Consider the following 72089-nt stretch of genomic DNA (forward strand, 5'->3'; position numbering starts at 1 on the left):
TTAGAGAAGTACTACATTCAGTGTTTGTTTGAGCATCTTTGTATATTAAGGAAGAAGAAGAAGTGTAGAAGAGATACATTGATCCTTCTTGGTGATATTATTATCTTATATTTTCAGTCTTTTATGATGTCAATGAAAATGAGTTTGCTTATCTTTTCTTCTATGTATGATTACTTATCTAGTCTTGGATTGATGATATAGAAAATATATTAAGTACTGATGAAGATTCTTGTGCTCTAAAAGTGAAATAACATTTTCAATATTATCCCATTATTTATTTAATGCATGAACATAATGACCATATGTGTAATTAAAATATAATATGATATATAACCTCGATGGAGGAATGCAAGATTAACCATGAATATTGAAATAATATGTTTGCATACCTTGACATATGTTGTAAAATATATTAGGTTCTTAAGGGATGATATAACTGTAGAAGATCAACAAATATCATTTTTACCTTTATAAGCTTGATAGAGATATAGGAATGCATATGCTCTGAATCACATTAAAAATATGAATTTTATAAGAAAAGATATGCAATTTATATTCATCAATAATAAATACTTTATTTAAATAATGTATCCATTATTTTACTATTTTTATTTAGTGATTGAATCTCCACAACCAATAATTTTGTTTTAGTAGGATAGTTTTGCAATTAGAGTAAATAATGATAGTTAATTGCTAAAAATTATACTTCCTCATGGGTTCGATACTCTATTATATTATTTTATTATTTGATTTAGCATGTATACTTGTGTAGATTAAGTTGAGTTTATTATTTTTATCCATCAAAGAAAGCCCGAGCATTGTTTAAGGCAGATAGATCCTTAAACATTTTTTTAAATCAAAATTGCACTCCATTATACTCCCCATCACATATATACATTGGGCTTAGCTTGCTATGTTTTCCGGATATGCTTACTTATTTCATTGGATTAACCTTCAGATATAAAATCCCTAACCTGGAATTTCATAGACGTGTTTCAAATCAAAATATTTCTTCTATCTATCATGAGCTGCTTCTAATCTTTTCTTGATCAATCTAATTTTCTTTATAGCACTATCTACAAGTTTAGAATCTATAAGTTTCCTTTCTCATGTTTCAAACCATGACAACGATATCCTGCACCTTCTTTCATACAAAGTTTTATACATAGCCATACCAATATTTACCTAGAAGTTTTTATTGTAAGCAAATTCAATCAATGAAACATGATCTTCCTAGCATCCACCAAAATCTAAAATATAGAGCCTCAATAGATCTTCTAAAACTTGAATGACTCTCTCATATTTCCCATCTATCTAGAGATGAAAAGTTGTATTGAAATTCAACTTCATCCCTAGACATTCCTGAATACCCTTCCATAATTTTGAGGTGAACTTGCCATCATGATCCGAAATTATAGACTTAGGAGTTCTATGCAATCTAACAATCTACTTCACATACAATTGAGCCAGCTTATCAACTAAATTAATCTATCTTATTTGCAGAAAATGAGCCGACTTTGTTATTCTATCCACAATCATTCACACCGCATCATGACCTTGTTCAAACTTGGAAACACCATGGAGAAATTCACAATGATATCTTCCCATTTTCATTCAGGAATAAATTATGGTTGTTGTAATCTACTAGGTCTCTAATGCTTTAGCCTTCACCATCTGACAAGCTTCATACTTGGAAATAAACTCAGCTACTTTTCACTTCAACCAAGACCACCAAAATATAGCTTTCATATCACAATATATCTTATTAATATTTGGATTAATAGTATACTTAGAATAATGGGCTTCTTATTTAATCTTATTTCTCATATCACCATTATCTGGAGCCTACAACCTACTACCATAGAAATCACATCCTGATTATTCACTTGTTATTATAACATTTTCCCAAATTGAATCTAATTGATCAATTTCACATATTCTTCATCGACCTCCTCATATTCTTTAATCTTGTTTTGCAATGAGGGCTAAACTATCATTTGGTTATGATTTCAGCAGACACATTAGATAAAAATACCACTTCCAATTCTAACCTCTCCATCTCCCGAGTCAACATTAACTTAGAAGTAATTAAACTAGTCGCCACTCCCACATATTTTCTACTCAAGACATCAACAACCTTGGGAGTGTGTGTTGTCTTATTCAACAATATCTAAAGAAAAGGGAAGAGTTGCTAAGCTAAGCTGAATTTGCCTTTTAGTTTTGTCTATGCTAAGATGCCAAATCAATATACTGACCTTGCTATTCTTCCCAACTACTATCCAATAAACTAATCAATTCACAAATGTCCTCAAGATTTTCAAATCTGTAATATAATTCATGCCTTATATATGACCGCTACAATTATGATAGGCTCATCTTTTATTAACTCACTCCTGCTCTCGAAAAGTCTTCTAAGGAAATTTCTCAAATAAGCCCCAAAGGTGGAGCAATTATTACATCTGGTGTCCGAATGCGTTCAGAGACCAATAACAACGCACCACATCACCTAAAACTCAATATTTTGGACTCGGTATTGCTAGGTATACATTCGCACTGTTCAGTTTTTGACCGGATGTAATAATTTCTCCCAAAGGTGCTTCAAATACATCACAAGATTTTTCTCGAGCATTTCTCCTGAGAAACATATATTAAGTCATAATGCCCATATTAATAAAATTATAGACATATTTATTTATTTGCTTCTATTGTCATGATTTTTTTTTTTTTAAATTAAATTATTTTCTAATCACAATTTCTATTCCATTTTCTCATAAACATATTTTCTAAAAAAACAAATTAAGGACAACAGGAAATAAATTATGCAATTTTGTTACAAGTAAAACACAATAAAATTATTCAAATTAAAAGAGAAAAATCCTCTGAAAAGAATGATTCTGTCTTCTAAAGAAAAACTATCAGAATGAGAAAGCAAAAAAGCTGTTCCTGTATCAGAAAAAAAAAGTCTGTAGATTCTATCTTTTTCCTCCAGTCTTGATCAATTGATCAATGTATCTCTGCCCTCCTAGCAGTCTCTATGCTCGTCTACCTTCCCTCTTCCCAACCAGGAATGTTAGCAGTAGCCTCATTCACCATTTTCACAAGGGTGACCTGCAAATAATGAAAGCCAAAATATTGAAACAGTATACCTACGGAACAGTTATTGTTTATTTGAAGATGAAGCTTTAGATCACTAAAAGTGATCCAGCCAATGTGGAATTGATTGAATCAGAACAAGTGGTGATACAGATCAGGAAAATTTTATTTGAAGAATAAGCAAGACTATAAAGCATTAGCTATAGAGCTGAGGTAACCAAGCAAACATGTTTGGAACGAACAATTATTACGTCCTCTGACCGGAGGTAGAGCTACGTTCGGCCGCCAATAACATGTCGCCACGTGCTCTTACTCTTTACCGCGCGGCCCAACGACGTGACCCGGACCGGAACCCGGGAATGCTATGTTCACGCAACTCGGTATTTGCTCGGTATTGCTCGATATTGCTAGGTATTGCTTGGCAATAACGAAAAATACCGCTCTGTGAAGACCAATACCGAGCAACACCGAGTTGTACCGAGTTTTTCTAGAAAAACTCGGTACAACTCGGTATTGCTCGGTATTTGCTCGGTATTGGTTATTGCCGAGCAAAATCGACCAATACCTAGCAATACCGAGCAATACCTAGAAAAATTGAGAAATACCGAGTCATCCTGGGTCCGTTCCGGGTTAAGTTGTCGGGGCGCATGGTAAATAGTGAGAACGCGTTGCGCGATTCTACTGGCGGCCGAACGTAGAGCTACGTCCTGTGACCGGACCAAATAAAAGTTCGTTTGAAACAACATTTTCACTGCTATTTTTACGAATCATTGTCGTGCTTATATTTGATTACAACGTTTTCTACTATTTTTTAAAAATATCAATGGTGAGGAGTTTTTCATAACCAAATGTATCAAAAGAGGATAGTTGTAAGAAGTTGATGTCAAAAATTATAAATATTTAATAAAGAATTTTGGATTGTTGTAGCCATCCTGAACAAATCCTAAAATGATGGCAAGTGCTCAATAGTGCCAAGAAGTCACCATACGAAAACTTATTCTGGAATTAGAGGAGCTGTAATTCCATTGTCAAGAATATATTATTAAATGGAATCCAATTCAAAAAGCCAAGAAGCCTTGGCTACCATAGCTTCAATTCAGGAACGTGTAATAAATGTAGGTTTAAGTAAAGGAGCTTTTGTTATCTCCATTAACTCCAAGTCAATAAGCTAACTATGACTCTAGGTTGGTTCAGGGAAACTTGTTAGCAAGGATAAGTTGCAACATCCAAGGCATCCCTAAGGACAGGGGAGACAACATACCATGCATTTGAATTATTGAAGTGAAACACTGCAAACTCCAAGAAGAGAAATGTGAGAGAGAAGAAAACAAATTTTATTTCCAGATCTTTTCTTACAGCTGTCCAGTATCAGGTTTTGCTAATTCTGAACCGATTTGGGCTAAGTACTGAAACGGTTTGGGTCTAACTAGTAAAATAAAAACAAGACTATATGATTTAGGGGGTGACACCAAGCCCCATGTAACTCCAGAGCCGATAAGCTAAAGTCTTACCCCTTACATGGAATCTTATACCATTTAGCGTACATTAGTGTTTCATTTATGTAGGGTTTTAGGTCTTATAGCCCTAATGCCTAGGACAAGTTTTGTTATAACTCATTTATATATAAGCTCATTAACACATACATCAAGATGATAATGCAAACAATACCCACATATCGATTGGAACCCGAGATGGTCTAACCTAGGTCATCAACCATATTGCCCAATCAATCAAGTTGACATCTAAAAATTACCTTGAACAGGGTATTTTTGTTAAGTTATTTTGAGAGAGATCTTGAAAGTCTTGCTTGAGTATGTTGATTTGCTAAATAGAAATGATACGTTTCAAAAGTTGCCACATAGATGTTTAAATGATTTTGCAAATCAGGCCCCAGAAAGCATTTTAATTATTTAGGTCATGGATGAGAAAGCATGACGATATATACTTTGCTTACATATAAACACTGCTGTTGCTAGGTCTCAAGTCCTAGATCAGAAAAATGAAGGGTTGCGTTAGGTAGTCGACAACCAACATAAAATTTGTCGATAAATCATGACATTTTCTAAAAGATGGTAGTGACACCTGCAATGCTTTACGGTGCAAAATGTTGGCCATTAAAAGAGAAGCATAATATTAAGTTAAGTGTTGCAAAGATGAGGATGCTTAGGTGGATGGTGGTTTTACTCTTAGAGAAATGATACGAAATGAGAATATATGTGAAAAGGTTGTAGTTGCTCCAATGGAATATAAGATTAGAGAGAGTCGTCTTACATGGTTTGGTCACATAAAACGGCGGTCTTCCGATGACCCGGTTAGGAAAGTAGATGTTTTGAATTTGACTTATGTTAAGAAAGGTAGATGTAGACCTAAAAATACTTAGTTAGAAAATATTAGAAATGATCTTTCTTTGTTAAATTTATATGAGAATTTGACTCTTAACTGGACATAATGGAGAAAAAAGATTCATGTAGCATACCCCACATGGTGGGATAAAGGCTTGTTGTTGTTGTAAATTTTTTTTTTTGCTTCCAAGACACATCAAATTTATATTAGAGCAAGGTTTTGGAGAAATGATAACAAAGAAGGTGGATGTTTGAACGCAAAGTGGAGCAAATTAAATCCCATATGGAGAAGTTCTCAACCATCGAAGGAAGATTTTTAGTCATGGAGAATTAAATGGAGAGCAATCAAAACTCTATTGATGCTTCTGATTGCTAAACCTAATCAAGATTTGACAAGGATTTCCTTGGCTGTATCTAAGAGAAAGGAGATCAGATAAAATGAGTTGGATAATGAGAGTTTCTATCATTAAGAGCCACCTTTTTATTTAAGAGCCACCTCCTAGGGCTCTGATAAGGGATGGATCAGGGTTTCCGAATGGAGGGAAAACAAGGAGGGAATTTTGTGGTGGAGGTGGGGGGGGTGGCTGACCACTATGAGATGCATTTCTGGTAAGGGGAGTGGGCGACCGAAGATGGAGGGAGTCGAGCTGAGCCATGGGGATCGGATCATGCAAGAAGGGTGGAAGAAAGGTGAGATTCCCACCCTCGATACACCAGGGAAATATGGAGGGATCACAATAACTGCTACACAACAGGAGGAAGAAGTTATTGGGCGGCGGTGGCAATTCTAGGGTGAGAAAGTTGAAGATGTGAAGGATTGGGGAGAAGAAGAATGAGAAATCAATAGGTGATACACAAGCTCCTTCCAAGAATAAACTAATCAACAAGGAGAAAGATGCGAATGAAGAGGGCAAAGTAATAAACTTGCAAAGCCAAGCTGATGGTGTTGATCAAAACTTAAGTCTTGTGCAAAGCGATTCAACCGAGACATCCACATCCCAAAACCTCTATTTTTAGAATCCAAAAGCGAAGATGGAAAAGACATCGAAACCAAGTCAACATCCGAGAATGAAAGAAAATCAATGAAAGCACATTTGGTTATTACTGGTATGAGTATTTTTGAAGATGGAAACGTTGAGGTTGAAACATAGAGGATGCAACTAATACAGAGTTCTCAAAGGGCAAAATTTACATCGAATTGATTAAGCTGAAAAGGGATGAAATTCATATGGAAATAGTTTCTCTGCTTCTTCAAAACCTAGAGAATTGATTTGTGGTCTTAGAAGGCAACGATGAGATTATAGACAAGAAGGATCTAGCAGATCATGATATGGAAGAACTGCATTGTCCATTCCGAAAAGGAAAACTAGAGGATGAAACTGATATCAATTTTTTTAGTAGTCAATTGATTATTTAAGTAATCAAATTAAAATGCTAAAAAAACAAATCCCAGTTACAAAATAGGAGCTTGAGGAGCATTATAAAGTAGTAAACATTGAGATTGATAGTTTCATCCTAAAACATTTTTTTTGTTGAATTGACTGAAAAGAATCTATTTCTTTCTAAAGATTGTGGAAAGTACATGGAGAAAGTGAAGCATGCAGATTTTTTTTTTTAACTCAAACAAGAATGGGCCACTCAGAGAGACGAAGCTAATTATACCGTCGGACCGTAATGTGAAACTTATGGAAGGAATTCATGTGATGGTGATGAAAACATACGACACTAAGAAGATTTGTGAATCATACGATGCCAAGGACTATGAGATTTCAAATGATTGTTATAATAATATTTTACAAATTATTTTAAATGAAATTCCAAAGCTGCAGGCTATTATTCCAATTACCAATGGTGAAATCCATCATTTTCAATTTGAGAAACCATATTCTTTCACATTTTTAGAGCAACTTGCACTGATATTGGTGGATCTTAGAGCACAAAATAAATTGCTTGAGCAAGAATTTGTTTTGAAAAATAAAGAAATTGTTAACCTCCAAAGAGAAAATTACGAAAGTAGTGGAGATAACTAAGCAGTTGCATAAGGACATTAAAGCTAACAAACAGCGGGAGGAAATGCTAAATGTAGGCAGTGGCGGAGCCAGGAACTTCTTTTAGGGGGGCACAATTTTTTTTAAGAAATTCATGATTGCATGGGAGACATGGACCTCTATGCAAGTACAACCTTCAAACTTGATATTGAATATTAGAAATATATTCATTAATAGAATTTCACAAACCATAATCAGATGGATGATTTTTTAAATCTACTTCCAAATCTTTTGATAATTCTTTTACTATGCAACTTCTTTTCTTATTTTGCTCTTCGTCACTTTTTTTTTTCTTACCTAAAGTCATCGATAAGCTTGATTTTGAAAACTTCTTAAAATATCTTTCTATAAAATTTATGTCAATTTGGATTACCTAAACAAGAAAGTAATAATCTAGTCATTATTTTGACAAAGAAACATTTTATCAAACACCACAAGAGCATATCAATTACAATTCAATTTCATAATAGGATAAACAAAACATGACTAAAAAACTAATATGAACTTCATTTTTCATCAGGAAGTCAATTTTTTCTCCAATCACACATTAAAAATCTTAACAGGAACGGTCGAGAAAAAAGGACTAAATTAAAAAAAAAATGATTCATGGCAGATTCGTTACTTGGTAGAAGTTTATTTATCTAAAATATCGCTAAATAAAAAAATTAAAAAAAAATGTCCAAATGTGGCAGAAAAGGATGATTTACTTCTTCCAAGAGAAGAAATGTGGAGGTCAAAACTGCATTTGTTCAGCTTTAAAGCACGTGAGGGCTGAAATTGGAGACCCTATATTGAAATAAATCAGCTTTTTTAGAGGGGGGGGAGGGGCACGTGCCCCTCCTTGCCCCCCCACCCCACCCCACCCAGGAATGTAGGATTGGAGAGAATGTGTGACAAATTATCGGATTTACAAGAAGCTTGTCATATATCTCAGAGTGAAATCTCAAAATTGCTCAAGGAAAATGAATCGTCGTCAAAGAAGTTGTATGATTTAAGTGAACAAAATGAAGCATGGAGAGAAAAAATGATGATATCCTTAAAAAAAACTATTGTTCAAGATCTCCTCTCATTGATTTTCAGGAGTTGAATTACTGAAAAATCTTTTGATATGCAGTGGTTAATTAGTGATGTAAACTATATTTAAAGGATCACAAATGATCTAAGCCAGAAGATCAGAGTAATTAATGAAAGCATGAGAACTCTTGAAGTTGAAATCATGCATCTTAAGGAGTGCCAAACCCACATAGTGTTTTTTGAAAATAAAATCCAACAAGCAAGAAATAGACTGGGGCGGGAAACTTCTAGAGAAGAGATACATACTATACAGTTCAGGCAAGTTTCAAGGCATCCAAAACTCATAACTGCCTCTAGCTCGTGATGGTTGTAAGCAGATGATCAATAGGACCAAGTTGATTAGAAATGCATTAGAGAAGAATTGGTTTTCAACATTAGAAGAAGAAAATTTCTGCAAAGATTATGAGATTTGTGAGTTTGAAAACCCAATCAAATGTTGGAAGAGGAATTTTATGAATTGCATGGAGTGGAGGCAAATAGAACCCAGGAGACCAACTTGGCATCTGAACTCCATGTATCAATTGACGAATGCAAATCCAACAAAGTAGAATTTGCAAAGTTCCTACATAACCTTCATGTTTTATCATTCATAGAATTGATATTTAAGGAGAAGTTCTTTGAGTTGATGCAAATACTTAAGGGCCTTGAGACAACTGATATTGACCAAATGAAGTTTCAGTTGAAGAAATTGCTTGCAAAAATGTTCAAGATCTTAAAAAAAATTGAAATGCTTGGAAAAGAAAATAAGGGGCCAAAGGCAGAATTGAATGCTTAAGCTCCCCTTTTTGCTTCTTTGGACAATGAGATTGCGGCTCTGAAGGAAAGCACCCTATCACTGATAAATCTTCACATTCTGAACAGTAAGAGAAAACAACCTAAAAATTTCAATCAAGTACAAGGCAAGCCTCACTACTCAAAAAGTCTAAGAGCATCAACCAGAATGTTGGAGCTAAAGAAGTTGCATGCAAAGGTTAAGGTTCTTCAGAAAGTAATAGCCGATACTGAAGGACTTCTAGAGCAAGGAGAAGTTGTTTCTGGAATCAATGTGGATGATGAAACAAGAAAAGTCAAGGCATAGAAGTCAAATAGAGGCACAAGATTGGATCTGATAAAAAGTGAAGACATTAACAAAGATGTTAAATTGTTGAAAGATAGCATATTCTCTAGAATGAAGCACAAGCATATAATGAATGATATAGAACTTAATCATGTGGTAAGTGGTTCTCGACATGAAGCAGATTTTATTATTGAAATAGATGATTTGAAGACAATTCCCATCCTTCCACCTTGAGGACAAGGTATGTCTTTGGGGGAGAGTACTAACACGCCAGGGGGTCCCATAGCTATGCCGGAGGAGCTATTATTTATTATGTAAGGAATCAAGTGGGAACTATTCAGGAAGGTTTTTATTGGGTAAGGTTTTATTATTATAGGAAGGTTTTTTTTTGTAGAAGGTTTTAATCTAAGAAGGTTTTAATTGTGGAAAGTTTTAATATTTTAGGAAGGTTTTAATTGTGTTAGGACTATTTAAGGAGGAGTTTTGTCTAAGGTTTTCATGTTATGTATGTTGAGTTTATTTTCCTCTTATTGGTGTGAGTTTTCTAGCGATGGCTAAGATTTGTGGGAGAGCCGATTTACCTCTTGAATAGTAGATCAATTGTATATTTCATTATTAGTTGAATGATTAATAAAAAATCAGCCCCTACATTTGTGTTCTTGCATTTGTTGTTCTCTATTTTTCTGTTTTTGCTTCCAAAATGCATCAATCCCACATGATTTATAGGGAAACTAGGGGAAAGTTGCGATTATGTATATATATATATATATATACATATATACATACATGCATACACTAATGACTATCACCCTTGAAGCTTTTGATAGATCAATGTGGAGACCAATGGCAAAGGTAGTTTCCTAAATCATTTTTAGATCTCCGACATATCGAGGTGAAGAGATCTCAACATTGACTATCGCTAGAAGTGATGGATTGTCATAGTTGATTAGTAGGGAGTGAAGGGAAATCACCTAACCCAATAGAACCTAAAGGTCCAATGAAGGTAAACTCATATTCATGTTAACAAGATAAAATAATAAAAATAAAATAAAATAAAATAAAGATTCATGTTAACAAGATGGCCATAATTGGGCATATTAAGTGAATGTCGCTACCTTCCATTACCCTCAAATGATTCATAAGACAACCGAGAAATATATCCATCTAAATACAATGTCAATGGCCATCAAGCATAGAACCTTCTCTAGTGCCATATGGATGAAGGTTTCCAAAGACAAGTTCCAAAAGCATCAATATGGTTTGTGGCACAAGTGGAGATGGAGACTAACAACAACACTGACAAAGGCATCATCGAAGATTTCTAGGGCATCCACATTAGAGGGAGAGAACGTGAGGTCGAAAAGAAGAGAAATTACACCCCTGGTTTCTAATCATATTGAATAGGTGGAATTATGTATGGGAGCTAGTTTAAGTGATTTGATATCAATGTAAACTCTTGTTGGAATCACCTCAAGATCAACAAGAATTTTAAGAAAACCAAAGAAATCTAAGATACATATTAAACAAGGATTCACATTCTACCCGATCATAGACAAGGATTGATATGGTCCACAAAGGAAATGAAGATACAATAATAATCTAATTATCAAAGATATTTTTGCTTATTTAAGAAAAGGGATAAACTTCAAAATAGTCCCTGATTATTGTATATGATAAATTCAATCTTAGAGTATGACATTACTCCAATTTAATCCTTCAATTATACAAAATTAATCCATATTGGTCCCTTTGGGAGTAAATTGGGATCAATTTTGTATAGATAAGCGACTAAATTGGAATAAATTTTATATCATAATTACAACATAAGGGATATTGCGTCAATTTTGTATAATAAAGGGATTAAATTTAAGCAACGTGATATTATGACTAAGTTGGCCACACAGTAATTATTCTGAGAACTATTTTGAAAATTTTCTATTGAAGAAAAAATGAAATCACTTAATCAACAAATATACAATGGCTATACTTTTAGAAACCTCAAGAGGTTTTCTATCCCAAAAACATAAATTGCTTCATTAGATAATGAATTGAAACTAGCATAGAAGAGTGCTATAAAGTTGGGATCACCCTTTGAAAATTTAAAGATATTGCATACAAAATGCAAGATCTTCATAGAATCTCCTAGCTCAATTCATATAATTTCAAAAAAAAAAAAAAAAAACTAACTCAAAGAACCTTGGATAGAATCAAGTATTAAAAGCATACCACACTTTCAGGAACTCCAGGAGGAGGCAAGGAAAGGTTTCTTGGTGGTGGACCACGAAGAAATGATCTCTTGTCAAAGCGCCATTCCCCAATCTTTCCATAAGTCAGCTCACCCTTTTCAAAAAAGAATTTCATGATGCAATTCAATAAAACTAAATAAATATAAGATATCTAGTTAACAAAAATCAATGAAGAAAATTTTCATCAAGAAAAAAAAAAATTACCTTCAATGTATAGTCACAACCATAAGTGTAATGGATAATAAACGTATTTGCTATCTTTAAATCCCAAGGAGGCTGACAAGACCCATTAAAAGATATTTTAAAAACAAATTTTAGATGCAATTCATGAATATAAGTCTTTCAACTAAGAAAGATATTGAGATTCAAAAAAGAACTATGACCCAAGTCAGGTCATACCTGTATCATGAAATTTTTATGAAGAATGTGCCGTACTCCATGTAATGCACTCGCAATAGCATAAGCATACCTGTAATAAACAGTCAACAGAGGCATATACTAATCAACAAAAATCATTTAGTTGCTATAAAAAAAAATATCGAGAGAATGAATAATGATCCTCACATTTCTAGCACCCATCCAAAAGCTTTGTCAGATTCTGGATCTTCTTTCATTTTCAAGGAGATGTTCATCCAAGTTGGAGCAATTTGTTCCAGTTGGGACTGAGTCGGTCCAATCACCAGCAAGCACCATTCATGGAATAACAATGTTAATTCACAGTAGATCAGAGGAAACAGAATTTATCAGTTGCAGCAGTAACTATATTCATCCGTTTCTTTGGAAAGCAGCACTCTAATTTGCAGGTAAGGGTCTCAATCAGTAATTCAATAGTGGTGCAGGACTTATCACAACAACTAAATATGTGAATCTCAGAAGGATCAAAGTACCTTCTTTATGATAACAGGAGAATTCCCAATGGGGTCAACATCTGTCACGGGACCTTCCTCTTCAGGGTAGAACTTCCTTATTATTTTCTCGTTCTTTGATGGTTTAATGTAGAAAAATGGAAATGCTGCCGGTTGATCTCCACGAGATAAATTTGGTAATGGTTTTACAAAAATATGATCTGGTTCTGCCATTAGTATGTAACTGCACATTTTTATAAATCATGCAAAATTCAGAACGTGTGATACTGAAACAGGGAAAAATGGCTTGTTAATAAGGTTGAACTGTATACTCTTCCTTAATCTTTGCCTTTCCGAGCCACTGAACAAATGCCCATGGTCTGTTTAACACGATATAACCCTGCAAGAAAAATCAGAAATGCATCATGACTCCAGCAATCTCATTAATGTGGTAAGTTCAATAAAGTGGAGCTGGGATCAAATCAATTTGGTTTTGAAATGCACATAGAGGTGGAAGCTATTTGGGCAATTTGTTTAGGGTTAGATCACCAAATTGCTTGAGCAACAGGGACTACTGGTGGGATTTTAAACATTGGAAATTTTTTTTTTGTCAATTCATACAGCAAACAAGCAGTTGTCTTCTTTATAAGCCATCATAAATTAGACCTAGAAACTATGATGAACGTGTTGACCTCCACACAAGCAAACAAAAAAAAATTAAAATAAAATAAAATTATATATATATATATATATATATATATTGTTACGTCCTGGAAAATTCGCGGTAGAGAAATATAAAGATTAACGCATAAGCTTTGTACGAAGATCCAGAACACAAGCAGATGAAAGAGATGAGGGTGTAGCGTTCATACCCATCCGACTCCCTTGTCGAACCTCACACTCGACCTTGATCTTCCCAAGTGCAGGTGATTCCTCTCTCTATTTATTAATTATAACTAATTAACACAAATTATAATTAATTATTGATTAATTATAACTAATTAACATTAATTATAATTAATTAACATTAATTATAATTAATTATTGTTGATGATTATTAATTATAGTTAACTATAATTAATTATAATTAATTGAAATTAAATACTAATAATTTTAATTAATTATAAGGATCATCATTAATTAATTACCATAACTATAATTAATTATTAATAACTATAATTAATTATCATTAATAAAATTGATCATCGTTAATAATAATTGGCTATAATTAATTATAGTTAATGAATGTTTATTTTGATTAATTTTAGTTAATTATAGTTAATTATCATCAACTATGATTAATTACAATTAATCATAGTTGATTATCATAAATTATAATTAAAATATAATATTCTCTTCAATTTATATGCCCTCTACGTCGATACGGCCGTCGCATCAGCACAACCGTCGTCGACCCTTGCACAAGTATAATGTTTCTAACTCAAAATCTTGCATTCAGCGCTCGTATCGCTCCGGCGGACCACCCTACTCGCTCTGGTAGCACGATGGGAAGGAACCCGGTGCAACGCTTGTGATGAGGCAGGTAGGCCTCTAAGTGCTCTCGTAGCATGGCAAGGATGAAATTAAGTACCTGTACGAACCTCAGTGCCTGCAGGAAAAGAAAATTGTGCATTTTCAAATAGGTACCTCAAAGACCTTTAAGCACTCTCATAGTATGGTGGGGATTGAAGAAATATGGCCATGGTGTAGCCCGATACCTACCTCTCTTGTAGCGTGAAGGGGAAGGCCCAAATACTGGAAAGGAGAGACGTCAGAAGGCTGCCGAAAATTCTGGTGAACATAGGACCTAAATTGAACATAATGGACTTGAACCTAAACGAACTACATGGAACCTAAATGAACGACGAGCTGAACTTGAATTTGAACAAAATGCACAAGAAACCAGACATTGAATCAACGAATGCGCAATCAAAATATAAGAATTAAATGATAACTTTGATCATTGAAATAAAACCAAATGCAAATATACAAAGATGGGGCTTATGCTGAATAAAGCTTTAGTATATGATGAATAACAAGGCCCTAACATTAATTAAAGGTGACGCACAATCTAATTACAATTAAAGACATGAATAGATATCACAAATCATACAAAAATGATAATGATCGATTGTAACATTTGTATCAATAATGTAAGCAAGTACGCAAGGACTTGTGATAGGAGAAGAATCACACATACAAATTGTTTACAAACAATGACACAAAGCCTTCAAATGAATATAAATGAACAAAGTTATTGCGTGAACGAAGAACTACTCAAAAAATAATAAAAATCTTGCAATTGCTGACATGCTTCATCTGTTAGAGATAAAGTCAAAGAGAATGAATAATATGACTACAAATGAATGCTCGAAACCTTTATAAGTCATCTGTGAAGGATGCTAAGTGACATACAACACTCTTATTCGTTCTTATGCAAAGAATTTGAAATATCAACAAGCAACAAATGCAAACACTCACAAGCCGAAGGATCTTCGAACACCACAACACTCTTTCAACCGGCATAAGCTAGTTAGCAAACGAAAGTCGCAGTTTCCTACAAGTATTGAAAATCAGTGTGTGATGAAAGTAGTAGTGTCCTCCAATCAACATCCGAATAAAGTCAATGATAATCTCTACGACAGTCATCTTGGAAGAGACAGTAGCCCCTATTACATCCACTTGCAAGCATTGACGAAAGTTTGTAGTGAGCACATCAACCTACTTGTAGATAAGATGCGACAGTAACGATCTCCTTACAACCGACATCAGCTATCTTGAAGATACAAGCGGTAATTGCCACAAGAACTAAAAGATATGGAAGCAGATACAAGTTTGTCAGCCAGCATAAATGGAGAAATTAATGCTGAATGCAACTCAATCCTTATGCCAAGCACCAATATACAAACAAATATGTTCACCAGACTACAAGTAGTGATGATCGACATGTAATGACTTGCAAATCAAAATACATGAAGAGAACATTGGTGAATGTAACTCAGCTAAAAACCAACATAAAGTAACAAATGAGCGTACTAAGTTGCATAACAAGCAACGATGAAGGGTACATTGCAAGGACGAGGGGTCCTCTGTGAATATGAACATACAACATGCCACTTGCAAGCAAAGGTTGAAATCACAGCAAATGCTAGAAAACTATAACAATTGTGAGCTCATACGAGCCACCGTAGGAGACCTATCACAACGTGTTATCTACGAGCAAATACAAAAGAACTGCAGTAGATATCAGCATCTACAACAAACAACGGGAGATTCATTAGTGTACGACAATCCACCCGCATGAAGAAATAAACAATTCATGGTGTGACGCCATGCCGCCGGATCCGTAACATTCATACAAGCGGACATAAGGCGTTTATGGGCTTCTACATAGAGCGATATGCACACCTAAATGTTGATCATTCAGATAGTAGAATAAGGCCAAACATTTAAAATGCCCCCATACATACACTATAATATGTATACACACAAATACAAAAGTGCACATGCAAGCATATTAACCCGTATACATATAAGAATAAATACTCGCATGGGCCCCGATGAACTATTATGGGTAATACGTGACATCTGAGGATGTTGCGTGGGTCAAATGATAAATTTAAGTTCGAGCCCAATACTTCTATGCGAGTAGATAAAAGTCGACACGGCTCAAACTATCAAACAAATATACGGTCACGGCATCGACTGAGATATTTGTTTTAATACGTTCATATTAGGCTTGCAAAGCCTATAACAAGAAAAATTCACTAATAAAAACATAAAGTAGGCAACGAACCTGATCCTTTGTCAGCAATTAGATAGAGTTGACAAGGTTAAATAAAGAATTACAAATGCAGAAATACCCCCAAAGCACCCGCATAGGCCTTGACGAGCATGTTATGAGTATACACGTAACATGTGAGGATGTTGCGCAGGTCAAATAATAAATTTAAGCTCGAGCCTGATCCTTCTATGCGAGTAGGTAGGAGTAGACATGGCTCAAACTGTCGAACAAATATACGGCCACGACGTCGATCGAGATATTTATTTTAATACCGTTCATATTAGGCCTTCAAAGCTTAAGAAAATTTACTAATAAAAATGGCAGCCGATAACAAACCCGATCCTATGTTGGCAAATAACAAAGTCGACATGGTTTAGTCGATAAAATATAATTTCCCATAGATGCCCCGATGATGGCCGTGTTGAATGCAAATCTCAACCGAAGGGGTTAATTTCAAATATTAAAAATGCCTTTCAAATGCTCATTAAATTCAACCAACAAAAAATACCAAAATTTAAAATATTTAAAATTGAAATTAATCATTAAAATGCTTAAAGCAAAACTCATCCATCCTCCGCAATAATTTGTCGAGGTGGACAAGTTTGAAAATGCACCTCAGCTCAAAAAATGGCTAGTGTCTGGTCGAGATTATCACTAGGATTCATTCTCAATCCATCTCTTACCAGTAAGGATGTAGCACGTGTCATTTAACCAACGATTTTACCGCCAAATGGTAACGCAGGTAAACGGTTATAACCGAGGCCCTCTGAACCAGGTGGTTTGCCGCCAAATAACACCATTAAATTACGGTCATGGCCAGTGCCCATATGCTCCCCAACGACATCAAATCTTTAAGATATGAATCAATAGGATATAGTCAATAAGGCACAAAGACCTCTGCTAGCTAAGATGGATTCAAACTTGTCCCATTAGAAAAATATTCACCCCAGGTATACAAGATACTCTTAAACGACACAACCCATGTCTGCCGACAAGGATCCTTATGTTAGGTTGGGTCAACTACCTCCATGACTAAGTAGGCCAGGGACCACAATGGCCGAGACGACAGAACCATGGGATCTTCATCGGGCTCATCACCATTCTCCCACCATCTAGTTTAAGTGCAAGATGCTGAAATTTTTAATATAAAATATTAAATTTTCATAGAACAAACATGCTGCTATTATACACAAGATACTACGTGTCTCTATGTATCTATTTGATAACTAGCCTTATTCAAAAGTTCTCTCTTGTTATTGGGAGAGATAATTACCTATAAGGGCTTGTGTATATAGGAAACCAGAATTCATATCATAAATTCCTATCAAAATGAGGGTGAAATATCTGGGTAGGGTCTTATTTTAAACCCAACCATCCTTTTGAAAATTTACCCCAAAACTTAATTTGTTAAAACTCACCCGAAAGAGGGGAGGCTGAGGAGTAAATTTTTGGAGCCCATAGAATGTAGCTTTGTTGGTAGGTGGTCCTTTTGGTGTCAAAGGAGATGGATATAAGGTATGCCCTCGCCCATTTGCGCTCGCCCTCAACAGCATGCCTACTCAATGTACTTGCACTCGCCCGTCGCACTCAGCCAGGTCCGCTAGTCAGGTCCTGTTGGGTTGGGCTCGGTCTTGGGTACAATATTACATTTCAGTATGGCTTTTCATCTACATATTGACGAATAGTTTGAGAAAGTTATTCAAATACTGGAAGATCTTCTGATATTGTGTTCAAGACTTTAGTGGCAGTTGGAAAAATCACATCTCTCTAATCGAGTTTGCTTGCAATAATAGTTTTCAGTCAAATATATGTATAGCCCCTTATAAAGCTCTATATGGTAGATGTAGGACTCCTCTATCTTGGACAGAGATGGGTGAAAGAAATTTGATTGGGCCAACCCTAGTTGATAATACTACTGAAAAGATCCATCTGATCAGAGATAGATTAAAAGTTATATAGGATAGAAAAATAATATTACGATGCTAAGCAATGGGCTGTGGGATTACATGTTGGAGATTTCATATATATGAAAATCAGGTTGATGAAAAGTATCAGCAGATTTTGTAAAGAAGAAAAGCAAAGTTCAAGATATGTTAGATCATTTGAAGTCATGGAAAGGATCAAAAAATCTGCCTATAGTTTACAGTTACCAAATCATATGGCTGACATTCAAAATGTATTTCATGTGTCGCTTCTAAGGAAATGGATATCTCATTATGGGAACTAAGTCTGCAGAACAAATTGAGATATGTCCCAATCTGAGCTATGGAGAAGAACAAAAGAAAATTCTAGCTTATGTAGTCAGGAAATTAAGAAACAAATAGATTTCAATGGTTAAAGTCCAGTGGAGAAACAAAATAGGAAAATAAGCTACATGGGAGAAAGAATCCAAAATGAAGTAGTTGTATCCTAATATGTTTTGAGGGTTTGAGTTTTGAAATGTCGAGGATGACATTTTTCTGAGAGGAGAGTTGTAACACCCAAAAAGTTAGTGTGCAATTCAACATGTTCTGACCTGATCAAATTTAAGGTAATTAGTTAAATTTCTGCATTAGAACCCTTCTAAGAGTGGTTGGGAATATTTTGATGTGGGAGTCTGCATGTATTCTAAAATAGGTTCCATTGATATATTTGCATGTTCAAAGAAGTCTAAAAATTCTCCTGGGGTGTCGCAACGCTAGAGTTAACGGCGCCCCAATAGGAAGTTTTCTGGAATTTTGAAAAAAAATTCAGCATGACGATGCTGAGGTTGGCACTACTGTGCTGTGGACTCCCAGAAAAAGCACCGTGCAAGCACTATTGGGGGCTACGATACTTGACATGAATTTTCAATTTAAATATCAATTTCTGCTAAAACGCCACTCCATTTATTTGTTAGGGTTGCCGACTAGTGAGAGAGAGATTTCTATAGAGAGAAGATGGATTTGGGCTACTTCGGATAGTTTACAACTAACGACACAGTTCTAAAAGTTGCTTGGATCGAGATAGTTGACATTTTGTCCATCTCAGTTTTAAAAAAATACAAAAAATTCTAGTATTTCTTGATTTAATTTATATTTCTTTAGTTTAAAATTAGGATAACTTTATACTTGCAAAATTTTCACCATTTAACTTTCTGTATGTTATAGAGATATAAATTTTGAATATTTAAGTATTTTTTTAGAAATTTTACACCAAGAATTTTAAGAATTACACTATTTTAATTTATTATAAGATAATCCTGAACCTGAAAAATAATGTTATAGTATAATTAAAGTCTTTAAATAGTGTTCTAAATAATCTATGATAATTTGGTTATATTCTGAAATAGTGAATTTATGCATAGTACCCTATTTTTCTGCCTACCATTAAGATATTTTGGTAATTTTCGAAATGATTTTGTTTACATTCTTATTACTATAATGTAATGAATTATGTGCTTATCTGATCAAATTGTGTGATTTTGAGGAGGTCTAGAGTTGATGGAGAAAGTTTTGTTCTGGTATAAAATGCACGTTTTGTGCCTAAGGCATATTCTGTGCCAATGGCACATTGTAGTGCTAAGGGCTCATTCTGTGCTACCATTAAGATATTTTAATAATTTCCGAAATGATTTTATTTACATTCTTGTTACTGCAATGAAATAAATTATGTGTTTATGATTGAATTGTGTGATTTTGAGGAGGTCTAGAGTGGATGGAGAAAGTTTTATTTTGGTATTAATGCACATTTTTTTCCGTAGGGCACATTATGTGTTATATGCACACTCTGTTCTATTGCTGACATTGGGAGTCATAAGGTTCTTTTATGAATTCTATTTGTTGGAAGTCATAAGGGTTAGAATTATATGAATTTTATCTGTTGAGAGACATAAGGGCTAGAATTATCTAAATTTTGTTCGAAATGAAATATTTGTTTATTTATTTTTTCAGCACTATTATTTTAATTCTCGATAACTGCAATTACTATTTTTGCTAAGCATAAAAATCTATTATATTGCTTTTAGCACTCAATTAATGCTTAATAACAAATTCATTTGAAATTTTAGATTGATAAATATGACATCTGAGTTGTGTTAGCTCACAGTTATTCTATCTTTTGTGTTTTTAGGGTTTGGGAAATGAAAAAAGCCTATTGAATAGCAGTTTTTTGGATTCAATCTGGTCTATATAGGGACTTCTTTTTTGAAATTTTTACACAATCATAAAAAATTATTTATTATACTCTATTTTGTATTCCGATCTACAACAATATATTGTAGTTTAATTATTATACGTATATTTGATGATAAATGAAAAAAAATGTGGATAAGTTTATTTTCAGTATAATGACAGTTTTTAGCAGCTTTATAGTTTTTTTGTTTGTTTTAAAGTTAAAATTGGACGAAAAATATGAATAATTTTCAAAACTCGGATATTGAGGTCAATATGCTGCAAACAAACATGAAAGGATCTGACTCATCTATATGGGCTTTATCAGGTTGGGTAGTGACAGGAGGAACCCTTGCGAAGTGCAACCCATGATTTCCGCTTAGCATGACCTTCCCTCACAGTTATTCTATCTTTTGTGTTTTTAGGGTTTGGGAAATGAAAAAAGCCTATTGAATAGCAGTTTTTTGGATTCAATCTGGTCTATATAGGGACTTCTTTTTTGAAATTTTTACACAATCATAAAAAATTATTTATTATACTCTATTTTGTATTCCGATCTACAACAATATATTGTAGTTTAATTATAACTCCAAAGGGAAAAAGGCACTTACCTAAGCTTCTTATTCCTCCAAGGAGTTCCCCCAAAGTTTTGTTCCTCCTACCGAAAATGTTATCCATATCTCATATGAAGAAGTCTCTAAAGGCTATGAAGAATTGGGGCTTTGTCGACTATTCAATCGAAAAACTCTTACTACGAAGCCGCATACTACGAATTCTATTTGTTGGAAGTCATAAGGGTCAGAATTCTATGAATTTTATCTGTTGAGAGACATAAGGGCTAGAATTATCTGAATTTTGTTTGAAATGAAATATTTGTTTATTTATTTTTTCAGCACTATCATTTGATTTCTTGATAACTGCAATTACTACTTTTGCTAAGCATAAAAATCTATTATATTGCTTTTAGCACTCAATTAATGCTTAATAACAAATTTATTTGAAATTTTAGATTGATAAATATGACATTTGAGCTGTGTTAGCTCACAGTTATTCTGTCTTTTGTTTTTATGGTTTGGGAAATGAAAAAAGCCTATTGAATAACAGTTTTTTGGATTCAATCTAAGTTTATATAGGGATTTCTTTTTTGAAATTTTTACATAATCATAACAAATTATTTATTATACTCTATTTTGTATTTCGATCTACAACAATATACTGCAGTTTAATTATTATACGTATATTTGATGATAAATGAAAAAAAAAAACTGTTGATAAGTTTATTTTCAGTATATTGACAGTTTTTAGCAGCTTTATAGTTTTTTGTTTGTTTTAAAGTTAAAATTGGACGAAAAATATGAATAATTTTCAAAACTCGGATATTGAGGTCAACATGTTGCAAACAAACATGAAAGGATCTGACTCATCTGTGGGTTTTATCAGGTTGGGTAGTAACAGGAGGAACCCTAGCCGAAGTGCAACCCCTGATTTCCAGTACACCTCCCTTTCGGCATTGCTAGAGGCCATTATCCTAACCTTTTTCCACCTCCACCTCACCTTATGGCTAATAATATTTTTGCTTAGCATGACCTTCCTCCTTTAGCTAACCTCCAAGCCGCATACTATAACGTTGACCTTCCTTCAACCCCCCCCCCCCCCCCCCCCCAAACACGGTTAGCCTCACCGACAACGAACCCCATAACTCCAACAGGAAAAAGGCACTTACCTAAGCTTCTTCTTCCTCCAAGGAGTTCCCCCAAAGGTTTGTTCCTCCTACCGAAAATGTTATCCAGTTCTCATATGAAGAAGTCTCTAAAGGCTATGAAGAATTGGGGCTTTATCGACTATTCAATCAAAAAACTGTTGCAAATCTAGTTTTATGAATTAGAATTTTGATGATAACAAACATTCCTATTTTTTTACGACTGCCTTGCTCACTAACATTTCAGGTCAACAAGATCAAGTGCAACTCAAGCCAGCTCAAGATTCGGTAGATTAGGTTTGAGTCAGTTTGTAATGTATTTTTTCCCTTTCTTGAGTCAATTGTAATCTCTGTGGTGTCTGATGCTAAGTAACATTACACACACACACTTGGGTGAATTTTTTTGTCTGACTTAGAGTTTTCTGATTTTGCTAATATTGTCTGGGACGATCTAAAAATCGTCCTGGATGATCGGTTAAAAACAGAAACCCTAATTAGGGCATCTTGGTTAAGGCAGCCGTCATTAAGCATGTCGTCCTGGACGATTTTTTTATCGGCCGGGACGATATGCTCAAATCAGAAAGAATCAGTCGCTAGATCTATTTATGAAGTTTTATTTTTTAATCATCGTCCAGGACATCGGCCTGGACGATGGGGTTCAATTATGCCTAAATTGATCTGGTGATTAAGGAAAGTAATTAAAGTTGATTGATTCGATCATATCGTCCTGGACGATCGCAGGATCGATCAGGATGATCAGTTCAAAAACCTTGGTTGCTCCTGGACTACAAAAAATCATACATCGTCTGTTCAGAGCGATGTTCTGGACGATTTTGCACAGATTTGAACTAATCGGCTAGGACGATCAAGTCATTTTGTTTTCGTCCAGACTCCCATCCAGGGCGATGTTCTGGACGATATTTCCTGATTTGTACTAATCGTACAGGACGATATATTATCATCCTGGATGATAGGAACAAAAAATCTTCTAATCGTCCCAAGTCGTCCGGGCTGATTGAGCTTAATTTGTACTGATCGTACAGGACGATAGCAATATCGTCCTAGACGATAAAGTCGGTTCTTGAAAATCTATCTAAAGGACTCGTGTTTTCTCAAGCACAAGCATCTTTTGCTGCTGCCTTGACCTGAGATAGCCTAGAGGAGAGGAAGAGAGAGGGAGAGAGAGGGAGGAACTTGTGAGGGGGAGCTTGTGAGGGGATTTCACAAGGGTTTCTCCAAGCAAGGGTCTAAGGTGTCTTCTCCAATCATCGTTCCTCGTTCTTGGATGCTCAAGGGAGGTCTTCTTCAGCAATTGATCGAGGTTATCTGCCTGCTTCAGGAGAAAGAAAAAGGAGTCGGTTCTCTGCCACACCGGGGTTAGTGAAAATGAGTGTTTTTGTAAGGGCTTCTCCGCCTAGCTGTGGGGGCTAAAGGAGAGATACTAAGTTAGTGCAATATTCGGAGGGTGCCTCCGAGGAGAGGACGTAGGTCAAGGTTTGACCGAACCACTATAAATCTGGTGTGTTCTTTCCTTTGTTTTTTACTTACGCATTTAATTTCCGCACTTTATTTTTCTTGTGGTGAATTGTGTTTTGGTTTGAGTTCGTGATTTGATTGAAAAGTTTTTAAAATACCAATTCATCCCCCTCTTGGTTAGCCTCGGAACTAGTTCATAAGGGTTTAACATCCCTAACAAACTTTCAAAAACTCTTACTACGAAGTCTTATTCTCTTCCATAAAAAAAGGTGCGGAATCTCAAAGGAACCTATGTCTTCTTTCACTCAATGAAGGGTTTTCTCTATTAAATTTTTCTAGTAGTTGAGGATTTTGACATGCAATGGATAGGGGGGTTGTATATGCTTCAAATTTTATTAAAATTTTCTACTGTCGTATATGCTTCCAATTCTATGGCTGCGAGATCCTTTAGCTTAATCTAAAACAATTAGGGAAGAACATCTCTGCCGCTTGGATCATCATGGGAGACTTCAACTGTTGTAAATTCTCTCATGAAAAATCTGGAGGCAACCCTATTCCCAATAACAAGTTATGGGAACATAACAAGTTTATCTTCGAGGCTGGTATCAAGGATCTTGTTTCAGTGAAGGGTTTTCCCTAGGGCTCCAATGCTTATAACATTTCTGAGTTTAGACCTATCTCAATTTGCAATACAGTTTACAAGATTATCTCTAAAATCTTGGCTAATAGTCTTAAGCTTCTCATGTCTCACATTATAAGCCCCGATCACGTTAATTTTATAAGCAAAAGGATCTCCACTAATTATATCCTCCTAGCCTCCGAACTATTTGGAGAATTAAAAAACAATCAAACTACCATTAAGATATTTTGGTAATTTCCGAAATGAATTTATTTACATTCTTGTTACTGCAATGAAATAAATTATGTGTTTCTGATTGAATTGTGTGATTTTACGGAGGTCTGGAATGGATGGAGAAAGTTTTGTTTTGGTGTTAATGCACATTTTTTTCCATAGGGCACATTCTGTGTTATATGCAGACTCTGTTATGTTGCTGACATTGGGAATCATAAGGTTCTTCTATGAATTCTATTTGTTGGAAGTCATAAGGGTCAAAATTCTATGAATTTTATCCGTTGAGAGACATAAGGGTTAGAATTATCTGAATTTTGTCTGAAATGAAATATTTGTTTATTTATTTTTTCAGCACTATCATTTGAATTCTCGATAACTGCAATTACTACTTTTGCTAAGCATAAAAATCTATTATATTTCTTTTAGCACTCAATTAATGCTTAATAACAAATTCATTTGAAATTTTAGATTGATAAATATGCATCTGAGCTGTGTTAGCTCATAGTTATTCTGTCTTTTGTTTTTAGGGTTTGGGAAATGAAAAAAGCCTATTGAATAATAGTTTTTTGGATTCAATCTGAGTCTATATAGGGACTTCTTTTTTGAAATTTTTACACAGTCATAACAAATTATTTATTATACTCTATTTTGTATTCCGGTCTACAACAATATACTGTAGTTTAATTATTATACGTATATTTGATGATAAATGAAAAAAAAATTGTGGATAAGTTTATTTTCAGTATATTGACAGTTTTTAGCATCTTTATAGTTTTTTGTTTGTTTTAAAGTTAAAATTGGACGAAAAATATGAATAATTTTCAAAACTCGGATATTAAGGTTAGCATGTTGCAAACAAACATGAAAGGATATGACTCATCTGTGGGTTTATCAGGTTGGGTAGTGACAGGAGGAACCCTAGCTGAAGTGCAACCCCTGATTTCCGGTACACCCCCTCCCTTTCGGCACTGCCAGAGGCCATTATCCCAACCTTTTCCACCTCCACCCCACCTTATGGCTAATAATCTTTTTGCTTAGCTGACCTTCCTCCTTTAGCTAACCTCCAGTAACGTCAACCTTCCCTCAACACCCCCCCCCCCAACGAACCCTATAACTCCAACGGGAAAAAGGCACTTACCTAAGCTTCTTCTTCCTCCAAGGAGTTCCCCCAAAGTTTTGTTCCCCCTACCGAAAATGTTATCCAGTTCTCATATGAAGAAGACTCTAAAGGCTATGAAGAATTGGGGCTTTGTCGACTATTCAATCGAAAACTCTTACTACGAAGCCGCATACTACGAATTCTATTTGTTGAAAGTTATAAGGGTCAGAATTCTATGAATTTTATCAGTTGAGAGACATAAGGGCTAGAATTATCTGAATTTTGTCTGAAATGAAATATTTGTTTATTTATTTTTTCACACTATCATTTGAATTCTCGATAACTGCAATTACTACTTTTGCTAAGCATAAAAATGTATTATATTGCTTTTAGCACTCAATTAATGCTTAATAACAAATTCATTTGAAATATTAGATTGATAAATATGACATCTGAGCTGTGTTAGCTCACGGTTATTCTGTCTTTTGTTTTTATGGTTTGGGAAATGAAAAAAGCCTATTGAATAGTAGTTTTTTGGATTCAATCTGAGTTTATATAGGGACTTCTTTTTTGAAATTTTTACACAGTCATAACAAATTATTTATTATACTCTATTTTGTATTCCGATCTACAACAATATATTGTAGTTTAATTATTATACGTATATTTGATGATAAATGAAAAAAAATTGTTGATAAGTTTATTTTCAGTATATTGACAGTTTTTAGAAGCTTTATAGTTTTTTGTTTGTTTTAAAGTTAAAATTGGACGAAAAATATGAAAAATTTTCAAAACTCGGATATTGAGGTCAACATGTTGCAAACAAACATGAAAGGATCTGACTCATCTGTGGGTTTTATCAAGTTGGGTAGTGATAGGAGGAACCCTAGCCGAAGTGCAACCCCTGATTTCCGGTACACCCCCTCCCTTTCGGCACTGCCAGAGGCCATTATCCCAACCTTTTTCCACCTCCACCTCACCATATGGCTAATAATCTTTTTTCTTAGCATGACCTTCCTCCTTTAGCTAACCTCCAAGCCGCATACTGTAACGCCGACCTTCCCTCAACACCCCCCCCCCCCTCCAGCGAACCCCATAACTCCAACGAGAAAAAGGCACTTACCTAAGCTTCTTCTTCCTCCAAAGAGTTCCCCCAAAGATTTGTTCCTCCTACCAAAATGTTATCCAGTTCTCATATGAAGAAGTCTCTAAAGGCTATGAAGAATTGGGGCTTTGTCGACTATTCAATGGAAATACTCTTACTACGAAGTCTTATTCTCTTCCATAAAAAAAGGTGCGGAATCTCAAAGGAACCTATGTCTTCTTTCACTCAGTGAAGGGTTTTCTCTATTAAATTTTTCTAGTGTTGAGGATTTTGACATGCAATGGATAGGGGGGTTGTATATGCTTCCAATTCTATTAAAATTTTCTACTGTCGTATATGCTTCCAATTCTATGGCTGCGAGATCCTTTAGCTTAATCTAAAACAATTAGGGGAGAACATCTCTGCTGCTTGGATCATCATGGGAAACTTCAACTGTTGTAAATTCTCTCATGAAAAATCTGGAGGCAACCCTATTCCCAATAACAAGTTATGGGAACATAACAAGTTTATCTTCGAGGCTGGTATCAAGGATCTTGTTTCGGTGGGCCTCAAGTACATTTAGTTCAGTCAAAGACTTTCTACCCCTATCCATATTATGCTCGATAGGATTCTATTTAATGAAGCTTGGTTCCAACTGTTCCCATCATCCTACTACAAAATTGAACGACCTATGTGCTCAGATCATTCTCCCCTGATCCTTTATACCCGACCCCTCATAAGAAGGAGCCTTAGATTCCAAATTAAAAATTATTGGGTTAAAATCACTCAATTTTAGGACATCCTTTTAAAAGTGTTTTCTCAAAGCATGGTTGATAACCCCACTGTTAATCTTTACTCCAAATTGAAGTCTCTGAAGGCTATGATCAAAACCATGAATTGGGCATCATCTGATAATCTATATCACAACCTTTAAGATCTACAAAGAAAACACTTTTTAAGCCTTCAACAGCTTCACACTAATCCAACTGATGCTTCCCTTAATGTTCTCACTAAAGAAATTGGTGAAAAGCTCTCTCAACCTCAATCAGCTTGGGCCTCTTGGATCTCTTAAAGAAGTAAAGCCAAATGGCTTCTACATGAGGATGCTGATCTCAATTATCTTTATATGAAGCTTCATTAAAAAAATCAAATTATTTCAAGGAGATCTCTACCCCATCTAGCACTTTCAACTCACCTATTGAGTTTTTTACTTCATAGTTTGGATCAGAATGGTTTTTTCCCTTATTTACTAGTTGAATAAAAGTCTGTATTGATGATGTTCATTTCTCAATATGCTACTATGGTGGGGCTATAGGGCTTTTTTAGCTCTACATCTGGATTGAGACAAGGATGTCTCTTGTCCCCTTACCTATTTTTCATCATTATGGATGGTTTGTTTACCCTTTTCAAAATGTCCATTCTCAACAATACTTATAAGGGCAACCAAAAAGAAAATCAGCAAATCTCTCATTTATTTTATGTAGATGATCTGCCAGTCTTTGGACATGCCACCAACCAGAATGCTATTACCCTGAAAGACATTTTGAGGGATTTCTAACTTGAATATGATCTCCAAATTAATCACAGGAAAAGAAACATCTTCTTCTCTATCAATGCTAACAACATCACTAACTTTTGTTCTATTCTTAATCTCTCTGTTTCTACATTCCCTCTCAAATATTTGGGCATTCACATATCCTCCAAAAGGCTCCTTCTCCATGACTTCCAGCCCTTGATTCAAAAGATATCTTCTATGCTAGATGGTTGGAAAGCTAGAATGATGTCATTTGCGGGTAGACTTCAATATTTAAGATAAACTATTTTGAATTGTTTTTTATGCTGGCTTAGAAGCTCGTCTTTTATTAGTAGAAGGTGTGCTAAATTTCTTTATCACAGTGACACTAATGCCAAAAAGCTTCACCTCATCTCTTGAAAAAAAACTTATCTTCCTAAGCAATGCGGTGGTTTGGGCATTCCTGACATTCAAGCTCTTATATATGCACATGGTTTTTCATTTATCTGGCGCCTCCTCACCACCGACAGTCCCCTCATTCATTGGCGTAAAGAGAAATATTTCTTTTGCTAGAAACCAACTTCTCAAAATTGCTTCTCTTTTTAGAAGAATATTAATGAGATTGCTAATAGTCATAAGTCCAATTGCATCTTCCACATCACGTCTAATGCAAAATTTTCCTTCTGGAATCAATTATGTAATGGGAAGACTTCTGTTTGAAATTCTGGGCTCCTCTCCCTCCCATCATCCACCCCCTTCACCTCCTCTACATCCACCTTCATCTCCAATGACACATGGAACCTTCCTTCTACTCTCTTTGTTGATATCAAGGAAAATATTACTCAAGTTCATTCTCGTCGGCTAATGGCCTTGTTTTAACTTAGAAAGGTTTAGATACTCCTCTCTTCAAGGATTTTTTATCAGGTATATATAAGGAACTTCCCACTATCTCTTGGCCCCCATTTATTTGGCACAAGAGATTTGTCATCCGTTACTCCTGTTATGCTTGACTTGCTATAGCCGGAAGCCTTAAAACATCATATGTTCTAATTAAACGTGGAATCACTGTGTAGCCTCTTTGCACATTCTGTAACAATTTTGATGAAAGCAACACACAACTTCTTTTTGAATGCAATTTCATATTTAATATTGTTTCATCTTTTATACCTTGGGCTAATGAGGTTAAGCCTGATTTAAATGCTTCAACACATTCATGACTTGCCTCAAGTTTCCATTGTTAAAGATCTTTGCTTTTGTACTACCTGTTGCTATGTTTCTTTTATTTGGAGGGAAAGAAATGTTAGGATTTTTGATAATTCCATTAGCATCTCTTCCACTTTATGCCATCAAATCAAGAAAACTATTGTTGCTAAGGTATCTAGATGGAAGAAATATAATGACATTGTGCATCTCATTTCTTAACATTTGGAGGGCTAGAATTAGTGGCTTGTAGTTCCTTTGGTTGCTTTTTAGGCCTCTTCTTTTGGATGTTGATGGTTCTTTGGATGTCATGATGCCAGTTTTTTGGATGTCAAATGCTATTTTCCTGGAAGAAGTTTTGTAAGACAATGATGAGAGCCTTCTGCACCCGTCTGTCATATTTCCCCTTTGGAAGGCTTCCAACAACCAGGGGAAATCCGAGATCCTATCAAGACAGATGTTATTCATGACTCTAAGGGATTTTTATACTTTTGAGTCATGTTTTGTTTTAGTATTTTTCATTTTTCCTTTATCATGAAATGTATTACCCATAGTTCAGTTTATGTTGAGTTTGCATGGGGTTCTGTTTTTGAGCAAATCTATTCTGGCTATAAATAAAATTTAACGCACAGACCAAAATCTGTAGAAATCTATTAGTACAAAGATTTCTCACCTGATCCACACCGGATGGGAGGGGGTCAACCACAAAAGTAGGGATCTCTTTCATCAAATCATCTGGGCTCCCAGAATGCAACACCCTTGTGAAACCTCCCATCTCTGAACCTTCTGAATCCTTCATCTTCTTATACCAGTAGTACATTATCCGGCACTGCCACTTACTGTAAGGAGAATCGGTCGCTGTGAGTGCCACATGGAATGGCCTTCTTTGGCCCTCAGATTCCTTCAACTCATTGGGTCTCTGAATCATGGAATCAGATCGCCGGGAAAGTTCCATCTCCCCATCATTATTCTGGCTGTGGATTACTAGAGTGACGAGATTATAGGTGGCTACAAAGAATCCAAATCCAAGGAGAACAAGGAAAAAAGGCGACGGTTTGGCCATCCTTCGCCTGTAAATTACTTCCGGGATTAAAACCAAGGCTCAACGCATCTTCTATGCTTGGTAATCATATCTGAGAGTCGAATCTCAATGGCTTTTGGATGAATTTCAGACCTTTTCCAAGAGCTTCCTTTAATTTGGCAAAGAAAACACTTAAGAAGATGGCGGAACGAGCAGGCCGAAGAGCCGGCAAAGGCAGACTTGTAAGGAGGAAAAGTTTCCGAGGATTAAAAAGACTTGCATCCAGAGAAAGCAAGCATCTGACACAGATCGAAACTCAAAAAGAGGTATACAGAGAGATAAAAATCGCACCTTCAAATTTGGAAGGCCTGCAATGAGATGGGACGGCGAGAGGAGGCGTGGAAGTCTTCGACGAACAATAGGCTTGTTGGATCGTTGAGAGGAGAAATTTTAAAATTGGAACTGAGAGAAAAGAGAGAGAAACGCGTTGGAGTGGACTGAAATTCTCAACGGGTTGTGATGCCGTACCAATTTTGGTTGTATTTTAATGAGCAAGTAGCTATGTGGGAAGATAAAACCCCTGAAAAGACAATTTTTTACTCTGATTAGCAATGCTTTAAAAATCGGATCAAATTGGTTGGTTCAACTAATTTAATTGTGAATCAGCTGGCCGGCCGGTTGCGCTTTGCTTCAAAACTGGTTTCGTAGATAATCGGATTTGAACCATTCGAACTGGCGATTCAATCGTCAAACCATAAAATAGGTCCCAGTTTCTGATAACTGGCCAATTCTGCTACAGCCCATTTTGAGTTGTTTAGTGAAGATCGGATGACTCAAATCAAAGAAGGTGAAGCTTATATGAAATCGAAAAAACAAAAAACCCTACAATTCATTCAGACATATCGGTATCACGTATCATCCTCCCTGTTCCTGCTCGACGTATCTTCTTCCCATCGCTGTCTCCTGCTAGTTCGCAAAGCCAACACCGAACCGAAGGCTTCCCTCTCGTGTTCAACTCCTCCTTTCCGACCCAATGTCTGTTCTTCACCTCTTCTTTTCGCATTCGGTACTTACCCTCGCGTGCTCAATCCAAGCATCATCTCTTTGGACTATGATTCATGCATAACTTCTATTTCTCTTTCCTAATGTTGCATCCTACTTGTCATATTATATTAGCATTACTTGAGGATCAAGGGAAAGATTTTATTGGACCCATTAGGATGAACTTAACATAATCTATCTCGAGAAGATTCCTCTAACACTAATCTTAGGATTTCTTAGGAAGATCTTATAAAAAGTACAAGAGGTCCTAGAAAAAGAGTTTTAGGATTAAAGCCTATAAAAATACATTTCCTTGAGAAAAAATAGGAGATTTATCAGGCCTTAAGTCAACCTATTCATAGGCTTAAGTAAGTCTAAGCTAGTGATTATATGACTTTTCATGATTGAATTTATATTGTTTACAATATCTTGTAGTTGTATTGATGCTGACTTACTATAGTGAGGTGTCAAGCTGCATTGAAGTTAATAAGTTATGCTTTATAAGAAAAATGTTGAGATAGATTGCAGTTGTTTTCTTGAAAATGAAATACCTAGTTAGATTACAGTTGTCTTCTTCAAAATGAAATGCAACTATTTTGCCATGATTTATCATTTATGTATTCAAATGTCTCATCATGTTATACTTTCTTTATATAAATTGTTTCAATAAATTCCTTACATGAAATTTGTTCTTATGCCTTTGAACGTTTCCTATAATTATTAGCTGCAATGAATGGATGAAATTTTTAAATCCTTTATTTATTTTAGTAGATTAACTGCATCTGTATGATTGTTTTGCATTAATAGTTCTAATTTATATTTTAAAGAAATCTCTATATTTACTTGTTATGCTATCAAAATTTTGTGTTGAATTGGGATTGTTTTGATTAGATTATTCACACATATAAACTCATAAGTTCTAGAGTTTTTCAATTTCTATTGGAAGTTCTCTAACTAGGACAATCATCAAATTATTGTTTGGCATTAAGTTTCATCCATTATTATAGTCACATTCTGATCGTTTTTTTTTGTTCTCTCTTTTTGTCTTTTGAAACTTCAATCTCTTAAAATTATTCATACCTTTTAGTTAATCAAATTAGAATGGAAGCACACAGTAATTAGATTTCAACTTTACAATTATAGTGTGTGTGAGAAAGTAGACATTGCTTGGAATTATTTCACTGAAGTTAGAGATGCTGATGGGAAGAAGCAATTCAAATATTTGCATTGTGGTATTACATACAAGGGATGAGGAATAAATAGAATAAAATAATATTTAGCATGAGTTAAGGGAATATAACTTCTTGCAAAAAGATTCCACACGACATTTAATATCAACTGCAGGAGAACTTTAAGAAAATTTCAAGAAAAAAAAACAAGCACAGGCAAAGTTGGATAGTATATCATTTCCTATAGATGATGTTGCTAAGGAAGAAAGAGATTCTTCTTCTCTTCCTACAACACAATCTTCCGAAGAATATGTATCAAAACTTGCTAAAGGAAAAAGAAAAAATATTGATGCGGACACTTTCTTTGCTCCTAGAACAAAACTAGGTTCTCAACCATCAATTAAGAGTGTTTCGTAATCTAAGGAAGTAGTTCACCGCGCAGATATGGCTTTAGCAAGATGGTTTTTTTATTGTTAAATTCTATTTAATGCTTTAACTTCAGTATATGCACATAAAACTATAGATGTCATTATTGCTTTAGATCCTGGTTACAAGCTCCCCACTTATTACAATATGAGAGTAAACTTACTTATGGATTATAAAGAGGAGTGCAGGATACTCATTGATAACTATAGATAAACTTAGAAGAAAACAAATTGTGCACTTATGATAAATGGATGGACTAATAGTAGGAGCAAAGATTAATTAGTTTTTTGATATATTATCTATGTGGTGTATTTTATTTAAAATTAGTTGATGTTTTAGACATCACAAAGGATGCTATAAATTTATGTGCTTTATTTACTAAGGTTATTGAGTGGGTTGGTCTAGAGAGTGTAGTTCAACTAGTTACTGATAATGCTGTTAATTACAAGAAAGCAGGTCAGATGTTACATAAAAGATTCAACAACATCTATTGGTAACCTTGTACAACACATTATATGAACTTAATTTTGAAAGATATTGACAACATGCCTCTCATATAGGACCTAGCAAAAAAAAACATCAAATGTGACAATTTTTTGTTGTAATCATATCTCCATACTTGCACTTGAGAAAGGCCAGGTTGGAAGGAGATCGTACATCTTGGAGAAACTCATTTTGCAACAACCTTTATAACTTTGAAAAGTGTCTATAAGCACCATCATGACCTACAAGCACTAATCACAAGCAAGTTCTATATAAATTCAAATATATCCAAAACTTCCAATGGAAAGAAGTAGCTTCAATTATTTTGGACTTGAAGTTTTGGGATAATTGTCTTATCATTTCAAAGACATGGAGCCCTTTCAGTTATTACATATTATTGACTTGGCTGAGAAACTATTACTTGAATATCTATATGATGGCAGGTACAGTGCATGAAAAGATGATTAAAGCTATGTTCAAAATGTAAAGAGATCATATAAGTTTTTCACTACTAAAAATAAAAAGAAGATTTGATACTCAATTATGGAAAAGAATCCATGCATTAACATATTTTCTCAATCGTCATTTCTATAATGATAAAAAGAACCATTGGTAGAAGATAAAAATTTTACAAGGTCTAGTTGACTTAATTAGAAATAACGACATTTGTTCAAAGTACACAGTCACAATGAATGAAGTCAAATTATTCTATGATGGCTTTGAAAGCATTGAAAAATTAATTGCACAGACGATGGCTAATGAAATACAACATGGTAATTCTCTTTTTAATGTCAACATGCTTATATACTTATATTAGTATATTTGTATTTATAAATAGACACACTTACTAAGCTCTCTAACTTGATAATATGCAGATGAGTAGTAGAAGATGTTTGGATCAAGTGTTCAAACTTGTAGAAAGTAACTATACGAATTCTAAGTCAAACATCATCTTCATCAAGATGCAAGAGAAATTGGAGTGTTATTGAAAAGATTTACTCAAAGAGACAAAATTATTTGGAGCATCAAAGGCTCAATGATCTTATATATGTTTGATATAATCTAAACTTAAAGAATATGTATAATCATACAATATATTTATATTTATGTATAAGTGTCAATTTAAAGAGTATGTATAATCTTAACCTAACATTATTTCTTCATTTTTTAGGTTTCATCTTAAAAAAAGATATTATGATCATCTGGACTACAATTGTGTTGAAATTGTTGATTTATGGATACTTGAAAATAAAACAACTCTAGAACTTGCCTTATACACTTGGAAAATGAGATAAACAAAGAGGATGCAATGCCTATTATTGAAGAACAAAACATATAGTCCAATCGGTTAGGACATAGCAAGTTGATAATGAAATATGAGGATATCATTTAAATGAAAGAAAATATAATATCTTATTTTATATTTCTTATTTATTGGTGAAGGTGACATAAAGAATGAAGGAGATGTGGGTGATATAATTGAGTTCAATCAATTGGATGCATTTGGGATTGAAAATTTTGGTTCAGCGAGACCTAGGAACTCAACTTATGTGGATAGATTTGATGATGCAAATTTAGGAGATATTTGATTTTTCTCTTATAAAATTATTGAAACAATTGAACTAAAAAAATGAAACATAGTTAACTTCATCTCCATATAATGAATAATTTTATTTTTGTTATTAGTTTATATAAAGTGTTAAAAGTTTTCTATGATTGGTTGTATCTTCAAGCGAAATATATGTATTTTTCTTATTTACATTGTATTTGATTATTTGTTTTATAATTATAATGATAATCTCGTATTTATTTTATTTTTTGAGCTTCACCAATTGCAGGTATAAACCATAAGATTTTAAGAGAAATTTTGATTTCATCCGTCAAGTTATGACTATAAAGAGGCCAGTTGCTTTTTAATAATAATGTATTTAATTTTAAATTTATTTGTTATATTTTTTATGCTTCATATTATTATTATGTTCAAATTTTGTTATATATTTACAAATTATTGTTTTATTTTTATTATAATTTAAATATAATAAGTATTTATTCTCTCTGTCTTCCTATTCGTTGTCAAATATGGTTTTTAAAGCCTTATAGATAAGCTCAAAAAATAGACCAAACACCCAAAAATATAGGGTTCTAATTGTTACCGCTTCGTTTACCTGCGAACAAGTTAGAGTTTGGCCTAGTGATCAAATCATTCCAAATTTTTTAAGACATCTATCTAAATTTAGTTTATAACAAAATTTATTAGGATTAGAAAATATTTATTCTATTCAACCTAATTTTTTATGAAGTGCATGAATTAAATGGAAGGTTACATGCCCTTAAAATGATATATATTAGGGGTGTAAAAAAATGACCAAATTCAAATTCAACCTAAAAATTAAATTTAGGTTGAACCATTTAATAAAGGGTCTTGTTTGGGTTTGAAATTTTGACCTGTTTATATGGGTCATGTTCCAGTTGACCTGCAAAATTGAATGTGTTCCAAAATGTTTGATTTAAATTTTTTTTTCTTAGATTTTTTTATTTGTTGGTATGATTATGTTTTTTTATTAATTAATTTAATTTTTATTATTAAAAAATTTTTAATTTTTTTTTTCAAATCAAAATGCATTATCGGGTTTGATTAGGGTCATTTAGGTTGCAAGAAAGTCAGTTTGGGTCTGCAGTTTTGACCCATTTATAAATAGGTCAAGTTCGGGCTGACCAGATTCGAGTTGAGTCAATTTAGGGTCAGACTGAAACCTGACCCATTGACCCTTCTTGACACCCCTAATATAAACATGGACAAGTTTGTAAACACCGATATCACATTATAAGGAACCAATATAAGCCTACACAAATAAAAACAAGTTGACCCAAGGTAGACCTTTATGGTCCAAATCGACAATGATTAATCAAATCCTCTTTGGATCAAGCCTCCAATAATCATGATTATATGATAGAGAAGGTTAGGCGAATACTAGTAACCAATGGAGGTAAGATATAATCCTTTTTTATTTTAAAGAATTTTATGTATAAGAGTCATGCGTCGTCAATCAAGAGTAAGCCTAAGATCCACCAAACCACCAGGAAGTTTTAAGGTCATTCGTCCAGTGGGTTTTACTCAATGGGCATCTAGCATGTATTCTAGGACTTTGGATCTCCATAATCTATTGCTCAAGATTCTCCTATGTTTTTTGCATAAAAAATTATCTTTTATTAGCCATTTACTTCACATGAAAAAATCAACCTAAGTGGTGTATGTGGACAACAATATTGTTAGCAAAGTATAAGAAAAACTTAATATTTTGTGCACTTTCTAGCATAAAAAAACGGAGTTTCATACTCCTTAATGAAATCTTATTGGAACATTATAAAGGAAGACTGTTGGAATGCAGTAAACCATTTCTTCACAATGGGAGGAAGAATGTTGAGTGGAAAGAAACTCTACTAGTTCTAATTCCCAAGGTGTTGGAACCGATTAAACCAAGTCACTACAGACCTATAAGCCTATGTAGATCCATTTACAAGGTTGTTGCAAAAATTCTACTGAACAGAATGAAATCAATGATTCATAAATTAGTATATGTGGAACAAGCTGCATTTATTAACGGGAGGAGCTTGGGAGATCATATTCTAGTGGCTCAAGAGGCTTTTCAAAGCTCAAGACTTCTAAATTATCCAAGGGCTTGGTTTCATTTAAGTGGACTTGGAACAAGCCTATGATAACATGAGTTGGAATACTCTTAATAGTATTTTGGAATACTTTGGATTTCCAAATAGATTCTCCAGGTGGATCATGGATTATGTGGAAGGTCCGAGATTTTCCTTGATCATTAATGGTAAGATTTCAAGATGGATTCATGCGGAGACCGGCTTTCGACAAGGGTGTCCTCTATCACCTTATCTATTCATTCTATGTGCCCAGTTATTGACAAATAGTTTTAAACAAAATAAGGTAGTAAAGGGAATAGTATTTGTAGAAATTTGCCTAAAATTTCTCACCTTTCATATGCAGATGACATTGTCATATTTTCCCATGCTAACATTAAGGAAGTGAAAGAAATAAAATCAACAATATTGGAATTCTGCAGCTAGACAGGGCAATTAAAAGGTTAACCTTCAAAAATTGGTGATGATGTTTGGAAAGCACGTAAAGAGAGGAAGGAGAAAGGATGTGGAAAGAATTATGGGATTTAAAATAGTTAAAGAATTCATTTATCTTGGAATCAAAATAGCTTTGAGAAGACTTACAGCTGCATATTTCAAATTTATCACAAAAAAGCTATGAAGCTAACGACAATTTGGGGCAGTAAACAATTATCTCTGGCTGGAAAAATTCTGCTGATTAAAACGGTTCTAGTAACTATTCCAAATTTCTATTGCACTTATTCCTTAGTTCTAAAGAGTATTCTAAAAAATATAGAGACGTTTTGCCGTGATTTTATTTGGAATAAACAAGATGGAAGCTTGGGTTTACATTTTGTTAGTTGGAATAGAATGTGTAAACCGACGAAGCAAGGTGGAAGAGGAATAAGGTCTTGCATTGAATCTGTGAATGCTTTAAGAGCCAAATTGGCTTGGAAAGTATCTCAAGATAAGGAATCTCTATTGTATCAAATGTTGAATCAAAAATATGGGCAATGGATGGAGGATTCAGTAAATGGTGGAGGATTGTCAACAACTTGTAAAATCCTTGCTAGTGGTAAGGAAGCTCTTAAAACAGTGGTGAAATGGGAAGTAAGTAAATGGTGTTTATATCAGCATTATGGAAGATATCTAGATATTGGACAGGAAGTTAAGCTTATGGCCTACATTTGTATCTATACAAGAAGCATGTGATAACAAAGTGGAGAGCTTGATTCATAATGGTGAATAGAACATGTAAAAGCTTAAGAAAATGTTTAGAGTTGAACTTATAAAGGTTATCCTGTTGATAGAGATTCATTTGGATAGAGATTTTGATTTTTTAGAACTCATCTATTAGAATTCTGGAGCTACAATTTCTGCACTTGTAAGCAAGAGATCAAACATGCATGAACAAGAAAGCTTTTTCTGGAAATGCTTGAAGAAGACCAAATTAAATGCCCGTATTGAAACCTTTTGGTGCAGATTGTTCAACAATGCTTTACCTACATATAGTTTCTTTTTCCAAAGAAGAATGCAAGAGGATGAAAGCTGTCCTAGGGGATGTGGCCAACAGGAAAATCTGAACCATATTACGGTAAAATACAGGAAGTACTTAACAGTTTGAAAAATTGTGGCTTCCAATTCCACAATTTTGATTCTTTTTAGTCATGTTGGGAATGGATGTAAAGAAGTTATATTTCTCAAGGCTTCATGGTGAACGTTTATTGTAATGCAGTATATCTAACTTGGAAATCCAGAAACAAGATGGTTCACGGTGGAAAGGAAGATAGTTCGGTTTATCTAGCTTATTATGCTATAAGCTTGGCTTCTATATCTTTCATGGCTGAAAGAAAATTGGGAAATTGGGATACGAATCAGTCTTTTGGACTGTCAGATTGTTGGTACCCTCCTCCGAACTGGATTAAGATTAATATGGATGCAGCTTTATTAAAATCTCACAAAGCTGGCATTGGTGGAGGTAGAATGCTTTTGGCTTATGGTCATTCATGTATCCATTGGGACATTGCAAGGCTTGAACTTTTTTTGGTTCAGTTCATTAAAGAGATAAAAAGGGATTGGATGCTTGATTATCAAGGTATAATTATAGAGGGAGACAATCTCAATGTAATAAAATTCTTGTGAAGGACGGAAGGTAAGTGGAAAGATGAACCTCTTCTTTTAAAAGATCATAAATTCATTATTTTCATTTGGGTTAATAGGAGGGGGAATAAGCTAGCTAATTTATGTGCTAGCTATGCCATTTTTTCAGATTTCTGTTGGGAAGATTTTTCTTCGAATAAGATTCCTTTATTATTTAGCGATTTGCTAAAGAAGGAATCTAGTTTGTAAGTAGTTTTTCTTTCAATAATATATTTTAGCCTTGTGCTTCTTAAAAAATAATAACATAAAAAAATTAATTCCAAAAGATTATGTTGGTATATTCAATAAATGTTATATAATGTGTATATTCTAAGAGTGAATAACTCATGAATGTTAAGATGCAAGGATATTATGCATGCAATGAGTGTATGGTGTTGGCTTAAGAAAAATGGCACAAATCCATGAATCCCGCTTTACAGCTATAGGATTTCATTTTCCTTGAGTCATATTGAAATTAATCAGATTTCCCCTGAGGGTAGTGTCAGGGTTTATTTAGATCTGAGTTCTACTTCCTATGAGCGTAAGCCCTCATTGTTAATTACCCATCTTACTATGTAAGAGAGAACTCTAGATTAAGGATGAATAAAATTTAGATAATTTTAGTCTCAATAGTGAGAAGATGGAGGTAAACCCGATCAAGATCCCATGGTTCTGTCATCCCGGGTATACCATAGATTTCAGTTTACCAACGCTAACAATCATTGACCGTAGTGTCTAAAGAATCTGATTAGTAGCCATGAGTTGCCTCATCTCAAGGATCCCGAGTAGACTAAAGTGGTGAGATTTGAGTTTTAATTTGATTAGATTTCTTTTAGGGTTTTACATCTACTAGAATACCCAAAAATTAATTTAGTTTGAGATTTATGACTTCGTTTAGAAGTAACCCAAGAATTTAGTTTGGAGCGGGTCTTATAGCTTCTTTAGGAAGTAGCCCAAGGATTTAAATTTAGATTGGGATTTATGACTTTCGTAGAAAGTAGCCCAAGATTTTTATTTGGAATGGGGCTTACTACTCTATTTATGAGTTTCCCAAGGATGGGTCTTACAACTTGACTCTACAACGAGGCTACTTATGGATTTTTATTGTTTAGGTAGGACTTATGGCTTCCCTTAGGAAGTAGCCTGAAAAGCGGGTCTTATAACTTAATCCTTTAGACCAAGATGCTCATAGGTTTAAATTCAATTTTTTTAGTTAGATTTGGGTTTTAGGGTCATTGCAATTCATTTAACAATTTTCCTAAAACGTGGGTCTTATGGCTTCACTTAGAAGTTGCCCGAAGATTTAAATTTAGATTGGGATTTATAATTTTCGTAGAAAGTAACCCAAGTATTTGATTTAAATTGAGACTTATAGCTTTCATAGAAAGTATGCTTTTTAATAATAATGTATTTAATTTTAAATTTATTTGTTATATTTTTTATGCTTCATATTATTATTATGTTCAAATTTTGTTATATATTTACAAATAGTTGTGTTATTATTACTATAATTTAAATATAATAAGTATTTATTATGTCATACAGTTTGACCCCGGTAGAACCATCGAACCACTGACCTCTCCGTCTTCCTATTCATTGTCAAATATGATTTTTAAAGCCTTATAGATAAGCTCAAATAACAGACCAATCACCCAAAAATATAGGGTTCTAGTTCTTACCACTTCGTTTACCTGCGAACAAGTTAGAGTTTGGCCTAGTGATCAAATCATTCCAAATTTTTTAAGACATCTATCTAAATTTAGTTTATAACAAAATTTATTAGGATTAGAAAATATTTATTCTATTCAACCTAATTTTTTATGAAGTGCATGAATTAAATGGAAGGTTACATGCCCTTAAAATGATATAAATTAGGGGTGTCAAAAAATGACCTGATTCAAATTCAACCTAAAAATTTAAATTTAGGTTGAACCATTTAATAAAGGGTCTTGTTTGGGTTTGAAATTTTGACCTGTTTATATGGGTCAGGTTCAAGTTGACCTGCAAAATTGAATGTGTTCCAAAATGTTTGATTTAAATTATTTTTTCTTAGATTTTTTTATTTGTTGGTATGATTATGTTTTTTTATTAATTAATTTAATTTTTATTATTAAAAATTTATTAAAAAAAATTTCAATTTAAAATGCATTATCGGGTTTGATTAGGGTCTTTCAGGTTGCAAGAAAGTCAGTTTGGGTTTGAAGTTTTGACCCATTTATAAATAGGTCAGGTTCGGGCTGACCAGATTCGGGTTGAGTCAATTTAGGGTCAAACTGAAACCTGACCCATTGACCCTTTTTGACACCCCTAATATAAACATGGACAAGTTTGTAAACATCGATATCACATTATAAGGAACCAATATAAGCATACAAAAATAAAAACAATTTGACCCAAGGTAGACCTTTATGGTCCAAATCGACAATGATTAATCAAATCCTCTTTGGAGCAAGCCTATAAATAATCATGATTATATGATAGAGAAGGTTAGGCGAATATTAGTAACCAGTGGATGTAAGATACAATCCTTTTTTATTTTAAAGAATTTTATGTAGAAGAGTCCTGCGTCATCAATCAAGAGCAAGCCTAAGATCCACCAAACCACTAGCAAGTTTTAAGGTCATTCGTCCAGTGAATTTTACTCAATGGGCATCTAGCATGTATTCTAGGACTTTGGATCTCCATAATCTATTGCACAAGATTCTCCTATGTTTTTTGCATAAAAAATTATCTTTTATTAGCCATTTACTTCACATGAAAAAAACAACCTAAGCGGTGTATGAGGACAACAATATTGTTAGCAAAGTATAACAAAAACTTGATATTTTGTGCACTTTCTAACATAAAAAAATGGAGTTTCATACTCCTCCATGAAATCTTATTGGAACATTATAAAGGACTGTTGGAATGCATTAAACCATTTCTTCACAATGGGAGGAATGAATGTTGAGTGGAAAGAAACTCTACTAGTTCTAATTCCCAAGGTGTTGGAACCGACTAAACCAAGCCATTACAGACCTATAAGCCTATGTAGATCCATTTACAAGGTTGTTGCAAAAATTCTACTGAACAGAATGAAATCAATGATTCATAAATTAGTATCTGTGGAACAAGTTGCATTTATTAATGGGAGGAGCTTGGGAGATCACATTTTAGTGGCTCAAGAGGCTTTTTAAAATCTCAGGAGTTCTAAATTATCCAAGGGCTTGGTTTCATTCAAAGTGGACTTGGAACAAGCCTATGATAGCATGAGTTGGAATACTCTTAATAGTATTTATAATGTTTTGGATTTCCAGATAGATCTCCAGGTGGATCATGGATTGTGTGGAAGGTCCGAGATTTTCCTTAATCATTAATGGTAAGATTTCAAGATGGATTCATGCGGAGAGTGGCTTTTGACAAGGGTGTCCTCTATCACCCTATCTATTCATTCTATGTGTCCAGTTATTGACAAATCGTTTCAAACAAAATAAGGTAGCAAAGGGAATAGTAATTGGTAGAAATTTGCCTAAAATTTCTCACCTTTTATATGCAGATGACATTGTCATATTTTCCCATGCTAACGTTAAGAAAGTGAAAGAAATAAAATTAGCAATATTGGAATTTTGCAGCTGGATAGGGCAAAAGGTTAACCTTCAAAAATTTGTGATGATGTTTGGAAAGCACGTAAAGAGAAGAAGGAGAAAGGCTGTGGAAAGAATTATGGGCTTTAAAACAGTTAAATAATTCATTTATCTTGGAATCAAAATAGCTTTGAGAAGACTTACAGCTGCATATTTCAAATTTATCACACAAAAAGCTATGAAGCTAACGGCAGTTTGGGGCAGTAAACAATTATCTCTGGCTGGAAAAATTCTGCTGATTAAAACGGTTCTAGTAACTATTCCAACTTTCTACTACGCTTATTCCTTAGTTCTAAAGAGTATTCTAAAAAATATAGAGAAGTTTTACCGTGATTTTATTTGGAATAAACAAGATGGAAGCTTGAGTTTACATTTCGTTAGTTGGAATAGAATGTGTAAACCGAGGGAGCAAGGTGGAAGAGGAATAAGGTCTTGCATTGAATCTATGAATGCTTTAAGAGCCAAATTATCTTGGAAAGTATCTCAAGATAAGGAATCTCTGCTGTATCAAATGTTGAATCAAAAATATGGGCAATGGATGGAGGATTCAGTAAATGGTGGAGGATCATCAACAACTTGTAAAATCCTTGCTAGTGGTAAGAAAGCTCTTAAAACAGTGGTAAAATGGGAAGTAGTAAATGGCATTTCTATCAGCATTATGGAAGATATCTGGATATTGGACAAGAAGTTAAGCTTATGGCCTACATTTGTATCTATACAAGAAGCAGGTGATAACAAAGTGGAGAGCTTGATTCATAATGGTGAATGGAACATGTAAAAGCTTAAACAAATGTTTGGATTTGAACTTATAAAGGTTATCCTGTTGATAGAGATTCATTCAGATAGAGATTTTGATTTTTTAGAACTCATCTATCAGAATTCTGGAGCTACAATTTCTGCACTTGTAAGCAAGAGATCAAACATGCAGGAACAAGAAAGCTTTTCTGGAAATGCTTGAAGAAGACCAAATTAAATGCCCATATTGAAACCTTTTGGTGGAGATTGTTCAACAATGCTTTACCTACATATATTTTCTTATTATGAAGAAGAATGCAAGAGGATGAAAGCTGTCATAGGGGATGTGGCCAACAGGAAAATCTGAACCATATTACGGTAAACTGCAGTAAGTTAAATGAAGTACTTAACATTTTGAAAAATTGTGGCTTCCAATTCCACAATTTTGATTCTTTCAGTCATGTTGGGAATGGATAGAAAGAAGTTATATTTCTCAAGGCTTCATGGTGAACGTTTATTGTAATACAATATGTCTAACTTGGAAATCCAGAGACAAGATGGTTCACGGTGGAAAGGAGGATAGTTCGGTTTATCTAGCTTCTTATGCTATAAGCTTGGCTTCTATATCTTTCATGGCTGAAAGAAAATTGGGAAACTGGGGTACGAATCAGTCTTTTGGACTGTCAGATTGTTGGTACCCTCCTCCTCCAAACTGGATTAAGATTAATGTGGATGCATCTTTATTAAAATCTCACAAAGCTGGCATTTGTGGAGTTGTTCGAGATAATAAAGGTAGAATGCTTTTGGCTTATGGTCATTCATGTATCCATTGGGACATTGCAAGGCTTGAACTATTTTCGGTTCAGTTCATTAAGGAGATAAAAAGGGATTGGATGCTTGATTATCAAGGTATAATTATAGAGGGAGACAATCTCAATGTAATCAAATTCTTGCAAAGGACGGAAGGTAAGTGGAAAGATGAACTTCTTCTTTTAAAAGATCATAAATTCATTATTTCAACTGGGTTAATAGGAGAGGTAATAAGCTAGCTAATTTATGTGCTAGCTATGCCATTTTTTTCAGATTTATGTTGGGAAGATTTTTCTTCGAATAAAATTCATTTATTATTTAGCGATTTGCTAAAGAAGGAATATAGTTTGTAAGTAGTTTTTCCTTAAATAATATATTTAGCCTTGTGTTTCTTCAAAAAAAATAACATAAAAAAATTAATTCCAAAAGATTATGTTGGTATATTCAATAAATGTTATATAATGTGTATATTCTAAGAGTGAATAACTCATGAATGTCAAGATGCAAGGATATTATGCATGCAATGAGTGTATGGTGTTGGTTCAAGAAAAATGGCACAAATGCATGAATCTCGCTTTCCATCTATAGGATTTCATTTTACTTAAGTCATATTGAAATTGATCAGATTTCCCCTTAGGGTAGTGTCAGGGTTTATTTAGATCTGAGTTCTACTTCCTATGAGTGCAAGCCCTCATAATTAATTACCCCTCTTAATATGTAAGAGAGAACTCTCGATTAAGGATGAAATTTTTTTAGATAATTTTAGTCTCAATAGTGAGAAGATGGAGGTAAACCTGATCAAGATCCCATGATTCCGTAGTCCCGGGTATACCGTAGATTTAATTCAGTCTACCAATGCTAACAATCATTGACCGTAGTGTCTAGAGAATCTGATTAGTAGTCACGAGTTGCCTCGTCTTAGGGATCTCGAGTAGACTGAAGTGGTGAGATTTGAATTTTAATTTGATTAGATTTTTTTGGGTTTTACATCTAATAGAATACCCAAAAATTGATTTAGTTTGAGATTTATGACTTAGTTTAGAAGTAACATAGGAATTTAGTTTGGAGTGGGTCTTATAACTTCTTTAAGAAGTAGCCCAAGGATTTAAATTTAGATTGGGATTTATGAATTTCGTAGAAAGTAACCCAAGTATTTAATTTAAATTGGGACTTATGGCTCTTGTAGAAAGTCACCCATTAGTGGGTCTTATAACCTAATCCTATAGACTTCAATTTGAAGAAACTCTAATTCACTCTTAATATTTAGGAACCTTTAAATCACTTAATTAATAAACTCTAATTCACTCTTAAATTAAGCCCCAATAAATTAAAAAACTTCTAATAAATTCAATTTAAACCCAAAAATTATTCATAATATATCAAACTTTTTAGAACTTAATCCTTAATAAAGGAAAGTTAACAGCCCCTTAATTGGACTTCAATTTGAATATTAATTTAATTTTGATTAAAAGTCACCCATTTAATTAAACTAAATAATTAAAAAATATAAAAAATTTTAAATTTTCCACAAACACTTGGAAACATCTCCTTAGGTCATACTGACCTTTGGGGGTGATTCCAAGAGGTTTGGAGCTGATTTAGATCAAAATTCCTTAATTGCCCTCAATTACATAATTTTAATAATTCATTAAATGCCCAAACTTTGAAAATCATAACTAATTCTAGAAAAATACAAATTTGGTAAACTATAAGGCATTAAAATCTAATATTTATTAAAAATAGAAGCTTTCTAGAAATCAATCTAAATTAAAAAGTCAACTCTCCCATCAATCGTAGTTCGATAACTAGGGCCCGAAACTTCTAAAAATCATAAATTCACATAGAAAACTCTAAATCCAACAAACTCAAAGTATAATTACTTCTTGTAAGGTATAATATTTAATAAAAATACTAGAATCCCAAAACCTAGCTTGTTTTTAAAAGTCACATTTTAGACCCCTCTAACTTAGCACGTAGGATGACCCTCAACCTTCTAAAATTCGCTAACTAAACTTAAATTTAAGAGAACATTACCCTAAGAATTAAAGCTAACCAAAAAAGTAAATTAATTATAATTGACCATAAGATATTAATATTTGAACTTTAATCAAAATTCTCTCATTTGGCCTTTAACAAATCAGATCATAAACAACATAAATTAATCACCCACATAGGACATATCCAAAGCCACACAACCTACTACACACATATAAAATTGTTTGTTATGGAACTAATTCTAGCTCTAGGTTAGGTTGGTGTTTATCTTTTATGTTTCTATGATATGGCGCTCTACATTTGGCACGTGTGCTGGTTATTTTAATTTTCTATGATTGTTACTGTGATAATGAGCTTTATTATCATACTTTTTATGATGTTTTGTGCAATAGATTACTCATAAGTTAGGGGTTATCTTGATAATAATGATATTTTTTACAGGTGGTCATGTTCATGCAGCACTAATAAAGGGGGCTAAAATAATAAATAAATTATGTATATGCTTGCTATAGGTGCTTCAGCCGCTTAACCCCCAAAAAAATAAGAGCATGGCCAAGGGTGGCTGACATGAATACTTTACTTTCATATATAACTGTTTGGAATGTTTTGTTTTCTTCAACTGCTTAGGCTAACCCTGCATGAGAGTCTAGATTTTTCCTTTTCATAATGTAAATGTATTTGACATATTGAGTTATGAAATTCTCTAAAAGTAAGACATTTTAAATATAAGGGATCCAAAGGAAAAAGAAAACCCCTTGGGGATTTTCTTTTTATTTGAATACTCTCCTAAATGAAGAACAATACAAAGTCCGAAGGAAGATGATCCATATAAGGACCTAAAGATGAAGATCGAGATAAAATGCCTTATTTTAAGACTTGTGTCATTTAGTAGGATTAAAATTCAGGTTGTTGTTGGCAAAGCCTGACCAACATTACTTTTCTACAGACCCTAGGCTGCACTTTACATGGCACTTGTCATGGACTTTCTTTTACTATGGTGGATATTTATATTGATGTGTTTATTTTATTTGTGCCGTAAAAATTATTTATTTTTTATAGATTTCTTCCTAGCATGTGTGAGCGTCTGATTTCATTGGGCTCTTTACGGATAAAACTTTTTTTACTCGTAGTTAAAATTTTAAATTTTAAAGAATTAAATAATATATAAATCTAATGATCTAGGGAATAGATGGAGTCATTCGGGATCGCATTCATATTAATACATTTTCTCTTTCCTTGCTTTAATACACTTCTCCTCCTGCAGGTAGAATCTAGATAATCTGACCTATAAGGATAAGGTGCTGGACCTGGGGAAGTTTAGTCTTTCTAAAAAATTATTTTATAAGCCTCTTTTAAGTTTCATGCATATCTGATTTGGAGGCTTCAACTAGTTTGTATTGCATTAGAAACTAATAAAATCAAAAGTTAATTGTATTAGTTCTAGGAGCATACTACCCTACATAAATATAAGGCCACTTAGGAACTTCTCCAACTGTGGACCTTAATTTCCAAAAACTCAGCCACCCACCCATCTTTTATAATGATTGAATGGCATGGATTTTATATGACTAGGTGGTTAGCTCTCATTCCTTTTTATATATGATATAAGTCCATAATGCATTAGCTAGGATATAGGTGTTAGTGTTGTGTGTAGAACACTAATCTCACTATAGATTTAGGGTTCAAGGCTACTACTATCAATGTTTTGTAGTATGCCTCATCGGTGGGTTAAGTCCTCTATTATTTAGAGGCTATAAATCCTAACTATCTATATCGCATGGATGATGCCACCTCCATCCTCATCTCTTATATGCTCTGAGTGTATTGTTTATTCCTTTTCCGTAGTTTCTTCTCATTATCTTAGTCCCTTCGGATATTGATGTGAGACATTTATGTTGACTAAGCCGAGTTGAACCCTTTTCTTCCTTTTGAGTAAGAATTTCTTAAACTCCACCGTATGTACCAATCCCATTTGAGAGGATAATATAGGATCCTTAATTGAGATTCTTCATAAACCCCCAGCTTAAGATGTAATTAACCATGGGGGCTAGCGCCTGTGAGAAATCAAATCCCATTTCAAATAAACCTCACTTAAGTTGATGTATCGGGTGGGGGAAATTTCATTACTCTGATCAGGTCATGCATATTATTACCTATCGAGGTGCGTGTGCAAAGGCCACTATCTTCAATAGTTAATTATGTGTATGATTTAATCTACCCTTCTATTAGCTCGCTTGAGAAGAGTGCAAAGGTCTACAACCATTTTGTCCTATAAGATAGTGCAATTATATCCTTTGCACTCTATCCCCAGCCGAGTGGTGTCCTTTTGGAGGACCATAAATTCATGAATATTTATTTTTTTGATTGAACCATGTCGACTTTGTCCATTTGTATATAGAGGATTGGGTTTGAATCTAAACTTATTTATTGATCCATGCGGTATTCTTAAACGTTATGTGTGTATTTTTAACACCCTTTTTGGGACCCATGCTGGTATATTCCATTGTATATATTTCATACGATGCATTCACGTGTTGGGGATGATACAGTTTTTGAATTACAATAAGTGTTGAATAATATACTAGAGTGAAACCCTTAGTATATGCAAGAGGATGATTTTTGAAATACAATTAGTATCACATGGCATACTAGAATGATACCCTCTAAATATTATAAATGCTTATGGGGGCATTTTGAATATAATTATACTATCAAATAAAAACCATGAATGAAACCCCATACATCCTACCAATGCATGTAAAAGGTCATTTTTAAATGTAATAGTGATGTCGGAACGACATACTAGAAAAAAATCCTCGGTATCCTAGTGATACATGCATATGTAACACATTATCATGCAAATGTAATACATGTATGAGATGACATTTTTATAATATTTGTATGCAATGCAAAGGGGTGTCCAGGTGTATAAGTCACTGTTGTTACCGAATGTGTGAGGCTTTTTTTTGGCCTTGTTGACACCTTTTATCTACATGTATTAGTATTGCAGATCCGGTTGCATGGAATTGCACTTAAATGGCATGTAGGTTTTACTACTGATTCTCTACTTTTGCTTATAGGTTAATTGTAACGTTGTCACCAGAATGTCATAGAGCACCTTGTTATTTTGATGTAGGCTCCCTTTTCCCATTCACTAGGAGATCATATTTATGAATCAACTGACCTTTGTTTAGATTAAATAAACACATCTAAATGACATGAGGTCATTTTGTGATAGATGATGATGTATCACGAGGTTAGGACATTGAGTTGAGGGGCTTGATCTCTAGGTCCTTACTTGAGTGACGCAGCAGATTTTTTGAAAGTCTAAACATTTTAAAGAAATAATATAATGATAAATATGTTCTTCTTCAACCGCTCATTCTTTGATTCTGTAGAATTAATAATAAAATCATTCAATTTTAAGTGGTTAATGCAATAATTAGGGCCTTCTGCTAGCATAGGATCAACGGGTTCCTTTTAGTAGTTTCTAGACATTTGTAATTGTCAAAAGTCTTCGGCCTTTCCATAGAGATGATGAGATGAAACACCTCTTCAATTGATTATTCTTTCACTCTACATAATCATTCAATTATGTATGCTTCACATCAAGGTCGGGGTCTTCCTTCAATGAAGTATCAATTGGTTTCCTTCATTCACCAAGTTACCTAAGTACCCTACCATCACTATTATAGTATTTTGGAATTATCAATTGAAGGATTTAATTGTACTTGATAAAAAAACTGTTAGCTCTGATAGAATGAACACACTTTCATTCTTATAGGGGATCTACCATAATTATAACACCTCAATCATTGTTGTTCTAGGTATTGTACGTATTTGTGTATGAAGGGGGTTCTCTGTACTCGCAATATCTCAATCATCGTTGTTGTAGTTGTTGTACATGTTTTTTATTGGTCTCTAGTTACTCCCTATTGACTGTAAGCAAATTTGTATATTTGTATGCATGTTGTTTCACATTGCCCTTCGTCATTTGTGGATGGACCACTGTGCAAAGCATATCTCCTACAGTTAATTGTAAGTGTTGTATGTACTAGTGTCCACAAGGGATTCATGTACTTGCCATGTTCCCACTATTGTTGTCTAAATATATCATATCAGCCATCTTTACTTTCATTTAAATAAATGTATTCGACTAATGTTGCATCGCTGCTGATTGTATGAATCCCCTAGCATTTGTATATTGATATCGGCTATCAGATGAGTTGCATCATTGACTTTTATGCATATTGATTGATGAATTATTATACATGTTGTCATCATTTATCAGCAAATTGGTGTACCTGCTTATGTTATCATTAGTTGTATGAAAGACATTGATGTTAACTATAAGACATTATTGCATTCGATGTTTATTATCATCATGTAAGCTGTTGTATGCATGATGGGTCTTCCACTTTAAATTGCTAGTGTTGTCATTTCAATCTATGAGCTTTGTTTCTTGTGTTGGGGATTTCATTAATGCATATGGAAGAAGTCCATACATTCTATAATTTTCTATTATTAATTGCAAGTACAGTGCATTCAACCTCGTAGGGACTTTTGTAGGAGTCCACTACATCTATCATGTATCAATCAACATCATTTATTGTGCCCTATGTATTCAGATATTGATGGTTGATATTTGTTTCGTAATTGCTATGAATTGATTAACATTCATTATATGCATGCATCAAGGTCATGTTCGTAATGAGTCCCATGCCATTGATTTGATGTTTGTTTGAATGATTTAAATTGTTATCTTGTATTTGTATTTTGAATTAATTGTGCATTTTAGCATTTTAGGGTTTTGTTCCCTATTATTCAGTTCAAGTCCCATATTTATTTAGTTCAAGTTCAATTCCCTGAACAGTTGTTCAAGTTCTATGCTTTTTTGTTCAAGTATATGCCCTCTATGTTGCTGCTCAAATGAGGTCTTCTTGTTGTTCAAGTTCTATGCATTTCATCCTAGCATATCCTCCATTTGGGGAAATTTAGGTGACCAGGCCTTTCCACCAAGATAAAAAAAAAACGTGTATGGATCTTCAGCAGTACATGCTATTCAATTCAGATTTAGTTCCCTATTGTTTAATTTTTTTGTGTATTTCATTCTAAATTTCAACAACATCCTGACATATCCCCCATTTGGGGGAAATTTAGGGGATTGGGCCTTCCCACCATGCTAAATAAAGTGTGTATGGTATGTATCCATATACACCATGGTCTTGGTCTTTGATCCCACCACGCTAAGAAAAGCGTGTATGCATCTTCAGAGTACATGCTTTGAAAGCACAATTATTTCTCCACCATCACTATGGCGCATCGGGTACTTAAAGTTAACCCGCTCGTGCAACCAAGATGCCTAACAGTGCCCGTCCTGCACTGCTCGCATGCGTTATGGTCCCCATGGGATATTGAATTTAGCTATGAAAATTCAAATCAAATTTATTTAAATGTGTTTGATTGAATTAATTTTTATTATTATGTTTGATTTGACTTTTATGAATGATTTTGGGATGATTAATTTGATACTTTTTCTTAAGTTTAAATTTTATGTAAGTTCATTATAAGTATTTTAATAATGATTTGAGAGTTTTAGTTTTCTATCCTATTAATAATTTTATGTAAATTTTATGTAAGTTTTCTATACATAATAATAATTTTATGTAAATTCTTTTAATTTAAGTATCTATGTTTATGCGCACACAAATGTCATAAAGTATGCATAAAAACAATCATGCATGCAAACAATATATACTAAAATTCATGTCATTCACACTTAGCATATAATAATCCCAATTTTATAAAATCAATAGGCATTATCCACTTAAAATAATTTTTATATGCTGAAAATCATGTTGATTATTAAGCATTCTTGTACACAATACCTGAAAATTTTAATATGATGATTTTGCAATCTTCAAATAAAAAATGACCAATGTATGAATCAATTTTGAAAAAAAAAAAGATCTAATTGTAAAGAACCTCGAACTTAAAAGAATTTGAATCTATATAGATTTTAGTATATATGAATTTCTATTTAACTAAATTAATACATGAAAAGTCCAAGATGAATAAACTCTTATCACATGTGAAAGGACAAATTAGTTTTTATATATTAGATATCAGAAGAGCATTTGCAATAATCAACTCCTGATAAAAGAACGATTATACCTTACTTTGAGAAGGCAACAAACTGATGCTGAAGCTGTTAAATCTCCTTACACCACCCGTTTCCCATTCTGCGATAATGAATGATATTTTTGGAATTAATAACACTTGGTTGTTTTGACCTATTGGTATCACCTTCTTCCATGATTTCTCCCTACATCACTGAGATTCTGACCAACCACTCAATTATACTTCAGAGAACTGATCACCACCGGTTCTTTGATCGCATCACAGAGCTTCTTAATTTGTTATTTTCATCATTCTAAGAATAGAATCAATTGGAAAGAATTTAAGATCAGAACCAATTATAATGCGCCAATGCAAACTTGTGCTGCTTTGGTTTCTTCATTGATGGCAAAATCCTAAGAAATTTGAGTTTCACGGTTCTCGGTTATAATAAAATCTTAACCCACTCAAGAAGAGCAACAGTAAAAGTGCTAGCAATGGCTAATAGAATGAGGAAGGAGCAATAGAACAATTACTAACATTGTATGGTTCCTTCATGCAGTCCGAGCACAATTCTTAGACAGCCTTTTCTCGGGCTTTGTGACTGCCTCAGGTTGGCGGTGCTGAGGAGGACGAGGAATGTTCTGAGGCTTCCATCCCATCTTATTTGCTGCCAATTTCGTCAACTCCCATCCGATCTTCTTCTTGATTGCGGAGAGAATAGCAGCGAGGAAAATATTTCTTTTTTAAAAGAAAGCACCTGCTGTTTGAAAATTTAAAAAAATCGAGTGCAGAGACAGTTCATCTTTCGTGCTCACTTTCCCTCTTTCGCAATCGTCACCCTCCGGATTTTCTGATCCGCCGATTTCGTTGCCGGATTATTAAGGTAATTTTTTTTTCGCAACATTCTTCTTGCTCCTGAATTGCTTTTGGAATTCAAAAAGTCGGCTAAAAGGAAATTGATGTGTGCCAAATTAGATATCCGTAAGGCTTTTGGTTCCGTTTCTAGAGATTTTATTCTTGTCAGGATGAGACAAAAAGGCTTCCCTCCAATTTTTATTCAATGGATCAAAGCTTGTATCATGGATGTTCACTTCTCTATTTGTATAGATGGAGCTTTGGAAGGATATCTTCACTCCTCCTCGGGTATCAGACAAGGATGCCCCCTCAGTCCTTATTTGTTCCATATAGCAATGGATGCTTTTACTTGCATGATTGATAATCCTACTTCTCAAGATCGATTTATTGGAATCCAAATGAAGGATATGCAACTCTCTCATCTTCTTTACACCGACGACCTTCTCATTTTTAGGGAAGCCTCAATTCATTACTGTGAAGTCCTTGGGGATGTTTTAAATTCCTTTGCTAAGGTTTATGGATTAATGGTTAATCATGAGAAGAGCAAGCTTATTATTTCCAATTTCATTTCTAACCCTTTGGCTATTTGTGAGGCTCTTAATAAGCCTTATTTTTGTGCGAAGATGACCTACCTTGGTATTCCTATATCAGTCAAAAACTTTGCAATGCTGATCTCCAACCTCTTATGCAATCCATCTCTAATCATCTAGCTGGTTGGAAAGCGAGATTGTTATCCCTTGCGGGTCATCCTCAATTCCTTAAATATACGGTTTGCAATACTATTTCCTACTGGATAAGGGGTGCCATAATACCCAAATCTTGCATTAAGAGTTTAAACAGAATGTGTGCTATATTCCTCTATTTTGGAGACTTGGAGGCCAAAAAGTTGCACCTTATATCTTGGAAGAGAACATGTAAACCTAAAAAGTATGGAGGGTTGGGCATTCCGGATTTACATGCCCTTCAATTTACAAATTTTTGCTCACTGATTTTCAGATTTTACAATTCTAAGTATATCCTGTTTACTTATCTGTATTCTAAATATGGTACCCCTTGGACTCCGGTTCAGTGCAAAGCTTCTCCTTTTTGGAGAGAGATTGGGAAAGTTGCCATGCAAATCTCTTCCAGCATTCATTTTGCAGTCAAACCTAATAGTAAAATTGCTATGTTATGGGATCCTTGGATCGGTGGTAGGTCTTTATTATCCGCTCTTAATTTCAATTTACAACTCGGAAATTCATATGTCTCACCAAGCCACGGTCTCTGATTTCTTGGTTGAGGGCGGTTGGCTTTTTCCGAACAACATTCAAGAGGTCTTAATTCAAACTTTGGGGCATATTGGTATAAATCCTGAATCTAAATTTACTTTTTTATGGAAAGATAGAAAGCAACATTGTTTCTCTTCATTTATAAATTTTTATTCAGGGGAGGAAGCTACTTGTGATTTGCATAAAATTGTGTGGCACAAACATCATGCTCTTTAAATATTCTATATACACTTGGATTGCGGCTAACGCTGGGCTTAAAACAACGGAGGAACTAAATAAGAAGAACATTATGGTGCATCCCATCTGTCTTCTATGCTCCTCCCACAATGAGACTAACTTCCACATTCTTTTTGAATATGATTATGCTTTCTCGATTTTACAAAAACTGATTACTTTTTTTGGGAGATTTCCTTTTAAGACCTCGGCTCTCTCAAGTACTGCAATTCCTGGGTGATAGGGGCTAGTTGCTTAAAAACCAAAAAGAATTTCTCTTGCTTACTGTTTGTTGTGCCACATACTATCTTTGGAGGGAAAGGAATGAAAGGAGATTCAATTTTAAATTTAGAAGTGCCTCAACTTTATGTTCTATCATCAAATTAGCGGTAGAGGAGAAGTTATCCACATGGAAGTATTGTGAAAATTTGAGAATACCCTGGCCTCCTTAATGCTGTTTTTTGGATGGGGGATCCTTTTTTGTTGCCTGTTGGTTTATTCTGGAAGGTGGGTCGTGGTGAAGCTTTTGGTCAAATATTGCGTATTACTATCTTGGAGTTTTGCTTATTATGGCCTAGTTTGGGTATGGAGGTTGCCCTGGATGGATCCTTCGTGTTGATTTCTGATTTTTCGTGGCTGGATCTCTTTTTTGTATTTCGCTTGCTGCTCATGTCATCTCTGGTCCTTGGATGGCTGTCTCTAACATCCTTGGACTTTTTCAATTACAAGATTTTCGAGGAAGGACGATGATCTAGCTGCTAATCATCTCCTTGGAGGGCCCTTTAGGCAACCAGGAGGTATCTATAAGCTGTCGCTGGGATTCTCTGTTGGATTATGCGATTAGCAGTTTGAGTCCATTTTTGGTGCTCCTCTCCTCTTTTTGGGTAGCCTCTTTTAACTCCGTTGTCCTTCTCACTATTTTTTGCTGCTTTGGGAGGTATTAGTTTTTGGTTATTCCTCTTTGTTTTTATTTGAGGTTTAATCTTTTTATTATACCTTACTTGTAATCTTTATTCTTAATAATATATGGGCTTGTACCTTCATATTCCCCCCCCCCCCCCCCCCCCCCCCGCGCTTGGTTAGACTTGGGACAAACTTAATAGGTCTAACAACCTATTCTAACTCTCACTTCAAATTAAACAAATTAAAATATTTAAGCTCACATAGAAATTCTAATGCTTTTAAGAAGTTGGTCTGGAATTGCCTGGAGTTCGCATTGCATTTTGTTGCACTTTTTTACCTTTATTAGGCACCTCCCTGCTTGTGAGTTTTGGCAGACCACCTGGACTATGAGGGTGCATATCTGTCAAGAGAAACCTATGTAATCTAGGATAAAATCCATTTTTATGCCATTTACAAAAAACTATGATTTAAGCATTTGATCGAGTCAACTAAAGTGCATCAATAAATCAACAATTACGCCGATCTCCACCTAGTCCAATTGATTCTACTTGCACTCATGCTGTAGATCTTCTCATTAAAAAAGTTTAATGAGCATCTAAATAATATTTTAAATTTTAATATGCATATAAGTATCTAAACAATATGCAAATGTTAATTTTATTTAATCATCCATAAAAAAATAAATTACAATATTTGTATATAGAAATTTAATATAGAAATATGATTTATCTAATTACGTACAACTTACAAAATAAATCACATGCATGAAGAAGCAAAGAGGGCCATCAAGCTCATTTTAATTTATATATACTAGAAATTTCGAATATTTCAAATTTAATAATTTATGATAAGATTAAATAATGTAATACAATTTAAGGTATATTAAGAATTTTGTAATTTCTAAAAGTTTGTGAGGGTTGCAAATCTTTATGAACTAGCTAGAGGCTAATCAAGAGGGGGAGTGAATTGATTATTTTCTTAACGAAAAAAGGAAATCTTTTTGAATATTTTAAAACAAATAATTTATGCGGAAGATACACTAATCTCATAATAACAAAAATCATAGATTTTGATCATAGAATAAATCATAGAAAAAAGCGGATATTAAATACGAAAAACTAACTAGACAGAACACACTAGATTTATAGTAGCTCGGTCAACTTGACCTACATCCACTCCCTTGAAACCTCCATTTTAGGTATTGCACTAAAAGTAATGTCTCTCATGTTGCTCCCCACAGTAAGGCAAAGAAGCCCTTACAAAATATTTCCACCGACTCGGTGAGGCATAGTGCCTTGAATCCTTTTACTCCCTCCTGGAGTAGACAGAAAACTTGGAAATCCTTTTACACCCTCTTAGACTAGGCAGAGAACCTTGGAATCCTTAGAGTAGGCAAAGAACCTTGGAATCCTTTTACTCCCTCATGGAGTAAGCAGAGAACGTTGGATCTGATGCTAATGAAGTCTCCTTAGAGCCACCAAGGAACTAAAGAAGAAGCTTGACAAAGATGGTGAAAATCTTTTGTTGAGCAACCATTGAGAATCACACTTAACTCCTTCTCACAAGGATCTCTCTCTCTCTCTCAAAACTCTCATCTCTTCTCTCTCTAAGCTCTCTCAGGTCAACCCAATAGCAAAAACTAAACTCTAGGATAATATGAGAGCTTAAATTGAGAACCTCCAAAAGAAGCCCTAATTTTTAATTATACGCTTCTGATGATCCAATACGACCCTTAGATTGTCCTGTATGATTCGTACAAAATACCCCTTTCAGCCAGTATGATCAGCATTGACCTGTACGATCTGTTCAAGTATTTATACATATCGTCCAATATGATTGTGCGATCATCATAGATGATCAGTTCAAGATATTATATTGATCGTCCAGTACGTTATGGGATAATGGGTGGTGATTTAAATATCATCCAACACATCTCTCGGGACATCTAGTACGATCGCCTGTACAATTAAATGAAAATTGTAGTTTTTGTCTTGGACGATAGGGGACCGTCCCATGAAATATCAAATATCATTATGTACGATCATTATAGATCATCCTGTATGATATGATCGAGTAATCTAATCATAATTATTACCCTAATCACACGATTAATTTAGACATGATTTTCATAAATCGTCTAGTACGATGTCGTATATCATCCTCTATGATTAGAATAAAATTTACTGTTTAAAATATTGCCTAAATTATGATTGGAGGCTAATTTTCAAGTCTATAACTGATCATCCTGTATGATCTTGAATCGTCCATTACAATTAGTTAAGTAATCTTGCTTAACAATGGGTGCCTTAATTAGGGGATTTCTATATAGCTGATAGTCCAATATGATTTGCATCGTATTGTACCATTAGTTCAAAAAATTTATTTTTCTCCTAATTCACTAACTCGCCCCCTTGAGTGTGTGTCCAAGGTTACTTAGCTTGGGGTCCACCAAATATAAGACTTGAGTAAAGAAAGGTAAAAAGTACATTGAAATTGAATTTACAGACTGACTCAATCATGGTCTATCTAATCTTGAGCTGTTTTGTATTGCAAATGAACTTGTGGGTTTGAAATGTTAGTAAGTAGGGCAAACCCAATAGATATGTTATACTAATGTTATACTAGTAGTAGTAAATAAATAATAAAGTTTGTTGTCATTAAAATTATAATACTTTGACCCATATTCATAAGAATCTCCCTTTTTTATGATGACAAATATTATTTTTTACAATTTGAGAGCAAAGAAAATTTTGTTTTTCTCTTTTTTTTTTTTTGTTTTAAGGAAATATGAGACATAAGAAAAAATATAACATAAATAGAATAAGACAAATTTCACTAAAACATTAGAAGTAAACAACACACTTCTCTCCCTTTTGATATCAAAAAAAGGAGGAAAAAGAAAAACACTAAACAGAATAAAGGACAAAAAAGAAGACCAGTACAAACATAAAAATAAAAGTACTAAGCAAACTAGAAAAAAGAAGAACCCTGATCAGTTAGAGGTGGTGGTGGTGGTGGCTAAAATTATCGGTGAAGAGAAGCAAACTGCTCCCCAAACCAAGTCATATCCTGGTCATATTGCTGCTACTGTTGTACTACGTATCTTTTAAAATGAGCCAGATCATTTGCATACTGTTGTTGTTTCTTAGCTATGTAGTTTTCAAATCTAGCCTCCCACTCATCAAAGTAATAGACCAGCTGATCAATTTGAGATTAGTGGAAGATAGGGGTAGGTGTAGGAATATATACTTCCTCTTCAACCATAAGCTCTTTGTGTACAGGGTGATGATGAGTATTGTGAAGGATGCAGAAGGAGCTATTTGAATAGAATACATGGAGATGATAAAGTGGAGCATGAAATTGAAGATTATATTTTGTCTCAAGGATATAGATAAAGAGATATCCTAAAATTAGTTTGGGCTTTCTTTTATGGCCTGGATCCCTAATACAGATTAAATATTTAATGTAGAGAATGAGAAGATCTACTATATTAAAATTAAGGTTGGCCATAATGTAGTAAGTGATGAGTGAAAGGATTGGTATAATGTAAATTCATTCCCCAGCTTTATGAATAATGGAATTATAGAGGACATGTTGGATGGTTCGGGTATCTTTAACTAAAGAGCTGACTATGGATTCATGAATATGAATAATGGATTCCCTAAGGATGTTGTTAACAGGGGTCCAATTAAAATAAGGATTAGAAGCTAAGATATGGATTTTATCTCCAGTAGTAAATAAGTAAAGAAATTCATAGAAATTCGGGTAGGTTATCTCTACAGGCCTTTTATTCACATATAATTGAAGAGTAGTAAAATCAACATTAAGGAGATGTCTTGCAAAGAATTTGAATATCATTTTTGAATTGAAAGGATAGGTAAGGGTAAATAAATCTAAGAGTTGTGCAAGAGAATAAGTTTAATACCTAAAAGTTCATAGTATTTTGATTGATAATCTTGGAAGAGTTGATACCAACAATTTTATAGCGGTTGTAGGACGCTTCATCATATTCCTCAGTGAATTGAGGATCAAAAGAATGTCTGGAAGAGCTTCCAACAAGAGCTCTAGATCTTTTCCCACCAGCCTTTGCAAGAGTAGAGGTTTAAGAGTGAAGAATAAAGATTTAAATGGTGTGATGAATATGAAGAAAACTAGATATTTATAAAGAAATTTCCATATCATACAATATGATCATGAGATTGTCCAGGATGACTAGGTGCAATCAATTCATCCAGATGATCGATAAAAAAGGTTGGTCATATCATACAGTAAGATTAAGTATTGTATTGAATGATTAGACACAAAGCGATCATCTCGATGAGTCAGTATATATGATTGTTGACTAATTGGATCATACAGGATGAACATGTCGATCGTCCTTGATGATTTTTCATAATGGATCAGCCTGACTGCACTTAAATCGTCAAATGATTCATACCACATGGATCGTCCAATACAATGTATGAATTATACAGGATGATAACTAATAATTGATTTATATCAGTAATTGGATGTGCTTTGATAAGAAAGGTGTAGTTTTATTAAGATCATACATGATGTTGTCTGTCATCCTGAACAATATGAGTAAAACTAGAAAGGGTAGAAAACCGATCTTGTTAACCTTAGCTCGGACTCCTTATATGTCAAAATTCTTTTTTTTAAAAAAATCTAATTCATAAAATAAATTAGAAAAGAAAAGTGATATTTTCAAACTTCTTTTCAAAAAAATATTTGATAGAATAATATTATAGAGTAATCAACCAAAAATTATAATTTTCAAAATTCAAGTATTTGAAGATATCAAGTGGCACATGGGTTCTTATAAGATTTAAATATTTGATAGAGAATGAAGCTTATTTATTTGTGAGCTCATTTTGTGCCTCTTTTTAAATTATTTGATATACTTTGCACATCTTTTGATTTTTGATACACTTTTTATATCTTGCAATTGTTTGGAGGTCAATGTTTATCCTTTTTAATTTTGGGATCATTTTATGTCTCGTGTCATTTTTATGAGCTTGCTTCCTTTCAAAACCTTTAAAGACTCTCAATTGTGAGATTATCTTTCATATATATGCAAAGAAAAACTCATTTTCTAATATAAGCATAAAGCACAAAATAGAATCATATTAATATGATAAATACAATAACCTAGTTAAGAAAATATAATATTGATTCATTGATTTGGAGCATTATTCATATGAGATTGATTACTATAGGAAGACTAAATAGATTTCTATTTCATTGTCCTATTTTAGATTTGAAATAGATTTTGATTCAAAATAAATTAACCCACGAAGGAAGTTAGAGGAAGAGAGATAATCATCGATGTTTCTTCCTTTAACTAATTTAGAGAAGCCAATCACTACTTACTAATTTCTAAAACTAAAAGAAAAGCAAAAATGCCATTTAAGAAATCAATATCAGAAGTGAGCGTTGATCTAATTCTTTAAAAATACTGAAGGAAAAATAACATAAGAATGAAAAATATAAAATAGATATAGATAAATAAAAATAGACATACAAATAAAATAAAAACAAAACATCAAAAATAGAAACTAATATTTTCAAGCATTAATATCTATTACATAGAATCTAGTTCTTTAGATGCTAAAAGTTTTAAATGCATTTTTTTTATAAAGATATCAGCAAGTTAGTTTTCAGTTGCTAAATGGTGTAGCTCTATATATCTTTTGATAACATGATCCCTAATAAAATGGTGCCTTATGTCAATGTGTTTGATCATGGAGTATTGGATTAGATTCTTTGAAATACAGATGTCACTAGTGTTATCACATAGGATTGAAACTATTCATTCAAGTAATCCTAAATCCAATATTTATTATTTTAACTAGAGGACTTGGGCCACACAACTTCCTAAGGTTGTGTACTCAGCTTCAGTAGTGAATAGGGAAACTATGTTATATTCTTAATGGCCCACGAGAGTAAGGACTGCCCTATGAATTGATATGTTTCAGAAATAATTTTTCTATCAACTACACATCCTGCAAAATCTGAATAAGAAGATCCTATGATTTTAAAGGAGGTGCTATGCCTAGGATATCATATTCTTAAGTCTGGGGTTTCTAAAAGATATCTAATAATTCTCTTAACAGCAGTCAAGTGAGATTGTTTTGGATCAGCCTAAAATCTAGCATAAAGATAAACACTAAATATAATATAAGGTTTGATAGCAGTTAAGTAAAGAAGTGATTGAAAATAAAGGATTTAGAAAGAGCCATTTTCTAGAGTGACAAAGTGATTTTCAAATTCCGTCGTTCCTGGTTTTCCTCGTTGGTCTTTCACATCGATGATCTATCTCCGATCATCAGACAATGAAGGATGGGTGGCGATCGTCATTCTACTGCTATGGCTGGGAGGACTGATCCTCCAAATTCAAATTCTACTGAAAGAATTTCATCGTTTGATTTTTCGTCCGGAAGAAATCAGCAGTTGATCATTAAAGAGAAACCTCTGATTATTAATGAAGGAGCCTTTTTAAATTCTAAAAATACAATTCCAGTAGTTGGAAAAGGAAAAAATGTTCTTATTGATGTTGGAATGAAAAGCCCAAAAGGTTTGAGAAATCTGAAACCGAACTCTATAAGTTCGAATGCCTCAAGATCTTCGGATTTTAAATTACATGTATGTAGATTATGTAATTCTACTCCTTGTAGTCCTGGCAAACAGATTTCAAAATGTACAAATGCGAATGACTGTGCTGCTGTGATTGAGAATATTCAAGAAAATGTAGATAAGATGTCTGCTGCTGTGCCGTAACCAGATAAGAAGGTTTCTTTGTCATCTCAAAATGACTTGGAGAATGTTAGGCATTGTATCTCAGGAGAATTGAACCATGAAAAATAACCAACCAATAACTTATCTCCTCCTGAGACAACTGATAAAATGGACAATACGAAGATAAATGCTTAGACTAGAAGTGCAAATGTTAAAGTGGAGAAATTGAACTTAGGTTCATTTTTGGCTGAAGATGGCAAAATAGTGAAATTGCATAAGGAAAATGTGTTGGAGAATTCTAGAATATTGGGGAATGCTCTAGTCATCAAAGTTTTTGGTGACAATCTGTCGTTCTATGTGATTAACAGTGAATTAAGAAGACAATGGAGCTGCTTTGGGAGCTTTAGACTTACCATGTTGGGACAAGATTGGGTTCTTTGTTCATGTGAAAATTTTGAGACTATGGAATCTATTTTAAGTGAAGGACCATGGTTTGTTAAAGGTCATATTGTGGGCATTGATAAATGGTCACCGAACTACTCCACAAACTCTTTGAAGGTCTTTCAGCTCCAGTGTGGATTAGACTCCCTAATCTACGGCTATATTGTTGGAATGATATCAACATTTGTAGAATTGCATCTCAAGTTGGGAAGCCTTTTTTACTAGATGGAAACATGTATCAATGGAATAGAAGAGAATTTGCTAGGATTTGTGTTCGCATAAATCTACATGAACAACTGCCTTTAGGAGTGTGGGTGGAAGTTGAATCTAGCAAATTTTATCAAAAAGTTGAATATGAAAAAGTTTCTAAACTTTGTTTCCAGTGTGGCAAGATTGGCCACTTGATAGGAAATTGTCCTATTTCTAAGATTGGAGAGATTAAAGACAAATCCAAACTGACTTCTTCAGATGTGGCTAATGCTGGACAAAATGAATTTTCTGGTGAGAAGGAAGGAGCTAATGTGGACCTAGAAGAGAAAGGGTATGGACCGTGGGTGCATGTTAGATATGGGAAAAAGAGAGATTTCAAAACAATGCAACTAAGGTGATGCAATGTCATGTTAAAGATGTTTCGAGGGCTGTTCAAAGTGCTGTTTCTAGTCAAGTTCCTGTCCAGAATTCTAATGTGGGAATTTCTTTTCACAATGAAAAAGACAAGCATTTGATTACTGATATGAAGGAAATCAATTCTAGAAGTGATAAAGACCTTGTTGCGATTGAATATGCTTCTATTGCAATAGTTAATGATACAAGCATGGAAGATGGAGAAATCCTGGAAGAAGCCAATGTTGCTGAGCTATCTATGGATGGAAATGGGAATTCATCAAGTAAGAATATTATTACTTCTCAACCTGTTATTTTGAAAAAGAATATGTTTGATATTCTTAACAATGTTGATGAGGATGTGAGCAATGTTGAAAATGTTATGGGAAGAAGTATAGATGATGATGTGAAATCATCTTCTATATTGAAGGATATGGCTTTAATAGTAGAAAATGTTAGAGTGGATAATAATTCTGTAAAAAGGAAATTGGGAAAGGAGTTCAAAACTCTTGGACCAATTAAACTAATGACAAGAAATAGAAGATTGGAGATGGGAAATAAAGAAAAGAGGATTGGAGCTAGTCCCCTTTCTAATCAATGAATTCCATTATTTTTTTGGAATTGTAGAGGAGCTAGGAAAGTTCATGCTTCTCTATATCTTAAAGAATTTGTCAAAGAAAATGGTGTGGGTTTTATTGGTTTGTTAGAAACCAAAGTTTCTTCTATGAATAGAAAAGATATAAATGCTCTAATCGGGATAGATTGAGATTTTTTCATTGTCCTTCTAAGGGCTTGTCAGGAGGGATCTTAATTCTTTGGAATACAAGGTTTGCTTTTTTTAATATCTTGTTCTCTTCTTGTCAATGTGTAATTGGTGATCTAAAAATTCAGAATAAAGGAAGTTGGAGAATTTCTACTATTAATGCAAACAAAGACACTTATAAAAGGAGGGATCTTTGGAATCATTTGGAGATGTATATGCTTGTTGATAGTCCTTCTGTGGTGGGTGGCGAATTTAATTTCCTTTTATCCAAAAGTGATAAAAAAGGAGGAAGAGGATTTAAGTTTTCACAAGGCTGAAAGGAAATGAAATTATTATTTGCTAACCTTGATTATCATGAATTAAATTTTATTGGCCCAAGGTTTACTTGGTGCAATAACAAATCAGGTGGAGCTCGGATCTTAGAAAGACTAGACAGGTGCTTTGTTAATTCATCTTCTCTTGAGTGTAATCCTTTATTGGTGGTTTGTCATCTCCCTCATGTGGCTTCAGATCATTGCCCTATTATGATGAAATTACGGGAAGATCAACCGAAATCAAATGGCTACATCAAGTTTGAAGATACTTGGGCCTCTCATTATGCTTCGGCTGCTATTATTCAAAAGGCTTGGAACAGAAAAATTACTAATCATCATTCTGATAGTCTTGATATCAAATGTAAAAGGACTTTAAAAGCTCTTTTTTTCTTTTGTAAAGCAAAATTAAAAGATCTCAATCTTGTGAAAGACAATCTTATCAAAGATATTCTTGATCTGTAAATGGAGGAGTCTGTGGTTGGAAGCCTTTCTGAAGAAAAATCTTGCTTCTAAGATCCAAAATTAGTGAACTAAATTGCATTTTAGCTCTTCTAAACTCTTGGTGGAGACAAAGAGCAAAGGTAAGATGGATAAAGGATGGAGACTTGAATACAAAGTTTTTTCATTCATTTGCAAATGCTAGAAGAAATGCAAATTATATTTTCAATATTAAAGATGAGAATGGAGAATTGGTGGAGGATCAAAATCAAATTGAAAAGATCTTTTTCAATTTCTTCCAAACAAAGTGGAATTCTAGATCTTATTTTTTGAATAATTGGCCTTGGCCGAGAGAGACTTTGACAGAATCTGATAGAGAAAAACTTAATTCCGAGCTCAAGATGGAGGAAGTTCAAGCTGTTGTTACCCAAATGGAGGGAGGTGTATCCCTAGGTGTTGATGGTATTACTCATTCATTTATTAAATTCTATTGGCACATCATTAAACTAGATGTTTGGAATGCTTTGAAAAGGTTTTTCTCTATGGGTATGATGGAATCTAGTAGGAAAGATACATTGATTGTACTCATTCCAAAGGTGGAGGTGCCTATGATACCTTCAAATTTCAGGCCTAAAAGTCTTTGTAAAACAATTTATAAACTTGTGGCTAATCTTCTTCTCAACAGATTTGTAAATCTACTTCCAAAACTTATTTTAGAAAACCAATCAGCTTTCATTAAAGGCTGGTCTTTTTCAGATAATGTATTAATTGCTCAAGAAGTTTTCCATAAATTCAGGTTTTCAAAATCTTTAAAAGGACTAGTTTCTTTCAAAATAGACATGGAGCAAGCCTATGATAGCATGTATTGGGAAACTTTGGAGCATATTTTGAGTTATTTTGGATTTCCTTTACACTTTTCAAAGCTTATTTTGGAATGTGTACGTTCTCTAATGTTCTCTATATTGATCAATGACAAATTTTCGAATTGGATCAATGCTTATAGTGGTTTTCGCCAAGGTTGTCCCTTATCTCCTTTTCTCTTTATTTTATGTTCTCAACTATTATTCAATGCATTAATTCAAAAAGAGAGGAAGATAGGGATTAAGATTCATCATAATGCTCCTAGGATATCTCATCTGCTATATGCAGACAATATCTTGAATTTTTCTGAAGCTAAAATGAAGATGGTCAAGAGGATTAGGAGTATTTTATTGGACTATTATAATTGGTCTAGACATAAAATCAATTACAATAAGTCTTCTATTTTTGTGGGAAAGCCATTATTAGAAGAAGAAAGAAGAAGATTGCTCGGGTAATGGGATTCATGAATGTGAAGGAATTCTATTATTAGGAGTTATAATAGCATTAAGAAGATTGGTGGCTTCAGATTTCAATTTTTTATTGGAAAGAGTACTTAGGAAGCTAGACACTTGGGGAAGCAAGATTATTTCTCTTGCAGGGAGATTTACTCTTGCTAGATCAACGATCCTTTTTATTCCAGTTTTTTTTTTTGCACCCACTCTTTGGTTCTAATTGGAATCTTGGCTGAAATAGACAAAGCTTGTAGGGAATTTATTTGGCACAAGGAGAATAATGAAGTCAGTTTACATTTTGTTAGTTGGGAGAATTTGTGTAAACCATTACATCTAGGGGGACGTGGACTTCACTCTTTTGTGCAAAGGGTGGACTCTTTAAGAGCTAAAATAGCACGGAAATATGTAAATGAAGAAAATTCTTTTTTGCATAAATGCTTGAAGCCAAAGTATGGGAATTCTTGTTGTCTACCTGATTGGAAGCAAAATGTATCAAGTGCATGGAAAATTATAAGGAGTGATGCTAAGGCACTTAAACTGATTATAAGATGGAAAAATTCTAATGGTGAAAATGTAAATGTCATGGAGGATGTATGGATTCTAGATATAGCCTTATGTAAATGGCCTACGTTCCTTGAGGACTTACAAATCTATGATTTATCTGTAGATCACTTCATTGAAAATGGAGGTTGGGACATGGTTAAACTGTAGGAAGCATTTGGAAGGACATGCTTCAGATTATTTGTAACATTAATATTGAACAGGAGGCCGATAGAGATCAAATAAAGTTTATTTCTCATAATCCAGGAAAGAATATGGCAGCCTTATCATTTGAAGCATGGTTAAATGTTTCAAACGGGAAAGAATATTGGAATTGGATGAAGAAAATATATCTTAATCCAATAACTGAAGTCTTTTGGTGGAGAATATACCATAAAGCCATTCCAACTTTTCAATTTCTGGAATATAGAAGACTCGAGGAAGGATGCCCTTTGTCCTAGAGACTGTTTGGAAATTAAAGATATTAAGCATGTGTTGGTGAGGTGTGATAAACTCATTCAAATTTTAAAAATTTTGAATCAATGGGGCTTTCAAATTCCTATTTTTCATACCTATGCTGAGTTGAGTTCTCGGTTGAAGTATAATGCTATTTAAAAAAACATTTATTAGAAATGTTTATTGTATCGTGGTATTTCTTTATTGGATGTCTAGAAATAGAATTATTCATGAAGGTAAGGAGGATAACAATTTAAATATGGCATCTAAGGCTCTTAGTATGACTTCAATTTCTATTTCTAATAGAAATAAATCGGGCCTGTGGGATGTTAATCAACCGTTTCAGTTGTTTAATAAGTCTTGGCATCCTCCACCACCCGATTGGATCAAAATAAATGTTGATGCTTCATGGCTTCCTTCTTATAAAATTGGAATAGGACCTGTTTGCCGTGATCATCAAGGAAGGTTTTTATTTGCTTTTGGGAAAAAAGGAATTCATTGGGATATTGCTCGGCTTGAATTTGATGCTATTTTCTCTCTACATGGTATTATCAAGGATTGGATCACTCAATACAAAGGTATTATCATTAAAGGAGACAATGAAATTGTGATTAAAAGTATCCAAAGTAATATCAACAAGAAGGGATTGCAAAAACTAGAGATTGATGTAAGGTTCTCTTCTTTTGTTAAAGAGTTTAATCTTGTTATTTTCAAATATGTTAGTAGGGAAAGAAATAAGTTAGCGGATATGTGTGCTAACTATGCTCTTAATGGGGATTTTGCTTGGGATAATCTTAGTATGGAACACATTCCTCTATTTTTTTCTTTTATTAAAGGAGGAATGTGATTCTATTAGCTTGTACTAGCTTCTTTCTTTTTTAATGTTATTTCTTTATGCATCTTTCAAAAAAAAGTAAAGAAGTGATCAAATTATTCCTATGTATTTCTATTGATCAATAGATTTTCTATTTGAATACTTATCAAACTGAACAGTGGAACTCATGGGAGTGTAGATTGGATTGGCTTTACCCATTTCATATTTCTTAAAGATGTCCTTAAATATATTTTTATTGACTGAAAAAATTTTCATTATCCTTCTATCTTATGTTACATCTAAGAAAGTATGATAGTTCTCCCATCATTCTCATTTCAAACTCCTTACTCATTATTTTTGAAAAATTATCACATAGATTTTTATAAGAAGATCTAAATAGAATATAATCAATATAAATTTGGATAATGAATAGTTCATCTCCTACTTTTTTTAGAAACATGGTGGTGTCAACGCTCCCCTTAACAAAGGTTCTTTCTAGTAGAAATGTGCTTAGCCTTTCATATAATATTCTGGGTGCTTATTTAAGTCCATATAATACCTTTTTTAATTTAAACAAATGATTAGGAAATTGTGAATTTTTAAAGCCTAGGGGTTGTTCAACATACACATATTTTTTTATCACCCTATTTAGAAAGATACTTTTGACATCCATTTGGTACAATTTAAATCCCTTAAAATAATTAAAGGCTATATGTACCCTAATGGCTTCTAATCTAGCTACAGGGGTAAATGTCTCTTTAAAATCATTTCCTTCTATTTGGTTGTACACCTTAGCCACTAATCTTTTTCTGTTTCTAACCACCACACTAGAATCATTCATTTTATTTTTGAAAACCCATTTAGCTCTAACCACACTCTAGTCCTTAGGTCTTTCAACAAGTTCTCAAACGTCATTTATCATAAATTGATTTAACTCTTCTTGCAAGGCTAGGGTCTATAATTTATTAGGTAGGTCTTGATTTATGTTAGTGAGTTCAGTCATTGAAATGAATACATAATGGTTTACTTTTTTTCTTAGTCCATGCCTAGTTTTAATACCTTCATATAGGTCTCCTAAGATCAGTTCTTTAGGATAACTTGAAGAATATCTCTATTCTCTAAGCAAAGTGCTTTAAGGTTCTATCATTTCCTTCAAATTTATAGATTAGAACCCTTAGGCAATTTTTATAACCTCTTATTCTTCTACCTTAGACCCTCCAAAATTATCAGATTTATTAAATACAACATAAGTGGCCTCCTCTACTACCAATGTTCTTTTATTGAAAATTCTATATGATTTTCCAATATTTAAGTAACCTTGGAACACTCCTCCATCATATTTGGGGTCAACCTTTCTAGTAGAGATTTCCCATTATTTAAAATGAACACTTTACATCCAAAGACATGAAGGTGAGAGACGTTGGGTGTCCTACCCTTAAGAATTTTATAGGGTGTCTTGTTTAGCTTGGATTTAACATTTACCCTATTCAAAACATAATAAGTTGTATTCAGTACTTCTACCAAAAAGTATTTATGAAGTGAATATTCAACCAATATGGCTCTAGCGACTTCTAAATAGCCCGCTTTTTAACTTTACCATTTTTTTGGAGCCATTATAGCTCCAAATCGCAAATCATCTTTGTTATAGTATTTTGATTGTAGTGTTTTACTTATAAGAAATTTTCATGTCTTTTGGGCGCAGGTTAAAATCGTTTAGGAATTGGTACCTATTGGTACATGTGAGGATTTTAGGACCATCAGGTGTCTTTTGTACTTAGGATATAATGGTTATGATATAATTATATAGATTCTGAGCAGTGCATATACTTTTTTTTTGGAATTGAATATAGATGTGTACATTAATGTTTTAAATTATAAAATATATTTTTGTATTTATTCCTGATAGATGATATTAGATAGCTCTGGTTGTTATTTATTTAAATTATAAATAAATAATGCTTCCAATTTAGATTCTAGGGCATCATAATTGATATCAGAGCATAGTTGTTGGAAAAATTAAATTGTTACCAAAGTTGTAGGATTTGTTTGAGAGTTAGGTAGGATGGGTAGTTTTAGGTGAATTAGTTTGTATACATAGTTGAATGATATGTAATAGAATGAACTGCTTGACTTTATGATTTTTTTTTTAATTTTTTAGTTAATTATTATTTGATTTGAGTTTTGATTGTACATATTTTTTTTATCTCAACTTTATGCCCAAATCCTTAAGGGAAATGTCGGGGAAGACATTTTCTTAAGGTGGGTAGATTGTAATAGTTCATATTTTAACTTTGCCATTTTTTTTGGAGTCATTATAACTCCAAATCAAAAACTATCTTTGCCATAATATTTTGATTATAGTGTTTTACTTACATGAGTTTTTTTATGTTTTTTGGGCGCCGGTGAAAATGTTTAAGGAATTGGTACCTCTCAGTAGAAGTGAGGATTTTGGGATCGTTAGGAGTCTATTTTGTAAACTGATTTCACTGATATTTTATAAATAACATGTTTTATTTTATGGGTATTTTTTGTAATTTTTAAAATTCTAAAATGATTTATTTTAAATTTATATTATAAACTTAATTAAATTAAATACTATATTAATATTATAATATTATTTATTACAAAATATCTAAAGGCACTAAAACCTTTTTAAAAAGCTTTTCATGTTAATTTTAATCATCAAAGAGCTTTTTAGGATAAATGAGTGAAAAGTTTGGAGAGTGAAAAATGAAATCTTGTTAATAGGCCTCGAAGCAATTTTTGTCCATCAAGACTCTTGAGATATTTACTTGTCTTCATGTAAGAAACTTTTAACTTTTTTCTGAATTCAAAGATATTGTGTTTTTGGTATTTTTTGATTAAATTTGTATTTTTATTACCAAAAAATATGAATAAATATGTTTTGACAAAACTTTGACCGTATAACTTTTTGTATATTATAAATATCATGATTATGAGCATTTTGAGTATTTATTTAAAATTTTTCACCTTGTGATTTTGAAAATATAGTAATTTTTATTAACCCAATAATTTATTTTGAACTCTAAAAATAATGGTGTAGTACAATAAAAATCTTAAAATACATTTTACATAATCCCTAATAATTTGGTAATTTTTTGAAAATGTTCAATTTTTGCCTAATAAGATTCATTGTTGTCTATCATTATGATATTTTGGCATCTTCTTAATTAAGCTCATTTATATATTATTTGTTGCGATGTATTAAAAATGGATATGGATATGTATTTGAGTAATAGTTGGTTGGTATTACTATTATATTACTGTAATAATAATGTGTGTGTGTAAAATAAACAAGGATTGGTTGACTCATTGGTTGGAGACTTATTGACCTATACAGGATGGTGGACTGATGGGTTTTCCTTTAAATATAGTGGTTTGGTGTTATCCTATACTAATTCACATGATACACTGATTGAGAGTTATAAGGAGATCATTATAATACCAACGGGCAAAAAGTGACCACTTTATTTACTAAGCCAACAATTTACTAAGACTGATTCTAACACTGAAAAATATTGTGATAGACAGGACTTCTTACTTATTTAGTGTAACTACTAAAATGTATGTTATTGAGGCATTATTCTTATTATTATATGGATTTGTTATTAATGCATGGGTTTATGATTGTTTCATATTCTATTGCCCCTACTATTAGAATATTATTGTAACTGATTTAAATA

The 72089-nt window shown here is 33.6% G+C and overlaps 1 protein-coding gene across 2 annotated transcripts; it reads right to left on the bottom strand.

Annotated features, from left to right (window-relative positions):
• Positions 1-2796: 2796 nt before the first annotated feature.
• LOC110112343 (hydroxyproline O-arabinosyltransferase 3-like) lies at positions 2797-31098 on the bottom strand. 2 transcript variants are annotated; one of them, XM_028692083.1, is made up of 10 exons: positions 30916-31098; positions 30718-30733; positions 30217-30613; positions 13038-13105; positions 12748-12949; positions 12425-12522; positions 12260-12329; positions 12065-12136; positions 11841-11954; positions 2797-3108 (listed from the first exon to the last, which is right to left on the bottom strand). In XM_028692083.1, exons 3-10 carry the CDS (start codon positions 30604-30606, stop codon positions 3043-3045), a joined length of 1080 nt encoding a protein of 359 aa, XP_028547916.1. In that variant the 5' UTR covers positions 30607-30613; positions 30718-30733; positions 30916-31098; the 3' UTR covers positions 2797-3042. The 2 variants fall into 2 exon arrangements, with proteins under 2 accessions (XP_028547916.1, XP_028547915.1); XM_028692082.1 differs by having other exon boundaries at positions 30718-30803; positions 30916-31089.
• Between the last annotated feature and the right edge of the window lie 40991 nt (positions 31099-72089).

This window comes from Dendrobium catenatum, unplaced genomic scaffold (assembly GCF_001605985.2).
Source record: "Dendrobium catenatum unplaced genomic scaffold, ASM160598v2 original_scaffold_117902, whole genome shotgun sequence".
Taxonomy (NCBI): domain Eukaryota; kingdom Viridiplantae; phylum Streptophyta; class Magnoliopsida; order Asparagales; family Orchidaceae; genus Dendrobium; species Dendrobium catenatum.

Excerpts from the sequence above, each read along its gene's own strand:
- LOC110112343 (XM_028692083.1), bottom strand. The coding sequence starts at position 30,606 with ATGGCCAAACCGTCGCCTTTTTTCCTTGTTCTCCTTGGATTTGGATTC. Across the intron at positions 12,330-12,424 it reads TTTGGATGGGTGCTAGAAAT|GTATGCTTATGCTATTGCGA; the intron begins GTGAGGATCATT and ends TGTTTATTACAG. Across the intron at positions 12,137-12,259 it reads ATAAAAATTTCATGATACAG|CCTCCTTGGGATTTAAAGAT; the intron begins GTATGACCTGAC and ends GGGTCTTGTCAG.